This window comes from Pogonomyrmex barbatus, unplaced genomic scaffold (assembly GCF_055798465.1).
Source record: "Pogonomyrmex barbatus isolate J1 unplaced genomic scaffold, ASM5579846v1 scaffold19, whole genome shotgun sequence".
Lineage (NCBI taxonomy): Eukaryota > Metazoa > Arthropoda > Insecta > Hymenoptera > Formicidae > Pogonomyrmex > Pogonomyrmex barbatus.
In genome coordinates, this window is record NW_028297115.1 from 2,817,574 (window position 1) to 2,889,662 (window position 72,089).

At 37.1% G+C, this 72,089-nt stretch overlaps 1 protein-coding gene, 1 long non-coding RNA gene and 1 pseudogene across 2 annotated transcripts; all 3 read right to left on the minus strand.

Moving 5' to 3' along the window:
- Positions 1 to 20,609: 20,609 nt before the first annotated feature.
- Positions 20,610 to 21,662, minus strand: LOC148936903 (uncharacterized). The gene is made up of 3 exons (XR_016138909.1): positions 20,983 to 21,662; positions 20,824 to 20,860; positions 20,610 to 20,747 (listed from the first exon to the last, which is right to left on the minus strand). It is a non-coding gene; the product is annotated as an uncharacterized LOC148936903 (long non-coding RNA).
- A 1,196-nt stretch (positions 21,663 to 22,858) lies between these two features.
- Positions 22,859 to 28,724, minus strand: LOC148936904 (uncharacterized). The gene is given in 5 exon segments (XM_089075731.1): positions 22,859 to 23,085; positions 23,242 to 23,892; positions 23,895 to 24,011; positions 24,122 to 24,316; positions 28,316 to 28,724. Coding segments are annotated over 5 exon segments (1,599 nt in total).
- Positions 28,725 to 29,665: 941 nt separating this feature from the next.
- LOC148936905 (uncharacterized) lies at positions 29,666 to 32,010 on the minus strand (annotated as a pseudogene).
- Positions 32,011 to 72,089: the final 40,079 nt, after the last annotated feature.

Here is a 72,089-nt window from a genome sequence, read left to right on the forward strand (position 1 = left end):
TCACCCTCGCGAATCTCAACGCCTGGCACCTATCTCCTCTCTCTCACTTCCGCGGGTCTCAACGCCTCGCGTTCCGTCGTCATCTCGCCCACAAACTCCCCCTTCATTAGCGAGTTCCACGTCGAGCGTGGAATTCGTTGGCGAGGTTTCACCGGTACCGCCGATATTCTTCGAGGAGAAACTTACGTTCTACGACATTCTTTCGCAGTTTCCTATCTTCCCCCGGGGGCATTTATAATAGATCCTGAATCCATTAACCTAACCGTTCTCCGGGAGCATGTAACACTCAACCGACCTGACGACACCATCGCCACATACATTCCCGGAATTCCTTACCCCTATTTAGTCCCCGTCTGATACTTCTATAGAATGTTCCCACTCTCAATCATGAGAATCCGCAAGCTCAATTAATAATCCCATTTTCCTTTCATCTCCAACACACACACACACACACACACACACACACACACACGCGCGCGCGCGCGCGCGCGCGCATTGACCTATGTAAAAAAAATCACAGCATTATCGAATGTTAACTATAAGTTATTATTATAATCATCTTTACCCGAATGTAATTTTTACTTGATTACGTTATACTTGTTTATTATGTTTCATTAAACTTAATGTTAAAATTAAAATTCGTATACTTCATTTAAGATAAAACCTCGACCATTCCACCGCTCCAAGGATTGCGAGGATCTCGGGTTAAAGAGATTCGGTTCTCTGATCCAAAAACGAACCATCGACCGCGCTAGCGCAGGCACAAGTTATAGCGTCATCGACGTTGACTTGTTACCCTGTACTCAAAGGGCGCGCTCGACTTACGAGTCGTTGCGATGATCTGAGAGAACAAAGGCAGTTCCGTGCGTCCACCCGAGCTCACTCTCTCTCTTAAACAAATTGACCTTTCCTTTCCTTCGGAGCTCGGACGTAACAATATATAATCATGGATATAAATATACATATATATATTTTTTTATAACAATATTTATTATATTTTATAAATACAATTTTAAAATAAATGAGAGATAATGTTTCTTTTTTTTTTTGCTCTATTTATAAATGCAATGTCATTATTTTGTATTTCTAGTGCATCAAATGCATTTTCATCCATAAGTGCATCTTCATTTTCTATGCATATATTATGTAAGATGCAACAAGAATAATTAAAGGTATCATTTCTGTATTATACATATAAATATATTTTAATTTCCTAAATCTTCCTTTTAACGTTCCAAAAGTACACTCGATGACTACACGTGTTTTTGAGTGTTTTGTGTCAAACCTTCTCTGTACATCGGTTAAATGACCGTTATCTTGATATGGAGTTAATATAATTTGATAAAGGATATGCTGAATCGGCTAATAAATGGTATTGATTTTGAAAGTATCTATTTTCATCTTGTGTTATAAATGTTCTAATATCGCTTAAATGCCATATTTTTGCGTCGTGAACGCTACCACATATTCCCGCAGACATCTATAAATCTTAATTTATAATTACAGATCTCTTGTAACACTATTGAATGATATTCTTTGCGATTGATGTAATTTTCTATGAGTGCACTTATTGCTACGTGGGAACCATCAATTGCACCAATTACTCCAGGAAAACCATGTAATTAAGGAAATTCTCTTTCAAAAGTCGTCATTTCATGAGGTTCAAGCCATTTTATATATCTATGGACATCTTCAGTTAATAGCATTGCAATCTCAAATACAGATTTCCAAACAGTATCCTTGGATACTCCAAATCAATCTGCAACTCATCTGAAAAATTTGTATATAGATATAGTACATTATGTGTATGCATTGTATGCGCGCGTACGCGTGCGTGCGTGCGTGCGCGCGTTGTGTGTGTGTGTGTGTGTGTGTGCGCGCGCGCGCGCGCGCGCGTGTATGTGTGTGTAAGCTCGCGTGCGCGCTTGTTTGTATGGACATACGGACATACAAATACCTGTATAGTCAAGAACATAAAACAATTTCATATTGCTAATGCAATTTTTAAAAAATTGAAGCAGGAAAAGACTATATGAAAATAAGACATAAAAAAGATGTTCTGAAAATGTCTTAATGTCAAATACATAAATATAAAAAATAAAATTTCATATTATTTCATATTATTCCATTTAAAAATTAAAGACGTTATTAATGTAATTAATGTAATTGGAATAATTAATAAAGGTTGTTGTTTCATTACAATATTTATTAATAAAACAGTTGCACAATAGAATAGAATAGAATAATTATGATTGCACAATAATTTATTGATACACTTTGGGCAAATACACATGCGTTACAACTTTTATAATAATAAGGGCACTTAGGCATCTAGCGATGCGCGCAACTCGTGACGCAAAAAGAATGTGACGTATTATAATTTGTCGACTGCGTACATGTAAACAGCAAAGTATAAGGGTTCTCGTTGCCTATTCTCAACATTCCCTCTTAATAAGTACTTTTTACATCTTTATCTTAATCTTTTAAATCACCTTTTTATCTTATACTATTAGAATGACATTTTTTTCTTAATCTATCAAAATCACATGTGTTCCCGATCACACTTTACAATATTGAATATTGTTGATATAAAGAAAACTGTTAAATATAACAGTTTTCTTAAATATATAAAACGCTCGCGATGCAATGACTTTGTTAAGATATTGGCCTTTTAGTTTTCGCTTGATATATACTCTAATTCGAAAAGTCCCGATCTGAAATTTTCTCTGGCAAAATGGTACTTAATGTCAATATGTTTTGATTTTTTATGGAACTCGGGATTTTTCAATAATCTAATAGAACTCTGATTATCCATATATAATACAGATTTTTCTTTACAGTTAGTTATGATTTCTTTATGCAATCTATCTAACCATATTAGTTTTTTAATTGTCTGCGCTGCTGCTAAATATTCTGCTTCGGTTGTCGATAATGCAACCACCTTTTGTTTTTGCGAGCTTCACGCTATTATTGCATCACTTATTGTGAATACGTAACTAGTAGTTGATTTGCAGGTTTGTAAATCACCTGCATAATCTGAATCACTGTAGCCTAATAATCTTAAGTTATTTTCTCGAAAACTTTAATGCATAATCTACTGTGCTCTTTAAGTATTTTAAAATTCTTTTCACTGCATTCCAATGTATCTTATACGGATCATTTAGACTTACGATATTCAACGCAACGATTATATCAGGGAGTGTTCCTACAGCTAGATACATTAAGCTGCCTACGGCTTCTCTGTACGATACATAGCCGGCAGTTGATCATCCCCATAGATTTGAACACACAATTCCTGATGCTTGTTTACAGGGACTGAGATTGGATTTGCGTTGGCCATGTCGAATCTTTCCAGTATTTTCCAAGCATACCCTGTTTGCATCAAAAAGCTACCGTCTGCCATGATATCTATCTGAAATTCTAAAAACAAGATTAAATCGTTCATAATAACTTCAAATTCGGTACTTAGCAAGGTTAGTAGTTGTCGAGCCATTTCTTCATTTGTAGCTGCGATAAGTCCATCGTCAATGTATATTGCAAGTATTAGTGTGTTATCCTTTTCTGTCTTGATAAAAACACACGGATCTAATTTGGTAGGCTTCAAGTTTTTCTCCAGAAATCGAGTGAAGCTGTGGTTCCAACATCTGGATGCCTGCTTTAGGCCATACAGTCCTTTTTGCAATTTGCACACTCGATTAGTTCCATCGTTGTAGCCCTGGGATTGCTGCATGTAAATGTCCTTAGTCAGCCATTTAAGAAGGCAGTCTTGATGTCAAACTGGCAGAGTTTCATTTGTTTAGATGTTGCCAAGGCTAAGATAATTCTTATTGAATCAAATTTTATGACGGGGCTAAACGTTTCTTCGTAGTTCACATCGTATCTTTGAGTGAAACCTCTTACCACTAATCTTGCCTTAAATTTTGTGACATCGCTGTCTGCTCTCCTTTTTATTTTGTACACCCATCTATTCTCTAAAATTTTCTGATGAGCAAGTGGCTTGGTGAGTGTCCAAATCTTGTTCAAGGAATTTATTTCATCGTCCATTGCCTCAATCCATTTTCTCTTATTTGGGTCAGTTCTTACATGCTCGAAGGATTCAGGTTCCTGTAAGGTTATCAAAACTGAGTCAGGATCACAGTAATCATCATATCTGCTAGGTTTCCTGATATTTTCTCTGGATTTCAGCTCGAGCAGGTAGTTCTTCCGCATCGACATAAACTACCTCGGCTTCTTCCTCTGTGTCTTCCGATGAGGTTGAGGGAGGACGTTCTCTCTGCGGTTTATTTTCCTGTTGCTCTTGGTTTTGAGCAATTTGTTCATCTAGTTCCAGAGTGAGAAGAACATAGACGACGTTTTCTTTTTCAGTATTTTCTGCTTTCCTTTTAGTCTTCTTTTTTTCCTTTTCATGTTTCTCAATTATTACAACTCGTGCGTATTCGATTTTGTTTGGTATCGGGAATTAGATTCTGTAATCTTTTACGTTCTCACCGTAGCCAACAAAAATTCCTTCTTTTGCTTTACTGTTTAATTTCTTCCTTTTCTCTTTCGGTATATGTACAAAACTTTGGCTCCAAACGTTATCAGTTTGTTTAGTTCAGGTGTCTTTCCATACCAGAGCTTATATGGAATCTTATCCAGAACGCTGCTTTAGCCCATGCGATTTAAAATAAAAACTGCAAAATTTACTGCCTCAGCCCAAAGTTCCTTTGGCAAGTTTTTACTGAGCAGTAAAGCACGTACTGATTCCATAATGGTTCGGTTTTCTCTTTCGGCCGAACCATTTTGTTCCGGTGTATATACCATTGTTCTCTGATGTTTGATCTCATGGTGGCTAATTACCTCCTGAAGTTGGTGAAGTTGGTGTACTCCAAACCATTGTCTGTCCTGAAGGTTTTCATTGGTTTCCCAAATTCATTTTGCATAGCTTTTACGAACTCCTTGAAACATCGTACAACTTCTTCTTTGTTATTGATGAAGAAAACAGTTCTATAATGGGAATAATCATCTTTAAAAAGTAGATAATATCTCGATCCTTTAATGGACGGTTCCCGTATAGGACTGCATAAATCGGAATGTATTAATTCACCTGGCGAAGTTCTTCTAGTTCATCGTTGACTCGTTTTGAAAAGGATTGTCTGTGCATCTTATCTCGTATAGAACCTTCGCAGGTAAAATCCTTATCTACTTCAACTTCAATTCTTCTAATCTTCAGATAGTCTCGCACGTAAGCTTGATTTTGGTGGGCCAATTTCTCATGCCAGATTTTATAACTGTCTTGTGTGGCGATTCCAGCGATTACATTTTCTTCTTGTCCAGATTTTTTCTGACAAATTCCTTATCTTGATATTTATATCTCACATAGTTTATGCTTCCGGATACCTATTACTTCTATTTTTCCGTCACGAATGAATTTGCAATCATCTGAGTCCGAGAACTGTTGCATTCCTTTATCTAACGCAGCTCCCGCTGAAAATAAATTAAAATGCAGATTGAGTACCAAGACACATTAGATAGATATTTTGGTTTCCATTCGCTGTCATTGTACGCCAGTATATTGATTGTTCCTTTCCCGATTGCGTAAATCTATTCATCATTGCCGATCTTGATCGGTATTTGTTTTTCAAAAGCTTGATATTCATCGAACCATTCCATTTGATTTGACATATGGTCTGTGGCTCCCGAATCTACATACCAAATGTCCTTATGTACTTGGTCTGCCTCGGTAAGTATCACTACCTCACCGATAAGTGTTTCGCCTTTAGTTTTACTTATAATCTTTTTTAGTTTGTAGCAATCCTGTTTCCAATAACCGGGCTTCTTACAATAGTTGCATATTCCTGGCTTTTTACTTGGCATCGTTTTCTCGTTTTTTTTCTTTTTATCACCAATCTTATTCCAACGTCTTACTGTCGTTAATGTCTCATCTTGTTCCTTATTTTGATCTTGAGCTCTAATTTCTTCTGCCAGCAATCTTTCCGTCAAATTTCCTAACGTACGATCGGCTATCGGAGTGGATTCCCAGGCAGTGACGAAGTGATTATAGTTCGAAGGGAGCGTCATCAGTATTTTCATCATTGAATCAGACATTACTTTGTCGAGACTCTTGAGTCTGTGCGCCAAATCCTTCATCTTGGCAATATGTGTTGCTATGTTATCTGACTCGCTCTTCGACAGATGAAATCACTTTTGTTGCAAAATGTATATCGCAGTCTGGGATTTTTGTTGATGTGACACATGACACATGATGTAATTTGTCCCATATTTCTTGAGAATTATTGCAGTTCATTACTCGATCACCCACTATAATCAGAGACTGATCACGAAAAAGCAACTTTTAATTGGTCCGCCATCCTTTGGCAATTCCCACTTATTTTCACATACATTAACTACATTAATCTTAAATTGTAATATTATAATTTAAAAACATTAAAAACAAAGCGTTTTAAAGATAATAAAATGTGTTGTACCCCGGATGGGCTACAACGATAATATTAGAGATAGTCGGGTTCGTTAAGCCTAAGGAGTTGGGACTCCGAGCAGGATCAAAAGAATGGAAGGAAATCTTCTTGAATTCACTAACACACTTTCTTTATTTTAATTGGTTTATTTAATAAATGCACAAATTCTTGAGTTTAGTATTTCTTATTTTATTACTTTACACACGGTTAAACGTCGGCGGGCGGCTCGGCGCGTATCGTGTTACTCTGGCGGCCGACGACCGAGTATGTCACCTGAGACGCTGATAGTACGGCGCGCGTGAACTTCGCCGCGCTTTTGTAATATCTTGCGCGATGTTTATAATAATGATTCCGAACGACACGTTATTCTTTACTCTTGACTCTTGACTCTTGACTCTTGACTCTTGTGTAATCGGTTATATAGTCTGATCAATGCCCGATCAGCATTCTGATCGATTGCGTCAATCGGTTGCGTGATATTGATTAATCAATATTACGCTCGGTTTGATCATCAAATTTAGGAATTTGCTGATAGGCTTTTTCGCAATGTTCTCGCGTGATGCATTTCTGCGGTCTTTCGAAAGACTGGTCGCAATTTCGGCGGTCACACATTTGTGTCGTCTTTCGAAAGACTTTTCGAGATTCATGCGACCTAATTCTGTTGCCATGCGGACTACTTTTATTATTGGTTGTATCTGGCTACAATAGTGTATATTTATAAAACTTTATTTTACATAATTATCAATTTATTAATATATATTCTTTAGTTTTAACGATTTTAAATTTATTTATTTATTTCTTTTTTGCTATTTATCTTTTTCAACAAAAGCAAAAATTAATATAATATTATTATACTACTGTTATATTATAATATTTTTAACTTTTTGATACACTTTTTGATACACTTTTTGATTGACAATTGTCAAAACGATTCTCTATGAAATTAATGTAATGACAGCTATTCACAAAGTTAGCGCAGTGAAAGAATTCATCGCGGAAAAGCGTCAATAATAAACTTCGAGAAAATTTTGAGAGATTTTGCAAGTATAAGTATCGATGTCATGTCTTTTTTAGAAAGGATTATTATACATATTTATTACTATTATAAACAAACTTTATTACAATATAAAATAAAATTTAAGTAAAAAAATGAACATCTACCCATTTTTTATGTTGATTTATCACAATTAATTAATTTATTAAATTAATTTATACATTTTGTAATTTTAATATCTCTATTATTTAATAATATATTATCACGCTTTCCATGTGTTTAATACACATGCACAATACACTTAAATCAATGCAAAGAACATGCAAAATGAAAAATATCGCTATTAATTAAAGTGAGATGGTGTATATTTCTTTCACACTACCAAAACACATTATTAGTTAGAATGAGATAGTGTATATTTCTTTCTTTCTCGTAGGATTTAGCTAAAACATGGCGGATCAGAATCTCTGATTGGCGGATCAGAGTCGTGGATTGTAATGTCAGTCTCTGATTGTAATGTCTCTAGTGTCGTGTCGTGGGCTATAGGAATGGGCCAATCACAATCAAGTATTCTCCCTACATTCGACTGTGACTGGTTAATTCTTGTGGCTTGCGGCTTGCGACACCGACACATGACGCATTGTAGAACAGGCCTAAAAAATTGGTCAATAATAAGTCCCAGTCTACAATAGATGATTTAAGCCTTAAAGATCGGCAAAAGAAACTATGAAGACTTCTATCGGAGATAAATTCCTTTTCACCCATATTACGGTCAAAATACTGCGAGAAAAGCTATATAATTATGATATTTATAATCAAAATATTTGCCTGACGAAAGCTACATAGATTTTTGTAAGAAAATATGTGAAAATAAATAATTCATTTATGCGTAAATAGATTTGCACTATAGAACAATAAAGTGCAAATATTTTCATCTATTGTAAATTTTTTTTAAGAGCAAAATTGCAAAATCCGGCTCTGTAGCAAGAATCATAATTTTATAAAAAATACGTAGAAAAAGGCTCATGGCAGAATATTGCTTCTATGAGATGATATATGGGTGTACTCAAATATAGAGTGTCTCAAAACTCCCGCATTTGGAGTACACTACGTGATTCTTTATGCTAAAAGAAACAACTTTTTCCTTTAGCAAAATTGCATGTGATGAGTAATTTTTACAGTGGATCAGATTAAAAGTGACGAATGAGCACGCGTATGTGCGTAGCGATCAGGGCCGGCGCGCGTTCCTTAGGCCGGCGCGGCCTGGTACTTAATCTTTGACAACTTCAAAAATATAATACAAATTAACAAAATAAGTATTGTTTTCATCCTTTATGTAACGAGTCAATAAAAAAAAATGTCTGATTTCGTAGCATTATCTGGAAATAAAAATAAATATAAATTATATGGTGTATGAACTGAGCATTCCATTATTTTAATTATTTTTTTGTCGTATGCGCAATTGCATATGAATATAAAAAAAATACTGAATTTAATTACTGAATATTTATTAATTATGTGAGTACGTAATCACGAAAAGTAAAAAAATTGATTTTTTTTTATAATAGTATATATAATAGTATATATATAGTATATATATAATAGTATATATATAGTATATATATAATAGTAGTAGTAGTTATAATAGTATATATATAGTATATATATAATAGTATATAATAATAGTATTTAAAGATAAAATATTTAAATTTATAATTTAAGATATTTTGAGAGAGCTGGTTCTCTCTTTATTTTCTCAAAAAAAATTAACAAAAGATTATACAAAAATTTTTATCTTTATAATATTACAATAATTACATAATCTCATAAAATTTTAATAACGGTTATACCGATATCTTAAAATATTTCCACATATTTCGTAAATGTGTAAAATTATTTCTAATATTCTTGTATCAGAGAAGTTAAAAAATTACATCATATGCAATTGCGCAATAATTAAAATAATAGAATGCTCAGTTTATACACTACATTATTTACATTTATTTTTATTTCTAGATAATGTTACGAAATCAGATATTTCTTTTATTAAATTGTTACGTAAAGACAATATTTAAAACAATATTTATTTATATAAAAATAATATTTATTTTGTTAACTTTTATCATATTGAAAGATATCTATTAGATTCGGAAAAAATTAACAGAGACCGACTGGATTTGAACTCGGGATCCCTCGTCTACCAATCCGACACTTAGTCTGCACGACCACGACGGCTCCTCTCTGTTAGCTGTTTATATTCCGAATCTCTTTCATGACCGCTTACGGTCGTCTAATTCTTACAGTTCGGCCATTCTGGTATTACATTCGTCCCGAATGTACCGAGTCTTCCTCTATCGGACTTTTATCCGAAACTTGGAGCTTCTGCTCCCGACCTCGATCACTTCTTGAACGACCGACACGACTCCTTTGGAGTACTACTCCGCGACTTTTTCCGTTCACTCCTGAACGATCGACTTGTCAGGTAACATAGGCTGAATCTTCTCTGAGGTAACATAGGCTGAATCCCACTTCTGAGATTGAAAGATATCTATTAGATTCGGAAAAAATTAACGGAGACCGACTGGATTTGAACTCGGGATCCCTCGTCTACCAATCCGACACTTAGTCTGCACGACGGTTCCTCTCTGTTAGCTGTTTATATTCCGAATCTCTTTCATGATCGCTTACGGTCGTCTAATTCTTACAATATTTTAAACAATATAGTACGTAAAGTCGTCAAAGATTAGATACCAAGTCGCGCCGGCCTGTGGAATGCGCGCCGGCCCTGACCGCTACGCACATACGCGCGCTTATTCGTCACTTTTAATCTAATCCACTGTAAAAATTACTCGTCGCACGCAATTTTGCTAAAGGAAAAAGTTATTTCTTTAGCATAGGGAATCACGTAGTGTACTCCAAATGCGGGAGTTTTAGGACACCCTGTATATCTGCACTGTAAATAAGGAGCAGATAGTTACATTTTTTAAATTATTTAAGAGCTAAATTGCAAAATTGGCTTTGTAGGTAGCTTTATAATTGTAAAAAAAACTCTCTTAACAAAGTTTTATGACAAAACATCGTTTCTAAGACAAAATATAATTAGGAGACATATCTGCACTATAAATAAGAAGTAAATAATCATTTTAGATCAAATCGGAGTTAGTCCGTCACTCCTGCCGACCCTTAAACCATAAGAAATTAACCAATCATAGTAGATTATTCTCCTATTCTTCGACTATGATTTGTCCATTTCTTAAGGCTTAAATCACCTATTGGCTAATAAGGCTTAAGGCTTAAATCACCTATTGTAGACCGAGACTAATGCGTTGTTTATAAGTGTCGATCCACAATAGGTGATTTAAGCTTTAAGAAGTAAGAAATTGACCAATTATAATCGAATATGAAAAGAATAATTGACTATGATTGGTCAATTTCTTACGACTTAAAGATTAAATATTTATTGTGGACCGACACTAACAGAGAAGTAAGCCTTAAGCAGTAAGGAATAGATCAAACACAAGGTGCGATCCACTTGCTGCTACAAATATTTTGAAGTATTTGATATTAGCTAATCAAAACAAAGAATTTTATGAATTGACCAATCAAAAAATGTTTCGAAGCATTTGTAGTACCTAGTGCAAGGGTCGGCAAGTGGGCATTGCCTGCGGGTGCCCAAATGCCCGCGGGCAACAGTTAAGCGTGCTGGGGCTAACGTTAGGCCGCCAGGCGTAATAAAGTGAGGAGAGGAGATAGCAGGAACATTTGTTCGTTGAACTTGTTCAAGAAGTCAAAAAATATTGTGTCGCACAAAGAATATTTAAAAGTAGAGATAAGCATTTAAATTAAAAATTTTCCTATAATGAATGCTTATTAAGACAAAACATGCTAGGGCATATTTCTTCATTTGACTAATAAAAAAATTAACTAGATATAAGTTGAATTCATAAGAACTTATGCATTTCTTATATATTACAACATATTTTTGCATACTTCATCCTTAAACAGATTAGCTAAATTATTATAAACAAATTTTATAATATTACAAAACTCGAACTAGAAATTTAAGACTACACTACCGTTCGTATACACGCAACGCTATTTTTGTAAGTATAAAATTTATGTGAAATTTATGCTTTATTCCAAGGTACCAAAAATATTAGATACGTTCCTGAGATGCAGAACAGGCGGGCACTCGCGGACGCCCATGCCTAATTTCAACGTTTTGCCGATCCCTGACCTAATAGATTGCACCCACAATTGTTTATTCTTTTATAAATCGACTATTGATTAATTTCTTAAAACTTACTTCTCTAGGGTGAGGTCCACTAGGACACACATTGTCGATTGGTCGATTAAATAAAAAAATTTTTGATAGGTGGCTTACTAGAAAATTTCTAGGCATCAGCTGATGTGAGTGGTATGTCTGATTGAAAATGTGCGCATCTGGAACGCTCCCACTTCTCTATTGTAAACAACTCAATAGAAAGTTTCTAAAGATTGGAGAATTGCTTTATTCTGCAGCCAATAAATACGTTTAAAAAATTCGTACGCAAATGTAATAGTATCTTAATACGCATAAGAAAATGACCCAAATAATTCTCTATTTATACGGGACTCAATCAAACACACTGCCGATTGATCGGTTAATAAATCTTTTGATAAGAGGCTCACTAGAAAATTCCTAGACATTGTTTAGGCTGTGAGTCCGATTGAAAATGTCCACGTCTGTGACGCTCCCTTTCTACACTCATAATGGAAATGAAAGGCCGACATTCATAGTCAGTATTTATATTTAAGATCGTCTTAAATAAGCTCATACAGCTATATTATCTTATTAGTTAAAATATTATCTTAAGACGATTTTAAATATAAAAACTGACTATAAATATTGATCAAAGATTCTGATTGATCAATTCTCTTATATGCTATGCGTTATGCCTTATGCAAAGTGTGTGTCTTCTCTTAATGAAGCAAGTCTTTGCTTTAAGCCTAGTCTACAATAGCCATAGTGTCGGTCCACAATAGGTAATTTAAGTTTTAAGAAATTGATCAGTCATATTCAAAAGAATCATAAAGAAAAGAATAATTGACTATAATTGGTCAATTTCTTACGACTTAAAGATTAAATACCTATTGTGTGACCAAAACTAAACTATAAAAGCCTTTGCACAATGCCAGGCAATGGGCAATAGGAAGAGAGAGATCCGATATATTATGCCATGCCGATTGGTCAATTAAATATAAAATTTTCTGATTGGTGATCCATTGGAAAATTCCTAAGCAGCGGCTGATGGTGTGTGTGTGTGTGTGTGTGTGTGTGTGTGTGTGTGTGTGTGTGTGTGTGTGTGTGTGTGTGTGTGTGTGTGTGTGTGTGGATGTGTGCTATCGGGCTCGTTTGACTACATTTCAATTGACCACCAGCCACTCATAGCGTTTAAACAGAGGAAAATTTCTAGGCACCGATCGCTGTGAGTGGCTGTGGTCAATCGCAACGTGGTCAAACGGGACGCTCCCGTGCTATCGCACTGTGCGCTAACGAGACCCATTCAATAGAAATAGAGAATCGGAATAAGAAATAGGAACATCGAATTTCAACATATCAGAAACCTCATATCAATGCAAAATGGACCATGACATAAGCAATAAAATTTCCGTCATATAAGAAATTCTATGCTTATTGCCTGTTGCCAACCAATCACAGTGTTCGAAATTTTTAAACTATATTAAAGACTTTTGACGCATATATACCTTGGTGAGTGTATATCGTGTATATCATATAAGAATTCTATTTGCAATATGTTTGATCATTATGGTATTCATAGACAGTTCTTATATTTAAGATCGTCTTAAATAAGCTCATATAGCTATTCTATTGATTGAAATGTTATCTTAAGACGATCTTAAATATAAGAACTGACTCTGAATACCGATCTGTGGTTTCGAAAACAAAGAAGACAAAGAGTTTCTGGATGAGACGCAATCAATGAAAACTCATTCAATATATAAAATATGGTGACGAATTATTAATTGACATAATTCGTATTCGCCCATATTTGTATGATAAAAGTGTAGAAAATTAATAATAACTATAAAATCATGCCTTACGATCTTAAGGCTCTTGCATAATGCCAAGCAACAGGCAATAGAAAATTAGTATATACTTGACTTGAGAAGTATGCTGGTTCAAAGAATTATTATTTTAAATAGTTTGTATTTTGTATGAAGAGTTTTGAAGTACAATTGAAAAAATTCGTGAGTCATTCAGTTAATTGTAATTAATTAATCATTTTTATACCATATACTTAGCCCGAGGAATTAATCGAAGATAAATTGAACAATGCCTTATATGGAATTGTTTGTATTTTGTGTAAAGCGTTATGAAGTGTCATTAAAAAATGTTATAAGTTATTCAGATAATTATAATTAAATATTTAAGAGTCAGCAGGGACAACAAGCCAACTCATTTACATTTCATTTGTGCGGTGCAGATACAAATCTGTATTCTATCCATAGACATAGTACACCTAATTGGTATTCATAATCAGTTTTTATATTTAAGATCATCTTAAGTAAGCTCATAAAGTTATCCTATTATTTGAAATGTTATCTTAAGATGATCTTAAATATAAAAATTGACTGTGAATACCGACCGAGCATTTGCCTTTATTCGAGAAGTGGGAGTATGTAGAAAAGGATATACTCTGTTTTATGCCTTCGCGTTCTCTCTCTCTCTCTCTCTCTCTCTCTCTCTTTCTCGTTCACGTATGCATACAAAATATACCTCTACTTACAATCCCTACTTACAGATGTACGATTTATACACATATGCGAACGAGAGAGAACGCGAAGGTACAAAACAGAGTTTATCTTTTTCTATGTAGATCAACCCCCATTCCTCAACACTCTTATACTATGGTTTAGGTTTATGTTTATGACTCTGTAAGGATTATCCTAATACATTTATCAAAAGGCAATCGTAGGTAACAATTAATATTTATTTTAACACACTTAAGTATAAAGTATGTAAAGTAAGTATATAAAAAACTCAAGTAACCGTTGCGCGTACTTCTGCTAAAGAAAATCGAGAGACGAGATAAGCGACTCGTATTGCACACTCTAACTATCGGATAGTGGCGCCCTCAGATCTGATGTCATGCTTGTCCAGGGCCACTACATCATTCCCTTCGGAGTGACGTGGCCTATACGATAGATCATGGCGCAAAAGTTATAATTAAATCATCTCTCTGGAGTACCGGTCGTGGGGATTCGAAAGAATACATGTATATATGTATATTGTAATATATATATATATATATATATATATATATATATATATATATATATGTATGTATCATTGTATTGTTGACGTGTTATTCTAAACACGTTATTTGCGATAAATATCATCACATGCCTCGGTAGTCCCTTCTTATTTGGGAGGGTGTGCGTCACGGCGGGGCCCGACCACGAACCAGTCGTGAAAACTCGTAATTATTTTGCGAAAAAATACCACCTCAGCCAGGAATCGAACCTGGATCTCCTGCTTACCGGGCAAGCATCTTATCCTTTCGACTACCGAGGCATGTGATGATATTTATCGCAAATAACGTGTTTAGAATAACACGTCAACAATACAATGATACATATATATATATATATATATATTACAATATACACATATACATGTATTCTTTCGAATCCCCACGACCGGTACTCCAGAGAGATGATGATCCTATTCTCTCGATTACATACCGTTTTTGCACTGCCCTGGTTGCTTAGGTAACAGCTGTATCTCCCTCAGCAGCATCTTTCAGGTTTTCCAGGTTCTCCTGATTGAGCAAAAAGGCCGGCTTCAAGCGCTCAGTTGAAAGGTTGACTTCTTTGTTGATGCAAATCATATATCATATAGGTTGTCAGACCTTCTATGCAAGACCTGGTACAATTCTTTGTAGGGCTGCTGTAGGGATTTTTTAACAGTGTCGTCCCGTACGAACACATGAGTGCACGTATCTAATTTTTTTATGTGCAAACGAAGTGCGTTTGCTATGATGTGATGTAGATTTAGCTCGTATTCGTCTTATCCATTCTCTGAGCCTTTTTGAGAATACGGTGATATCTGTGGATGTGTCTCCGTTGTCGGAAAATTCACAATTTCAACGTTCCGAAAACTATTTCTGTGACTAAACATTTCAAATCTTTCTTGTAGCACGTTTTTAAACCCAGAAGTACGTTAGGTAGGTGTTTTGTCTAGCTGCTTCCAGTGCCATGGATCATTAAGGCAATCTTGAGTATGCGATGCCGTCAGCGTTCTACGAATCCGTTTGCAGCCAATGAGTCTGGTGAGAGAGGTTCACCAATGAGTCTGGTGAACATCTCAGATTCGAACTCCTTGCTCTGGTCCGTGGTAATGCTATTCAATATCAATGCTCCGAATCTTGCCACCCAATTGAGGAGAAAACTGCAGCTACAGTTTCAGCTGTGATGTCTGTAACTGGTATAGCCTCGGATCATCGAAAATCTATCCACTACTATGAGACAATACCTGTATTCCTATGAAAGCGGTAACAGTAAATGAGATCAATATGCACGTGTTGAAAACGTATGTCGTGTATTGGAATATGCTCAGGTATATTTCTGACGTGTCTTGATATCTTCGCCCTTTGGGGCGCATTGTAAACACATCCGCGACTAAATGTCTGCGGCGAACGTCTTTGCTAATACTTGGCCAGACAAATTTTTATTTGGTACTGGTAGTTCGATTATTCGGGTCTAACCCGTGAACTACGAAAATCTTCCTTTGTAACGAAAGAGGAATGTATGGCCTAATCACATTTTACGAGCAATCGCAGTATATGGATCGAGAAGTTTTCTCGAGAAGATTTCTCGTAGTTTGAATTCTTGCAACTTTAATGAGGTTATTTCTTATAGTAATCTTGCCAACTCTCCGTCCTGTTTTCTTGGATAAAATCCAATCGAACACATTGCCGATTAGTCGATTAAATAAAAAAATTTTTGATAAGTGGCTTACTAGAAAATTCCTAGGCATCGGCTGATTTGAATAGTGTGTGAAAATGTGCGCATCTGGAACATTCCCGTTTTTTTTCAGCTAGTTGCTCGGTTGTCACAATCACTGGGGTATTAACAGTTTGTATTCGAAAGTCGTGCGTCAGTTACTGTGTTCTGGGAGTCAATCATGTAATTTTATGTGAAATTTTTCATTTTTCATTTTTCATTTTTTATTTTTCATTTTCCACACCTTGATATTTCACGTGAAACTTTTCACGTACAGTGATTATATATGTATCTTGGATACGTGGAAAATGAAATCATGAAACATAGTTTCATGATAGTTTCATGAAACATAGTTTTCATAGATTTTATAGCTAATGAAAATTATTTTATTGGTACAATATTATATACATCTTTTAATAACCAATTGTATATGTACTACGTACACTTAATTTTAATGCAGTTCTAATCTTCTCTAATTCATAGAAGCATATTTATTAATTCCCTAGATTTCCGCCTTTCCGCCACTAAGGTATATGACGAACAAGTTCACGTGAAAAATTTCACAGTTTCACGTTTGAGAGAGTTACATGATCCCACAAAATTGTACATGATCGTAAGTTCACGTGAAATTTTTCACTTTTCACGTTTCTGCCTTAGGGAAAATGTTACATGATCAACTCCCTGATGCCCTGCGATATATATACGATGTCGGTAATGCTGATCTATGAAATCTAGGTATCTAGATTGACGAAGTGAGGCTTTGTCAAGACGTTGGCAAAAAGCGTATGTTAACGGGGTATTTGTGTTCGGTTTTAATTATTAGTTTTCTTCCTTCGATCAGATGCTTGAAACATTTGATGCTTTCATACACGGCTAACAATTTTCTATCGAACATTGTATTTCTTCTGCGGAACGTTCAATTTCCTTGAAAAAAATCCGATAAGTTGTCATTGATGTTGATGGAATTGTTCTAGTATCGCGATAATCGCTATATCCGATGCGTCTGTGATTAATGATAAGAGTGCTGTATTAAGGGGAGCGTCCCAAATGCGCACATTTTCAATCAGACACACCACTCACATCAGCCGATATCTAGGAATTTTCTAGTGAGTCACCTATCAAAAATTTTTTTACTTAATCGACCAATCGGCAATGTGTCCGATTGGACCTCACCCGTATCAAGCGGGTGGGCCAATAAAGTTGCGTTGGCTACTTCCTTTTTACAGTGTTCGAAAGCGTTTTCTGTTTTTTCAGTCCACTTCAGCAACCTTTTATCATTTTTTTTTGATACCTCTTATGTATTCGTACAAAAGAGCTGCTGTGCCGCGTTTTTGATGCATCTGATAATAATTTAGTACGCCTAGGAATCTATGCAACTGTGCTACTGTCGTAGGTTTAAGATATTGTAAGATAGTTTGTACTTTACTTGGAAGAGGCTTGATTTCATGTCGAGTGATATACCCAAAAAACTCGACCTCCGGTAGCTCCGAAAATGCATTTAGCAGCGTTGAGAATAATACCTGCTTTCTGGAATCTCTTGAAGATCTGCAGGAAATGTTCTTCTGTTTGTGAATCTTGGAAGCAACTAACACGTCGTCGATGTATACTTTACAAAAATCTAATCTCTGGAGGATTGCGTTCATGGCATGTTAAAACGTTTGAGCAGCATTGCATAAATCAAACGGCATGACAAGAAATTCAAATAAGCCACAAGATGTAGTTATGGTGGTTTTAGACATGTCCTCTTCGGCGACGGGTATTTGGTTGTACGCTCGGTGTAGATCTATGATAGAAAAATTTTTTTATCGAACAAGCCTTGAGTAAAATCTTGGATGTGAGATATGGGATATCTGTCCGGAACTGTTACGGCATTAAGTGCCCTATAATCGCCGCATGGGCGCCATACTCCTGATTGTTTTTTAGGTACCATACTAGGTAATGGAGATGCCCATGGATTATGGGAAGGACGGCAAATTCCAGTTTCAATCATATAGTCGAACTCCGCTTTAGCTATCCGCAGTTTCTCATCTGACAAGCGTCGAGGTCGGCTGAAGACTAGTGGGTCTTTCGTTAAAATGTGGTGAACTATTCCATGCGTAGTCGGCTGGCGTGCTGGTATGGTGAGCCCAGGAAATTTGTTGAAGAGGTTTCGGTACTTGCAATCGCTGCTCATCGTTGAGACAGTCGATAGTGTGGTTTCTATGAGCTATACGCCGTCATTGACAGGTTGGTTTGACGATCTAGTAATCTATCTACTAAGCAAATTGATGTCAAATTATCGCCAAATTGAAAACTTGCTCAAAGATTGATGACAAATCCAGTGCAATCTGTATCCACATTAGGCTTGGATTTTATAGACAGACTCTGCTTACATGATATGATTACAGATTGACACCAAAAACCGTGCAAAGCTTGCTGACATAACCTGTCGACAGATTGGCAGCAAAAACGCGCAAATCTGTCGTTTCCATTTAACAGGGTATTTAAATTTTTAAATATCCATTATAATCTATAATACCCGCTATTTTTACTAAATTATTTAGGTATCAATAATACAATTAAAAGAAAAATTAAAATATATTTAAAATATATTAAATATATTTAAATATATTTTAAAAATAGAATGCAAAATATACAATAATTATTAATAAAATTCAAATAGATAATAGATGAATTTAAAAATTCAAAAAAAAATTCCATATAATAGTACAAATAAATATACAATATAAAAATTCATTCTGTTTCTCTCTCTCTCTCCCCTCTCTCTTTGTAAGAATCTGTAAATCCTTATTTCTTCAATTTTACAAGATTTTCTATATTATTTTATTTGAAACGAATTTGCTCCTCGTTATAATTTATCTAAACAGACAAAATAATAAAATTAAAAAAAGTAGAAATAAACGATTTCAGTAACATCTGTTTCTATCGCGCATTGCAATATTTTGAAAAAAAGATGTTGCGATGCACGATAACGAATGTGTATCCATTAACATTGAACATCATAATGTTATATGGCATTGAAAAGTGTCAATTGTTGTTGTTAATTGCGAACAGAGAGTTCCAGTGTGATAATTAAAAAATGGGCGTTGAAAGTGGGCCGTTTTCTTTTCCTTCTTCAGGAAAAGTAGATGATCCCTTGTAGATCCTTGAGTATCCTCCTAGTGTCTTCTTGGTCTCAATGGTGACATTCTCGCTATGTACCTAAAACTGTAAATAAAAATTTATAACATTACAGCTAAATTATCAAGAAATTACACAAATAATAACAATGACGTGTAGCCAAAAACTAAAGCGATAAGACTTAAACAATAAATTAATCGATTTATCATAATCAAATTCTTGATAAATTTACATTGTGATTGATCGATTTACTTATTATTAAGTCTTACCGTTACAATTTTTTTACATGCTTTTACATGCTCTATGAAAGAAAAACAAAGTTGCTGCATACAATACTTATTCATCCATCGATTCTGCATTTTCATCCTGTGCTCGTGGCTCATCGCTCCATAGATTGCAGTCGGCAATTCTTACTTGGCTATTCGCGTAGCATTGCGTGTCTTATTTCTATGTCTTTCCTTAGTCGTCCGGAGAGCTTCTCACATGTGCGTTTGGAATTCCAAGCGCGTCGGTCTATCGAAATGTTGATTACTACTTACAGCTTCTGAAAAAGAAACACAATTGTGCAAAAATTATTTTGCAAAAACTTGCTAGAAGATCAAAAATATGTAAAGAAATTATGGTATCGTAGATTGCCATAATAAGACGCGAGTTATAAAATGGTCGTTGTGGGTTTCGTAGCCCTTCTTCACGGCTGAACCAAATGAATGAAGGTGTTATAGCATCCGTAAGTCCTTTCTTCAAGCAGAGATTAAGTACTTCTTTCAAATTAAAGCCGCCGACATAAATAATGCCGACGGAAAATAATGCTGATGGAAATAACTAACCTGTAATCAAAATATTAAGAATTGAACATGTTATACAAAAATCATAAAGAACGCATAATTTTTCCTTCAAGAACAATATAATAACATGGACTAATAAACGAGCAAATTTCAAGTGTAATTATAAATAATATAATAAATAATATTTGTACGACATTTGTTCGCTTATTGGTCTACTAATTTATTGATTCTTTTTTCAACTTACTATATCGGAATAATCATTTTCATTGATATTTTCAAATATATCCATCTCTGCCAAAGATGAAATGAGAAGGATGGCTGGTTTTCATGCGTTCGCGATTTTGAATTATTTTTAAAATATTTTCCAGAGTGTTTATTTTCCTATAAATGTAACGTTAAAAAGATTATTATTATAGAAGTATTTCAATAAGTACGGTACGATATACTTGATATTTACTTCATCTCTGTCTCGATTCAAACGCTCGTGTATTCTCCTGAAAATATCATTTGACATTAACAAGTGATGGATTTCTTCGGATGGCTTCTACGGATCTATTTTTCTAAAAATACATTTTCTTTCATTCCTATCACAGATAAATATGATATACAAATTTACCGGTTGTCCAAGTCCATTGAAATCCCAGGCTGCCAATTCTCAGGATGAATTAATGCTGACTGCTGGGAAGAAGCTGGGATAAAAGTTTTCCATAGATCTTGTATCCTGAAACTCAGAAATTGTATTTCTATAAGTTGCTCTTTTTTGCGCTGTATCAATAACGGTATCATTATGAAGTGTGCATGATTGAATGTTTCGATTGACTGTATTCGATTGATTGTCCCTGTGTGATTGAATACTCGCGTGGGAGTGAACACTTCTATGTGATTTAATATTCGGCTAGAAGTGAATGCTTATACGAGGTTGAATGTTCTCGTGTGATTAAACATTTGATTGTGAGCCAATGCTTGTATGAAGTTGATCGTTCATATGTGGCTGAAAAATCATATACGATTGAACGTTTGTGTGTGATTCAATCGTATTCGTTTGTATTTTGTCGTGTGCGTGCGGTAATAAATATGTTTGTGGGCGAAGTGTTGTGTTATTATGAAATGAATTTAAAATTTGATCCGAATTGGTATTCTCTTGCAGAATATTTCTAATATCAACATCATCCTCTATTTCTGCAGCGACAGAGTCGCGATTGCAGTCGTTCTCTGTTTCGGAGCTTCGTCCGAAGAAGTGGTCTTATATCGTAATGGTTTGGCGATATTGCGCTTTGGCCGTTCCATCTCTATCTGTAAATATACAAAATTAAGAAATTATACATGATATGTACAATAGATGTAGTTTATATTGCAGGTGGATGTTACGAAACGATTTTCTTAAAAACCATTTTAATTCTAATAAGAAGTATAAATTAAATAGGAAATATAATATGAAATATAAATTCTAATAGGAAGTATAAATATTTATCAATTATTATTAATTAAAAATCTTAAAAGATAAGTAAAATCAACAATATTACGATATATATTATTATCTATTTCTCGGAGAATTAATAAAATATATCTTACGCTCTATAACATATATATGCAGCACGCGCAATATATATAATAAGTTGGTAATATTTCAGAGAAACCAATAATAAGTTGAGCATTAGACTGTTATATAATTAATATAATCATAAGAAAAAAATACAATTTCTCGGTTAAAGCGGATCTTGTTTAATAAATTTCAATATTTATTATTAAATATATATATTTTCAATTTTATATAATTGCCGATTATCGGACTTGAAAACGCAATCGTAGATTGAAATTAGAATTAATATGTATTTCACATTAAATTGATTACGATGTCAATTTAATTACGATATTACAAGCGTCTTAAAATTATAAAGAATGTAGTTATATATAATTGAACAAATATCTATCTTTAAAATAATGAATATTGAAATTTTATGGAGCATCAAAATTCGCTTTTGGAGAAATGGCATTTTCTTTTTATGATCGCAGGAAAAATATTTAATGCAATAATTTTTACCTGTAGACTGCACTGTCTTTTTCTATTTTGTATTTTACATATTCTTTCAAAGATCATGTAACGCTATGATGTTATAATTTGCCTGACGATGAAATATTCCATATAGTGATTATAAAAAAGTATTACAATTGTACGATAAAGGAAATATTAATAAAATTGACGAGGAATAAATGCAACAGACATCACTTGTACAAGAAATAGCACAAAAATTAATTATGACGAGTGAATTTTTAAATTTCTCAGACAGTAAAAAGAAGATGGACCACAATGCACTAAAGGATATTATAGCACGTTATTTAATAACAAGTACATTCGGTAATTCTTTTAAAAAATAGAGAAAACGAAAAACGAAAAACATTATAAAGCACAAAAGACATAAGAAAGGAAGACATCTCGAATTCCACTGAATTCTTATGAAAAAAAGTACAAATAGAATATCAAAACGCAGGTCTTATATTTTTTCATTATGTGTAATAGCAACTATTAGATATCGAGATCTTTCCGGATGGTTTTTTTCATCGCTACTGCTACTGTTCATCGAGTCCCAAAGAGACATTCTGTAGCATTTCGCAGAAACTTCCTCCAAATGAACATAGAAAATATCATTACTTAACGTGGAACATTTGTATATTTGGAGAGCAGAAGATAAAATGCTGATATCATAAAAATCATCAGTGTCTATAAATTTTTTTTACTAAAAAATACAAATTCTCCATAATAATATCCAAGACAACACAGATGGATCCATTGTGTAATAGACAACAATTATCACGTGTATCTGTATTTAATAATATTTCGTTAAATGTGATTTTACGATATGAGAACCAACATTACTCTGCCGTATGGAGACACGAATAGAAGAATCAGTGTCGTAATTATCGTTTGTTCCGTGATTATCTATCTGTGCCATTCTATTAAAAAATTGTTGAAGAGGTAAACCTGGCTTTCTGCAATATTTTCTGAAGATTGACATATTATTTTCGTATGGGAAAGCAGAAAAAAAATCTAAACTATCAAGCAATTTTACATCGTTTGTGAAATGGAGAAGAACATTGAGCGTATTGAAATGTGAACCATAAAGACTTTCACATTTTTCTACAAATTTTTTTAACACAAGTTCCGCAAAATGTAATTGTAATCTTGATGGGAATTTCGAAACTAGAATCCTTATAACTGCATGTAGAAATAAAAAGTATTTATACACCTTGTTATCAAGTATATTGTATGTCACAGCTGGGCCTGTATACAGAAGAAATTGGCGAAATTTTGTTGCTTTATATTTAGAACATGCGTCGAATGATCTTGACCATCTAGCAAAATCAGAAGGACAATCTCGAAGAGTATTTAATCTTTCACAGATAACAGATATGCTTGTACCAGATAATTTCGATAATCGTGAATATTTTCCATACACCCACGCGGACAAAAATTTCTTCATTACTTCTAAACATACAAGGTGCATATCAAAGGGGACTTGAGAAACGTATTAATTGATAACATCGATAACGGGCTCGTACCTTCTTTATGGTGATCTTCATCGAGACATCTTATATATTCTTTATTGGTTCGAATAGAGTGGTCGACACCGATAAAAACATAACGACCTTCGCATATTCCAGAAAGTTTACATTTTGAACAAGGGTGACTAGATGTGTGACTGCGATGATTGAGGACAAAAGCGCGTGCTATCGCACGGTTATTAAGCATCTCAAACGCACTGGTATTTTATTATTCTGAAAATTTATTCCTCCACTCGACGTTAATTTCCTGAAATCTTCAATAAATTTTTCAAAAAATTTGTTAGGATCGTATGGCTTTTGCGTACCTTTATAAATTCCTATAATTATTGATTTCGCATGCTGGATATTTGCAATTCTAATTTGAATTGGCCAAAGATGAATACTACCAACTGGACTTATCCAAAATACACCCGTCTATGTTAATGTCTATTTCCAATTGGTTAGGAATAATTGTAGAAGGAACACTCATAAGATATTGAATTATCTCTGCTTCTAGATTGAAATGAATGTATTCACCTGACTTTACATTGAATATGATAGCACGATTTCGAGGAGTATTCAGAAGAGTTCTAATATCCTTTGGCAATGTATGAAAACAGGGATATGTTCGAAAAAGAGATAAAATACTATTATTTTGAATATGGGTCAAATTATTATCGATGAAACAAGACACTACACGTTCGCGGAAAGTTAACAATTCCGTCAAAGCGATATCGGAAAATGATGACAATGTATTATCGGTATCGGAAAGAGATGAAGAAGAAGAAGAAGAGAAAGATTCAATTTCCAGATTTATGTTATAGCAGATATCATTTGCGAGGTTAATGTTAATACAATTGTTACATTCTGCATTCGATGGGCCAGGGATATCTTCTGAATAACAAGTTTCTCTATCGATAATGTTTGATGCAAAATTTTGTAAACACAAATTATATCTCACTTCAGACCTGATTCTGTTTCTTTGTCTCGTACACAATCTACGCAGTAATTTTCGCGAATTAGATGTCTTTAATGAAGCCATATTTATGATATTTCAAAACAATAATAAAAGATACAAAATTCTGCATCATATTAACATTAACCTCGCAAATGATATCATTTAAAATGAAACACTCTGTAGAGGGGAAAATAAGTAGTGAAAGAAAGGAGGCGGAGGATTGGAGCAGAAGAAAGAAGAGCAGTTACGGAGAAGAAAGGGAATGAACGAATAGCGTGCGGGTGTTAGAAATAATGAAGAAGAAAAGGGCGATGGAAGAGGAAGTAGCGGGAGGAACTGGGAGGAAGGAGAAGGAAAAAGAGAGACAATGCTTCCAAAGAAGCAAGATAACCTCGAGATCTCCTATGAGGGCGGAGGAGAAAGGGAAAGGGGACATTAAGGGGATCCTAAAGTGACGGGAATTATCGACATTACAGTGCGCGCGCGCACGCGCGCACGCCCGCCCGCCCGCCCGCCCGCACGCACGCACGCACGCACGCACGCACGCACGCACGCACGCACGCACGCACGCACGCACGCACGCACGCACGCACGCACGCACGCACGCACGCACGCACGCACGCACGCACGCACGCACGCACGCACGCACGCACGCACGCACGCACGCACGCACGCACGCACGCACGCACGCACGCACGCACGCACGCACGCACGCACGCACGCACGCACGCACGCACGCACGCACGCACGCACGCACGCACGCACGCTCGCACGCACGCACGCACGCACGCACGCACGCACGCACATCTCAGAGTGTTACTGCCCTTGTCCTTCAACCAAGATTCAGACCCTGATCATCCCATATAAATAAGACCGAACAGTGGCAGCATTATTAAGTAATTTTTCATTAGTGTCACTTTTATTCATTTAATCAACCATTCGAACCGTTTGACTCAGGGCACGAAGATCCCAACTTTCTAAAGAGAAGTCGAGATTTGCTCTTTCGAGATAATCGCCCCCGCTTATCAACAGTGAGTTCTACATTCATTAATTATCATTCAATTATAAATTTTCACATTTTTATTTCTTTTCTCTGCTTCATGACACTCTAATCTATTCTTCCCTTTTCTTTCTCTCTCTTTGAACTAGTCTGAGCTGTGCGAGATTCCCGTAGTTCTTCCATTTCCTTTCTCTCTCTTTCTTTGAACTGATTTGAGCTATACGAAGCTCCCGTTGTTCATCCCCCCCCTCTCTCTCTCTCTCTCTCTCTCTCTCTCTCTCTCTCTCTCTCTCTTTGAATTGGTCCGAACTATGCGAAGCTCCCATAGTTCTTCCCTTTTTTTTCTTTCTTTGAACTAGTCTGAGCTATGCGAGGCTCTTGTTATTCTTTCCTTTTCTTTTTCTCTCATATGCATTCACACCTCTCTTCATTGATCAATCCTTTTTCCTCCTAGTGAATCAAATAGAAGTCCCAGCTTCTAAAGTTCGACAACGCGATATTAAAAAACGATCTCATCGTCGTCGTTCTGGCGATTGTAATCGACAGAAAAATTAGATCCGAACTAAAAACTTTAAACAGATACCGAAAGAACAGATCGAATCATCAATATTAACTATATACTACTCCTGAATCCTCCCTAAATCAACCTTTAGTATCTTCATTTACTTTCTTCCTCCTTCCGCCCCGACACAACGTCAATATCAATCGATTCCATCTAATTATTCTCCCGTACATCGATTCGATACAGAATACCTCATCGACTTTTACGTACTATCCCTAAGTCCTCTATTTCGAGATGGCGAACCTCTTTTTGAGGATTTAGAAGATGAGGAATCCCATCCTACCGATTTAATAACCCCACTTCCTGCGGAAATCGGAGAATACTTCCCTCCTTAACCCTCATGCAATAATCTTCAATCACACTATACACATATTATATACAATTTTTATAATTTTTCTTATTATATTTTTGTAATCTTCCCTTATTTGCTTATTATTACTAGTAATTACTAATTAAGTTAACCAGAGAATATTAATGTTGTATTACCGAGGATTACCAAAGATTCATTCATACATTCATATTTTCCTTCGTAAGAATTCTACTCCATGCCCTCCGTACTTATGTAACACCTACTATCACACACACACATACACACACCTACACAAATATTTTTTCTCTTGTTTCTTCCGCTCTTTTATTATGTATATCTTTATTTACCAATTAAAATCAATGTTTAATTTTAATTTTTATTTTCTTTAAAATCCTCGATCTCTTTTCTCCATTCCATTGATCGCACGAGGTCTTTCCCTGATAATAAGAATTACATTTTTTTACCAAAAAAAGACAAACGTATGTCTACAGCGAGGCGTATGTCATAGCGATTCTTTATTGTTGACCCAATGCCGAGACATAAACAATGTGTTCGACTCAAGATCACGTTTCTATGCCTGACTCTCGAGAGAGCAGCTGTTTATCCTTCCGAGCCCATTCAATTCTCATCCATTTAAATTCTTAATTCTTAATTTTACAATTTTATTCTAGACTGGACGTAACAGAATATTTAAAATTAATTTACTCTGATAATTAAAATTATTTAATTTTTCTCGCGTCTGTAATATTCAATATTTTAGAATTCCAGATAATAATTGGTACAAGTAAACTTACCGAGAGAAATTTGAAAGTTTAACAAATTGTTTTTACCTTTTTTCCAAACTCTTCGTTATTAACCAATGATAAGATTAACCAATGGTATTAACCAATGGTATGTGTTAGCCCGAGGTAAATATTTTTGTTTGAAAATGGATGGGGCTAGGAAGGACGCTCCAAAATACCCTCTCGCAGGTGGGCGCGCTAAGGCGTCCCTATGAGTCGGACACACTGTGCAGGTCCACGAGTGTGAGTCAACGTCTTGAAAAAGATGCTATGACTTCGACTGCGTGACGTGCGTCCATCGGTCCGTAATTTAGGCAAGAGAATTTAATCTCTTTTGCCAGGGACAGGACCATGTGCGAATCTTGGGATAACGGGGAATGAAAGAGGGAGAAATAACTAAAGAAAAAACGATAAATAATTTAAATTTTACATATAATTAATAATTTTAAAAGCGATTACAAGTTTAGCTAACTACAAGATCCATGTCATTATTTCTTGTGTTGAAGTTCATTTAGTGAAGATATATTTACATTTAATAAAATAATAAAAAAAGGGAAAAGGTGTTACGTATGGGAATTCATATAATATAAATGTTCTAAAAAATTTACGGATGTATTATTTAATTTCCGTGTACAAATTCTATTATATTTGTATGTTTGTCTATATTCTAATTATTCTTATCTTGCATAGTATATTTAATCTATATTTGATATTTTTATCTTACGTTATTAATCTATTTAAATCTACATTTTGTTATCTGTGTGTGGTTGTTTCGGAGAGGAGGTCGGATTTCTGACGGTTTCTGACGTCTAGGAGAGGAGGGGAAGGAGTCCGGAGTTTGCAGAACTCGTCCAAGGATTTCTGGGTGCGGAAATCTGGATATATCTGGAGATTAGTGTCATGGCGCTCTGGGAAGAGTGCACTGAAATCTGGGGGTGATCCAGATTCGGATGGTCTGATCGGGAAATAGGACGGAGGAGATATGCACAAATAATAGGGTCTCCTGCTGGAACAACTTGTGGTTTCTTCAGCATGTGTTAAAACCTCGGATGTCCTAGGCGAGGGGTAATTCCCTGATCGACGAGCTCGCTTGTTGCGACGATAACGGAGCCTCTTCAGGGCTCGCCTCCGTCTCTGAGCGTCGGAAAGAGAGGATGATGCAGATTTCACTGAAAAAATGGATTTGGAATATGAAGGAAATGTCATTGGTCGTAAACCTTAAGGCTATCTCTGAAATATTTCAGGAAACCGAGAGATCCGACGGAGGAGAGAAATTAACAAAGGAAAGAGAAAATTGTAAGAGAGGAGAGAAAAAAAAAAGAATAGATTTCCCGAATTATTATTCGGTGACCATGAACCTGCTGAGTGTTCCACAACGCATAGAGAGCCCGAGAAGTCCGACGACCCAAGCAAAGAAAGAAAGAGAAAAGAAAAAGAAAAAGGGAGTAGAAGTGTAAGGAGAACGGCAGAGGATAGAAAGGATGTAAGAGAGAAAATATAAGGAGAAGAGACTCGAATAATAGAAAACTATTATTAGGGAATTTTACTATGTGTAATTGAACTTACTGTTACTCTGGAATGCCGGGACCTGCGAGATGATGAAGGCGGAAGCGGTGTCGCCAGGAAACTTGGTCACTTGGTGAAATTATTGATTTATTTCGACTGACACCGACTGATTGAATTATTGACAACTGACGGACTGAAAATGTTCTGAAAAAAAGAAGTAGCAGTGCGCGCTCCGTGCCTTTAAGGGCACTATATATATATATATATATATATATATATATATATATATGATTTCGTTGAGGAAAACATCTGTACATGTGTTGTTTTTCCGCGATTAGGATAATAGGGATTACCTGCTTAGCCAAATTCTTGTCTGTAATCGACTCCCGGAAGAGATCAGTTGCGTAACCGTCGCGATCTAACAGAGTAACAGAACATGTATCACTTGTTTATCCGCTTAATTAAATTCTAATAACTGATACCCGAAAGAGAAGAATCGTGCAGTTGTCATGACGTAACAGTATGCAATAAATAAGATCTGCGTTGATTATTTGTAATTTATTTTTGGCAGAAATAATTGTTGACAGCAAATAACCGTAGCTAACTTCACTCTAAAGAATATCAATGCTTTTGCGATTGGTTCAGCATTTAATATACTCCTCTATAAATCTATAAAATTAATAACATATTAACAAATCATTTGAAAAATTTTCATTTTGCATGTATTCCATATTGTGTATTACATAAAATCGCCCATTGTTAAAGAATCAATATCTAGTTGACAATACAAAGTGAAAAGTTTATCTTTCGGTTTTATAAGTTGTTTAAAACAGTCGAACAACGAATTCCGTGTAGCAACAGGTCGTTTTAATGTTTCTTCCAAAGTTTCAATTGCTATCTCATATTTTTTTGGAGATCTTATTGAATTCCTTATCTTATTGAACACAAACTTGTGCATTTCTTAATTACATCATTGTACAACAGTTTAATATTTTCATATGAATTGATATCATTTAAGATATCAATTGTTGCAACTAAATGCAAAGTATGACCAGCACATCTTTGATGAGGAGGTAATAATGGAGAAATAATTCCTTCAAAGACACTGTTTCCATAGATTAATACATTTTGATCTTATTCTCCACATGCTTTGATATAGTCTAAAACATATTACCATTAGTTCCCATACATTGTTAAAAATCTTTAGAAATTTTAGAACTGAAGATTTTAAAATTTTTTGTAAATTACTGAAATTTCAATTTTACGAAGTTTTCTGTAAAAAATACATCTCCACACAAATTTACTTTTCAGTTTTGATGACTTTATTTAGAATTTTCGTAGATGTTTAAAATGAAGAAAAAATATATTAAAACAAAAAACTATCTAATAATCACAATAGAATTAAATAATAAAAGAATTAAAGAGTCAGAATTTGGAAAGGTAGGACTTCATGCGTAAAATATTTTTAATATCAATTAGATATTAAATTTTTATTACTTAGATTAAATTTTTATGAACAAACTAAGAGTCGATCCATTTACTCATCTATCTATGAATGTCTCTATTACTTAGATTTAAGTGTATTGGTAGAAAAAAGTTCTTAAACCTTCGTGAAACAAAAAATCAATATGTACTCCGAATTTTTGGAAAGCTTTGACAAAATTGGAACCATTATCCGTAACAATTGCTATCAACTTTTCACTTATTTCAAATTTTGAATGAATTTCATTCAAAATATTGGCAATTTGGTCATGTGTGTGGCTTCCAGGGAATTGTTTGCAGGCAATGGCATACGAAATTCTTTTGAACAACTGTGCATTAATCTATTATAAATGAAAATATATGATAAGTTCTAAATAAAAAGACCACTGTTACAGATGTCGAATTGATAATTGAATTTAAAAATATTGAATGTTTCATTTATTTGTTCAGAAGTCATACAGTTCATAATGTTGACAATATTTAATAGAAAGCCTTTCTGACATTAGAAAAAAATAAAGTCTAAGAAATTCGTCATACAGAGTTTCGAAGACTGAAAAAAATCTGTCAGTTAAAACGTAAGCTTCTATGATCAACAATGCACTTTTTTACAATTAGAGAAAGAGCGGCTTTTGATTGAATAATTATCTTTTTGGGCAATATCTGTTCATTTGAATTTTTTTATATGATTAAAAATAGCGATTTGATGAGTGAATGCGAGTTTTTCAAATATTGACTATACATTGATTAATAATATAAATACATATCTACAATATTAACTCAATGAACAATTACACCAATGAATCGACGACTGCTCCAAATATCTGCTATTGTACATACATGTTTGGCATTTGAAATCTCATTTTTTATATCTTTTATTTTATTTTTATATGATTCTTCAATTCTTCGTAATAACGGGCTGATAAATGATGCAGTTGTTTGCCATTTTTACGAATATTTATATCTATAATACATGTTTACAATTCGAAATTTATTATCTAGATATAAAAGTATTAAATTTGAAATCGAATAAGCGCTACATAAGACGTAATATAACTGTTCAGTTATTATATACAATTTGATATACATTCCGAATTTCATAAAGTATTATGTTTTTGTCATAAAGTATTGTGAATTCTGAAAAATCGATCTTATGAGATTGAATTCTTTATATTTACTTGAATTACATTAGAAATTATCATAAATCAAAATTGTCATCAAATATTTTCAGAAATGCCGATAACTCTACTGTGTTATATGACACAAAACTATCTAAAATAAAGTTTATAACATTGTCTTCAAATTCTTTTTGAGAAATATTGATATTTACTACTACAGTTGTCAAGGACCCGTCAGGATATTTACTACTACAGTTGTCAAGGACAACGAGTCAGGAGAAATGAAACTTTTTATTATTACAATTTTTTAAATTTTGCAACAATAAAATGATTTGTTAATAAAATGATTTGAAAAAATTACCAGGCTGTACACTATAGAACAAGTGCATTTCTATTATTTTTGAAATTTACTATTAAATAATTTAAATAAGAAATCAATGTTATCGATTTACCATTAAAATGAGTATTAATTCATATTTCTAATAAAAAAAGAATTTATTCATTTTTAATTAAGCAAAGATTACGATTAAATTGTAATCCTTTGAGCGATACAAATTTAGAATTATAGAATTGAGTATGAATTATTAAATTTACCAAACTTCAAACCATACAAAATGTTGGTGTACATGGATAAATTCTTCTACATGTTACCGAAAGTCAAAACAAAATCGTGTATGTGCGTGCGTGCGTGCGTGCGTGCGTGCGTATGTATAAAATCACTTGAGAGGAGAATTTGTGGCTCACCAGGCTTGGTGGACGCGAGAAGATGTTAGCTCTTGCTAACGAGAGAAGAGGAGTGCTCGTCGTCCCTTTCTGCGTTGCTTGGCTCCCTGCTTCTGTGCTTGCGTACGTCTGTCGGATTGTTGTCTATCTGCATCCCTTGATCAATCAGCCGAGATCGTTGGTCTCGGAGCGGCGTCGTCATTGGAGGTATCCCGGTGATCGGGATCAGCTTCCATACCAGTACCTGCGAGGTCGTTTTCACCTGGAGCTCTTGTAAAGGGGAGCGGACCTCGAGATGCTTCCCTAGTGTAAACGAGCGGTCGAGATGTGGTGGTGACCGCGTAGTTGTCCGCTCGGAGACGAATTTTTCCTTGGAGACAGTTCGTCGCCTCTTAGAAGAGATTGATGAGGAAGACGATGATGAAGAGGAGTTGGAACTAATCATCGATGAGGTTGATGAGGAAGAGGAAGTGGACGATGATGACGACGATGCTGACGATGATGTCGTGCGTCGTCGTTTTCCTGGCCGGATCGGCCGGTTAGGCTGGCGGACCGTTGTGTCCCAGTCGCTGGTGCGTCGTGCTTCTTGTACATGTCCTTCCGATCGTTTTCTTCTATACTCGGGAAGAGATTTCCCGGAATTTAGACCTTGCGGTCGAAAAGATCTTTCGAGGAGCGGACCTTGCGGTCGTAAGGAACGGACCTTGCGGTCGAAAAAGAACCTTATGGTCGAGATGTCCTGTACGTCTGACTTTGCGTTTTCACGCAATATCTGGAGGGTGAACGGGAGTATCAGTGGATGGTCGCGCGCTTCCTTAAGTATTCCGCGCCTCCTTAAGTATTCCGTATTCTGAATGCACGAAAACTCGGTGATAGGGTCGGGCAGCGCCTAGCGACGAGCGCCGCTATCACCCGCGAAGCTAGGCTCACGCGCTGCGCGGAGGGTGCGCGTCGCCATACTTCTTTAATTCTTTGTAATTATCCATTCGATTCAAGTATACATGTATTTAAAAATTCTTTACAAAAGGGTATGCCGGAATATTATGTATACATATTGAGATGGAATGAGAATTACTACCACCTATGTTAGATACATATCATTTGAGTTAAATTAGGCTAAACGCAATTTTATGATATAATTTTGAAAAAAAAATTAAAGCTACTATTACTTTGTTTTAGAATAAGAAAAATGAGAAAACAAAGATACGAATCATTGATTGATAACATTTTTTAAAAGCAATTGTACATTTAACTTTCGGTAATAAGACTGTAACGATGCACCTTTCCCGACGTCGCGGATTAGCTGGTCGGTGCCAAGATTCGGGAGAAGAGGAAGATCTGAGTTTACAAACAACAAAGCAATTTACAAAAATATAAAGTTTATGAGTCACTAATCATATACAGAGAATAAGTGTGTGTGTGTGTGTGTGTGTGTGTGTGTGTGTGTGTGTTTTATCGCGAGTGTTACATTCATGTGGAGGTCATCTGATAGGATTTTAATATCAATTTTAATGTGAATGTTTGAATTAAATTTTCTGACCGATGATCCTATCCGGTTATGCTAATTCTTCAATTAACTTAATTCAATGATAAGGATATTTCGTCATGGGATTAATCGTAATATTTAACAATAATAATATATAAATATGTATATATGTATATAAGTATGTAAATAAAAATTAATGTTTGAGAGTTAAGGAGGGAAGTAGCCTTGGTTTTCTTCTGGAGATAGGGTTATGATAGGTTATTAAGTTGAATGAATGGAAGGATTCTTTTTAAAATCGGGGAAAAAGGGTTTCTCATCATAGAACGGAAGGATAGGACTTGGAAATCGGTAGAGGATTTTAATTGTGATCGATGAACGGGGAAATTGACTCTATTGCAAAAATTAAACGTTCTAACAGGCAAAGCAGAAAGAAAGTGTGAAAGTACATTAAAGAGGAATTCAGAAGTGGGGATAGTCGAATTTGATTGCGATAGTTTGGTTGATTCTTTTAAAATTTGCTTTGATTGTTTATCGCTGTTCTTGAACACCCGTCGAGCCCGGCCGTTTCGGCGATAGTGGACACATTTGAGAAAGCGGTTAGACTGTTGAGATTTAGAAGTCGGCACTTTCGATTAAGTCATTGTGAGGGAAAAGGAAATAAGTAAAGTGTTACGTCCGTAGTTCTAGAGGAAAGATAATACCTTTCATCAGGAGGAGGAGAACTCGGGTGGACGCACGGAACCTTTTCTGTTCTCACGGAACGATGTCGTGAGGTCGATCCGCGAGTCGCGTTAAGGGGGCAGGAATCGGGTCAGCGTCGGTGACGTTATAATCCTTACCTGCGCCCGCGCTATCGGTGGTCTGTTTTTTGGTCAGAGAACCGAATCTCTTTTACCAGGGATGGACCTCGTGCGATCCTCAGGGAGCCGTGAATGGTTCGGGGTCAAGTTTTAAGGTAAATAAATTGAGACGGAATTAGAGTTAATTGATTTAATAATAATAATAAAAAAAAAGAATTACAATGTTATTCGCAAATTTTACTGTGTACATTAAAGTGTTGAAATACTGGTTACAAAAAAGAAAAAATTTTTTATACGTAAATTTTGAATAATAGTAAATAACAAACAAACAAAAGAAAATCTGGATTTTATATACCCAATTGTTCCAATTGGGGTAAAAAATTGGTGATCGCGAGCATGTCGATGGGATCGGGTTGCAGATGTGGCGGAGGATCAGGGTGAGCACTGCGGAAAACCTTGGACTGGGACGAAGTAGAGAAGAGGATCACGGGAAATGTACATGGTATCGGTAATTTGGTGTTTTGAGATCTGATCCCAAAACTGGCTGTCGGGTTTGAATCTTCTTTTAATGAAGAAGGTGTCAGGAGGTGGATGGGTGGGAGAGCGGGGAAATTGACGGACGAGGCCGTAGAATTTTTCCACGTCGAAGTGCTCTGGAGTGCACTGTTTCTCAAAATCGGCCGCGAAGCGGAGGACGGTGGCGTATTGGTGTAGAGAGATGTTAGCTAGTCTCGGTTCTACGTCTATCAACTGCTCCGCGAGTTCTTCGGCGTGTCCGGTTTCGCGACGAATCCGCTTATTAAACTTCTCCCGACGGTGTCGCAATGCCCGTTTCGTTGGGTTGTTCGGGATGGCTTTCGTTTGGTTCACTATGTAAATAAGAGTCAGATGAAAGAGAATGTGAAGTGAGAGTGGTAAAAAAAAAGAAATTGAGGAATCGTGGTAAAGCAGCTTCACTGAATCAATCGGCGGCTTGCCAGGTTGGAATGTTGTGGAATCGAGGTTGACAACTTCACCGAATTAATCGGCGGCTTGTCAAGTCAGAGTGTGGAGAAATCGGGGAAGACAGCTTCACCGAGTTAATCGGCGGCTTGCTAATTTGGAATGTTGGAGTATTTTAATGAAACAATTAGGTAGAGATCGCGAACCAAACAGCCAATCTACCGCGGGAAAGGAGTAATAAAATTGGACTTACTCTTGTCGTGGCGGGCGCTGGTGAGAAGTGTGGTGCCTGCGCTGGATCGTGGATCGTATCACACGTGAAATAAAGATATCGCGTACAAATTCTAACTGAAAAAATTGGCGCCAACCTCGGATGGTCTCGTCTGTCAAAACGTGGGGCGATGTGAAGAGAGAAGAGAGCGATCCGCTCCAAGTCGCGGTTTTTAAAGGATTCCGAAGGGGGAATATCTGAGGGCGTGATGGATTTCCGCGTTGGCTTGTCGAATGATAGTTTAGAAAAATTGTGAGTATAGAGGAAGGAGGGGAGCGGTGTTCTATGAATTGTGATTGTTTTTATATTTCCAGATTTCCTAGCGAATGATGGAATTAGTTAGTAAAAATTTTCCGCCATTTCCACACCCTTAATCATTCATTGGTGTGGCCGCCAACAGCCGCTAATCGTTTCTTCTTGATTGGCGTTTCCCTTAGTTTCCCCACCAATTTGAGGAGTGTCACCCTCAAATGATCCGACGCGTTTCTTATCCGTTAGGAATTTGCTTTTGTTAATATTATTTTTTTTTATTGGTATGTCATAAACTTGTCGGTGCCGACAAAGCTGTTTATCCCAAGAATTTTTTTTGATAGTGAGACATATCTCGAGAGGAATTTTTGTTTATTTATTTAGAGTTTCCTTAGATCGTTCGAAGTGCTTCATTTACAGATTAGCAGCCGTTGTTTTTTTTCGAAAGAGAAGAATTCGTGAAGTCCTCCGGACGTAACAAAAGATAGGAGAAAAACATATCAAGGAGGGGGAGAGAGAGAGAGAGAGAGAGAGAGAAAGAGAGAGAGAGAGAGAGAGAGAGAGAGAGAGAGAGAGAGAGAGAGAGAGAGAGAGAGGGAGAATAAAAACGAAAGCTTGCTGCTTTATTCGGCAACCATGATCCTTAAGAATGTATTACGATATTAAAAACCCGAGAGCTCTACAGCAAGAAGTAAGATAGAAAAGGAAAAATTCGCTGATTTATTCGGCAATCATGAACTTTAAGGATCTATTATGATACCACAAGGTCCACAGCCCAAAAGGTCCATAGTTGAAAATAAGATAGAAAAGGAAAGAAGATCTTAGAAAGATGGAGAAAAAGGAATGGAAGGAAAATCCAAAAGATTTCCAATCGCAATTAAATGGAATTTATTTGAGGATTTACTGCTCTTGATCACGGAAGTTATCGTGGGGAAGATTTTTTAAAGTCTTGCCTCCCTTCTAGAAGGTTGTCTCTCATTGTTGATAGATTTCATTGATTTTAAGTTCAAATATCGAGAAAAAGTTGTTTAGAATGAATGACACGATGTGATTCTAATGAGAAGTTAATGAAAAATGCTCTCTCGCGGAAGGAAGGAGCTCTTTTTCACTTTTCTTGAAGTCGCATTGTCTAAGAATACGCTTTTTATTTTTAACCGTATAACGTTTTTTGCATCAGTATTAATGTCTCTTTATTAAGAGACACGGCCATGGCTCGTCGCCAAATGTACGCGCTAGCGCTTCATGAGATCGGCCGCGTCTATTTACGCGAGTTGGCGAGTTGCTGAGAACCGAAATTATCGGACCTCAATAATGGCTGAACTGATCAACTTCTGAATAGGCGTAATGGATAGCTTGAATTTGCCTTATATAATAAGTATTTTTATTATATAAATATTTTTATTTTTTCTCTACGTGCCCTATGAACACAGATATTATGCAAAATTCAAATTTGGATGTTTACTTTTAAGAAATGTCGTCATTGTCGGACCTCTGTGTGGACAGTTGCATTTTTCGCTATTGTGAGACAGTGGCACTAACGGTCAAGCCTTCGGAGCAAAGTATGCATTTCGAGTGAGTGAGCGAGACAGTGAAGGAGCGATCGAGAGGGTGAAAGACCGAGCGAGATAGCGAAAGAGGAAAAGAGCAAATGAAAAAGAATATTTTAATTAATATTGTTAATATTGTTATTAATATTGTTAACATTAATTAATATATTTATTTATTTTACTAACACACACACACACACACACACACACACACACACACACACAGTAAAATCTTGATATGCTTAAATCATATTTGTTTTTATTAAAAAAAAAATTTATTACATACATCTTTTTATCACATATTAATATATTTATTTATATATTTTATTTGCGCCTTATGAAAGAGTGCGAGTGACGGTAGAGTGCGGATGCTGTGCGGGTGCGATGCTGGTGCGATTGTGTGTGCGTGTACGATCAGGGATTTGGGATGGTTGTAAGTGCGGGTATTGATGCAGGTGTGCGAAAAAAAATAATAATAATGAATTTTGTGAGTTGCTGTCGTCGTGAAGATCGTTGTGATAGTTTGTGTTTGTGTTTTGACAAAAGGTTAATAGTGTAATAGTATTATCTAATTTTTAACGAGCGCATAACTTTAAACTTGTTCGTGTCTGCTTGCATTTCTCAATATTTTTTAGAGTAAGATAAACATATATTCAAAGGTTAAATAAAGAAAGACTTAAACATTCAAGTGCACAGAATGCACAAAGTGCTCTTATATAGAGTGCTCTATTGATTGACATTGAGAAGTGATGAAGTGAAAAAATAATATGTAATAATATTTTATATCTATTAGAAATAGAAATAAACAATATTACTATTTATTATTAACTATTTATTATTAATATATTAATATATATTAAGACATTTATTTACCTGATATTCTTTAATAAAAATATTCTCTAAATATTCTCTAATGGTCAATTTTTAGTCTCTGACTTATGACTTATTACTAATAATTTATTGTAGAAAGCTATTAGCTATTAGATTCAGCGAAGATCTGAAGCTTTTATTGTCATTGTTATTTGTAGTACTATTGCATTATTTTACGATGCGGTCAAAATTTCAGTATTATTCCATAATAAATTATAAATAATAGATTATAAATCAGAAGCTAAAAATTAACCAATCAGATTAAATTTTTATAGCGTTTTCGAACGAAGCGGAACCCAACTCGGGAATTCGAATTGAATGCATTTTTTGCCAATCTAAAAAAAGATAGATATAGAATGAGATTGTGGCGAATTCGTCGCTTGGCCACGCGAGAATAAGAATGTGAAAAGGAGGAGTCTAAGGTAGAGGTAACAAGGTGAGAATTAACACAATTAACTATATAACGATTAGCTTCATACGATTAACTATATAACGTACAAATATATTCTTGAAATACTACAAAATATCACAGTGATATCATAGCTGATCGACCGACTAACAATTCTCTTCCAGCAATTGAGCGCGACTGTGTTCTTTCCTTCTAGCGGCGATTTCTCGTCGTCTCCTCTCTTTCACGTGGACGTCCCTCATTAGCTGGCGTTGTCACGCACTGATTGGCTGTGCGGCTCGTCCGTTGTGTCCGTCGATATCGCCACAGGATATATCTTCTTTTAGGTGCAGAAAATGCATCTAGTTTGAATTTGGATTCCACTTTACTTGAAAATGCTATTAGTTTCTAATTTATAATCTATTGTATTTTATTACTTGTGATTTATTGTAAAATAGCATTCATAATTGCTTCAAAACGTGTTTGATTGACCAATTAGATTAACGAATTTTATCATTACTCTAAAAAATTTTATCATTACTCTATTTTATCATTACTCTATTCTGTAATAAACTATAAATAATAAATTAAGGTAGAAGATAAGAATTGGCCAATTATATATTGAATCTATTATAAGAATATTTGACTATGATTGGTTAATTCTTAGTCTAACTTATGATCTATTACTTATAGTTTATTGTAACCTAACAAAATTATCTTAAAAAAAAAAGTAAAAAATAACCCCAAATTTACGCACTTTTCTTATTTATGCAAAAGAAAGAATTTTATACAAAAATTTCCATCTACTTTTCCATCTACAAAAGTCTTTTGTAGATGGAAAAGGAGAAAGGTCACACAAGTACGTGTAGAGAAGAAAAATTTTAGATTGAAATTGATGCAAGTTAAAAAAAAGTAATGGCCCAGAGGTGCTAAAGATATTTATTTATTATTATTATATATTATTATTTCGACAGAAAAGTTTTTTAATGAAAATATATAATAAGCAACATAATATAGATGCAGATTTTACATAATATACTTTCAAATTTCTATTTATACTTAATTTTTATTCGTAGAAGTTTTTACAGATTTTTTCACTTTTCAATTGCTTTTTAGTATGTATATGTAGAACCGACATATACATTTATAAAATCCATCATTATATTATGATATAATCATGTAGCAAATAATAAAAATATATATATTGTTTATAAAATGATTAACATAACAATGAATGATATCACAACAAACTTACTTTTTATAAAAAAGTAAAAAACGTCGCCAAGTGTATGCGCAGTATGTATGTGAAAAATTATTATATGAAAGTGTTACTTTTTAATGGAAAAAGAGTTTTACAAAATTGTGTCTAAAACAAAATTACGTTAAAAATAAAATTACGTCATCTTACTGATGTTCAAATAATACTCACTCCTAATAATATGTATTATTTGTATAAAAGATTTGATATTAAAAAAGTAGCGCCAAATTATAATTATCTCGAAAGTTCAATATACAACCGCATTAAAAAAAAATAAAACCCATATGATACGTATCTTTATATTCCCATTAAAGCCTTCTTGTTTTAAAATTCAAATGATAGTAGTACTAATTCTTTTTAAAAAATAATGATATCATGAAATTGCATTACCTGACTCAATTTAAATAATATATATCTAATCTAAGTGATATATTTCTAAAATAATACTTTGTACAATACAATTTGTATGAAAGATCCGACATCAATAATTGACACCAAGTTATATAAATTATTATATTTTAAAGTTTCAAAAAATAAGACCTAATAATTACCTACTATAAAGGATTTGATGCTTCATATAACAATAACGGCTCATTAAACATTAAACACTTTATTATTACACTCAATATATGTTTTCTAATTAATAATTAGAATTCCAAAACAGTTTCCAATATTGCACGTTATATATAATTGTATTGTTCTGCCATACATTCTGCTATATATTTTAAGTAAAACGATATATTCTAAATATAGAACGACTTAAAATCAAACAGACATATAAAAACTTAATGGTAATCACGCGCCGCGGCGCGTTCCGAAACGTTTAGTGGCGCCGTAGCGTCCCTTACGATATACGCTCTTTTAGTAAAAAAAATTTTTTTCGTTATAAATCCAATTGCTACTTATTTTTGTGATAATAAAGACCCATTTAAGCAAAAAAAAATTTTCAATTTTTTGAAAATTTTATCGCGGCCATATCTCTTAATTGATCTTGTAAGGCCAGAATGTATTCGTTTCTTCTCTCGGTTTTTAGTAAAGTCTCACGATATCCATTGCTACTTTGTCGAAAGCGGATCCTGAGGTGTCACTAATTATCATTGGTTGTTTTGTTTTTACACGTAATAGCTTTTTTAGTTGACATTGCAAGCATTGCTATACATATCTTTGCACATTTAATTTTAAATTCTTTCAGTAGTAATTATGTTTAATTTTACTATAAGTTTTAGTGATGCCTCGGTGTCCACACGTAGGTAAACAGTGCATTTTATTTATTATGTTAGAACGGAGATCTTTGGGAGGATATTTTATTAAGTCATTACAAATAATTAATTTAGTGGGCACGTTTATAAAGATTCATTGTATTTGTGTTTTAATATTACACCGTTACATTATTAATAAATTCGCAATGCTAACAGTTTCTAACTTCAATTCGTCGGTCAATTTAAATTTGTCTGCAATTCTTTCAAAGCTAAGGTTATCTGATTTAAAGTCATTGTCGGATTTTCTCGTTGTTTTACACTAACTGTTAGGATTATATGATAATAATTTTTATATTTTATGGCCTGAGCTTCTCCTAGGGTGAGATTGTTTAGTTTAGGTAATTTATTTTGTTCGAATAGTTTTTGTGATCTAGTGTCTAGTGGTTTCCCGTTCGTGTCAACGAAATATATCTAAGTTATCTAAGTTATCTTTATGTAGAAACAATAATTCTCGAGAGTCAATAATAATAACTCTTCAACGTCTAGTTTTCAATAATCACAGGCTTGGTTTTTCTCAAATCATAGTCCTCGTGGATGTCTGCATCGTCTTTATTATTATCTTCTTCATCGCTTTCGTCTTTTTCTTCTTCTATGTTCCCTTCTTCCTTTTCTTTTTCGTCAGATGCATTTGATGATAATTAAAATGAATGTTCGGCCATATATAATAAATATAGGCGGAAATGTTTGACGCAATATATTATTGCTAAGGTTTTTATATATATCATACTTCAATTCATTATCAGTTAGAGTTCGTGAAGCATAAGCTATTGGTCGGTTTTTGTTAATTCTTCCGTGATAAAATTCCTCCTATTGCTATTCCGGAAGCATTAGTTGTTAAAATAAACGGTTTTGAAAAATTGGGATATTATAATACAGATTCTTTGCATAATTTTTGTTTTAAGATTTCACATGAATTTTCTTGTTCCGATGCCCAGAACGTACGTTCGTTTTTAATAAATTAGTGAGAGGTTTAGTCAATTTTGAAAAATTTGATATAAATCTTCTGTAATATCCGATTAGTCTCAGAAATTGTTTAATATTTTTCGGTCTAGAAAATAATCGCATAGCTTCTAATTTCTTAAGATCTGGCTTAACTCTATTTTTTGCTGATAACATGTCCCAAATAAGTCATTTCTGATTTAAAAAAATTCACATTTATCAAGTTATAATTTTAGATTTGCTTCTCGTAATCTGTTTATTAAAAAGTGGTACTTTCTTTCATACTTTTTCAGTGATGATGCGCAAATAACTATATCATCCATATATACGAATAATTCGTTCGCTTTGTAGGCCTGACTATGCTAAATCCATTAATCGTTGAAAGGTGCATTTTTTAATCCAAATAGCATTACGTCAAATTTCTAATGTCTAAAAGGAGTTGTAAATACTGTCTTGTGAAGGATACATTTCTATTTGATAAATTCCTGAAGCTAAATCATATACCGAAAAATATCGAGTTCCTTCTAGTTGATCTAAAATATCAACAATATTTAGTAATAGATATGCGTCTCCGACGGTTTTGTCATTCAGTGCTCGGAAATCCAACACCATTCTCCATTGTTTATTTCTCTTAAAATCTTCTATTGTAGTCCGAATTACTCCTTATATTATTTTTGCCATATGTCTTATCCTCACAATCATTCTCGAATCTCGGAATAGCCGATGCTACGGAAACGCCGGCCAGAAATGCAAGCATGCAAAAGCAAGTCCGCAAATTCCAAAGCAGAGCGCGAACGAGGAATTTGTGAGAGCGCGTCGTTTTGACATATAGTCCGATTTAGAATTATAAGATGACATTACTAGAATACTATAAAAACAGTCACTAAATCACTGAGAGGATCACAATACGTAATAAGACAGTTGTACTTCACGGCCAGTCGTTATCAATAATAGCGAGATTCACACGAAACATTGTTAAGAAGCCGTATCAATAAATCAACTACATAACGAAAGTGAGTATTAATATTTGGCCAGAAGAATCTTCCACCTACGATCCTGCTCGGAATTTTGTCTCCTAAGGTTCGACGAACCCGACTTTCCCTAATTACAATCTTGTAACCCAATCCGGGCTATAACATTTTGGTGGCAGCGGTGAGATTGTCGACACTATCCCCACGATTCATACAATCTGAGAGGATAATTACTAACTGAGCCAGCAGAAATCAAGGGTAAGCCTTAGCAGACAAAACGGGCAGAAAGAGAAAAAATTTTTCTGGCAACCTTCAGACTAAGATCTGCAGTATTAGCCCCAAGGCTGCAGGCAGAAGAAAAAAACTTTCTCGAATTATAAGACCTATGGAAAACAGGCAGACGGAAAAGGCTCCGTAAGAAAATAACAAGCTTACAATCGAAAGAGTACGAAAAAAATAGCTGAGTGCCGAGGACAACCCTACAGCTATCAGCGGCAGCAGAGCAGCGAGCCAGCAGTGCCCAACATACATCGATACCAGTTGACAAGGACACCCGGTAGAGCAGCTAGCGAGCGCATATCAGCGACGCCGGAGAAGGCACCGATCTACGGCAAATACGCGACAACGAAACAACGAGCAATGAAGCTAGCAGCGATACTGTAAGTAAAAAAATCGTATCGCAATAAAAATTGTAAAAATTGTTATAAGCAAGCGATAGCATTGATGTCGGACGGCGAAATAAATAGAAACCGACCCTTTAGAAATATATCATGGTTACACGACGAGCGAACACAAAGAGCGCGAAGTCCTGTCACCTCCGTGCGTGTAGATCAAGAAACCGTACGCAATATCCGCTATAAGATGCGTCGAAATTTAGAAACGCGACACTCGGATGAGAGCTCACCTGAGTCGGTGCTCCACACATAGTTATCGAGCGAGTATTTCCGTTCAATAACGTAGACGAGAGCCTAATACCGGAAATAGTGGATGAACACTGCATCCCAGAACAAGACGTTCTGAAGGAAACGAGAGCCAAAATTCACAACGGAGAGAGTTTTCGCTAACATCTTACAACGATAGCGTTTTTGATCTGGAGGAATATTACACGGTTCCGTGCAACCTCGAGCATAAAAACATGGCGGAACGACAATTACGTAGATCTTATGGCGAAGAAACTCGGGAACCAGAAATAATCCGCGCAGAAGTAGACGCGGAGATAGAACGTCTTAGAGCTTCGGCAGGCCCCTCGCGCAGAAGGATAGAGTAATCAAAACCGAATAATGAATCAATATTTGACGTGTTGCTAGAAGGAATTCGCATAAGAACGAATGAGTCGACTAGAAATTACAGTTTTCGACTGTAACGAAAACCGATTCGCACAAGTGCCTAATGAATAACCCCGTGGTAAACCGTTAGACATAACCTACGGACGAACACTCGAAGATATACGAAACCGATTCGAGATCGTAGCGGGATATCTATGATTAAAAGAAGTTCGCGATATGATTCCGGAATTCGATGAAATCTCTAGATGATACTAGAAAGATACTAGAAGCGATACTATGCATTAAATTAAAAGGCAGAGCTATGACTGATTTTCAAACTCGAGATATACGCGATTTTGCTCAGTTAAAAAGAGAGCTAGAAGTTTGCTATCTTAGCAAGAAAAGTATTACACACTTGCAACTAGAGTTCAATACACTAAAACAAAGATCCGGAGAATCGGCAAGAGCGTTCGGATTGCGTATGGACAAACTAACCATGGAATTATACGAATCCATGATAGAAGATCAAAATAACATAATAGAAAGTAAACGAGCGATCTTGAAAACCATACAGCAGCAGGCTCTATGCAATTTTCAGCTCGGATTACTAGACAACATAAAACTATTGGTACAATCACAACATTATACAACGCTGCAAGACGCCATCGCTGCCGCGAGTGCGGAAGAGAAATTTAAAGGACCAATGGAAAATTTTGAGTGTGATAGCGCCAAAAGCGAATATAGTACGCACACCCGCCCGCGAAAATAAAATACCGCAATGCCAAGATGCGGAAAAATCGGACATATCGGACGAGATTGTCGAACTAGTAGATACACGAATCGATTTTCTTCACCTAAAGCCGAAAAATCCATTGGCGTAAATGCGATGGAAAAATATTGCGTAAATTGTAAAAAGGCGGGACATGATAAAAAAGAATGTTGGTCAAAATCCAATGGATCAGAGAAAAAAACAAGTAAGACGAGCGAGACAAGAGAAAGAAACGAGAGGATACTAGTAAATACTGTTGAAGCCAGATCTACAATCAATAATAAAATAATAACCAATAATAAAAGTAGTCCGCATGGCAACAAAATTAGGTCGCATGAATCTCGAAAAGTCTTTCGAAAGACAACACAAATGTGTGACCGCCGAAATTGCGACCAGTCTTTCGAAAGACCGCAGAAATGCATCACGCGAGAACATTGCGAAAAAGCCTATCAGCAAATTCCTAAATTTGATGATCAAACCAAGCGTGATATTGATTAATCAATATCACGCTCGGTTTGATCATCAAATTTAGGTATATAATATTGATTAATCAATATCACGCAATCGATCGACGCAATCGATCAGAATGCTGATCGAGCATCGATCAGATATAATCGATTACACAAGGCGGAGTCGCTGGAGAGTCAAGAATCAAGCATAACGTGTCGTTCGAAATCATTATTATAAACATCGCGCAAGATATTACAAGAGCGCGGTGAAGTTCATTATCAGCGTCTCAGGTAACATACTCGGTCGTCGGTCGCCAGAGTAACGCGATACGCGCCGAGCCGCTTGCCGACGTTTAACCGTGTGTAAAGTAATAAAATAAGAAATACTAAACTCAAGAATTTGTGCATTTATTAAATAAACCAATTAAAATAAAGAAAGTGTGTTAGTGAATTCAAGAAGATTTCCTTCCATTCTTTTGATCCTGCTCGGAGTCCCAACTCCTTAGGCTTAACGAACCCGACTATCTCTAATATTAAGTTGTAGTCCATCCGGGGTACAACAATACTATGATAAGAGCAAAAGAAAACGAAACATGCAAAGAAGACGCAGAACTGTCGTTCAGTAGTAGCGAAGAAGAAGAGGAGAAAAACAGAAAGATAACGCGAGCCGCGCGAGAGCATTAAGTAGCTCAGATAACCGGCGCGGGTCAGCGCTACTCTAGAATTGGTAACCTTGCCAATAAAGGAAATGAGAAAAGGAAAAATGAATTTCTTGTTGGATATGGATGCTAACCTAACACTTGTTAAAGTGGGAAATTTAAAAGGGAATACGCCGAGCCACGATCATCCTCGGAAATGAGGAGATAAGACACACCATGTATGTGGTAAAAAATAACTTCCCGATCGCTTAGGAAGGAATTGCATAGATTTCTTAAAGAAGCACTGAGCAAAATGCGATCATGCAAAGGAAATATTTCGAATAGGAATAAATTTAAAAATGCATCCTCACAAGAAGTATATTCTGACGCCTCGCAATGAAACTATCGTGCAAGCTATTACTAGTCAAAATCAGATTGGAATAGTGAAACCTGAAGAAACGGAACCAGGAGTATTTATTGGTAGTTGCCTGGTAGAACCCAATGATTATATCTGCCCAATAAATATAATTAATACAACCGAAACTATTGAAATTACGACGCCGAGGGTAACGTTAGACGCTATGCAGCTGGGTGACGCCGCGGAGATGCTCACGTTACACGAGAGCGACGGCCATACTATACAGGCAGGAATGCTTACAAAAATTGTTACGGACAGAACATCTAAATCACGAGGAAAAGAAGGCATTAACACAGATATGCTCTGACTTCTGCGACGTATTTCACATAGAAAACAATCCACTGATTTACACTACGACAATAGCACATGAAATAAACACACGTAGCGATAGCGCGCCTGTAAATGTGCGACTTTATAGATTGTCGGAGAAACATAAAGCAGAAGTAAATCGGCAGGTTGAAAAGATTATGAAAAGATATTTATTTGGTATTATATATTTTATTTGGTTGTATGAATATAGGATAATAAATTTGATTGTGTTGTGATATAGAATAAATTTTAATTAATTTATTTTATTAAGGTTTTACGATTTTAATGAATTGTCTATTTGGGAATTATCTTATTTGAATATAAATAATTTATGGCTATTTTTATTTGAGATTTGTTTAGGATAAAATAAAGATTTTAATTTAGTTGGAGGATTATTATATTGAATAAACTATATAAATAAAGATGATATTAATTTATAGATTTATGTAGAATGATTTTTTTTATTATAGTAGAATTAATTACCTCAGGAATAACAGCGTAATATTTTTGGAGAGTTTCATATTAATAAAAGTGTTTGCGACCTCGATGTTGAATTAAGATAAAAATTAAATACAGAAGTTTAATATTTAAGTCTGTTCGACTTTTAAAATCTTACATGATTTGAGCTAGATCGGTTTCTATCTATAGAAAAATTTAATTATAATTGTACGAAAGGACTTTATTTTTTAAATAATTTAATTAAAATAGCAAATAAAAAGAAAATTGTTTATTTAATTATAATTACTTTGGCAGATTTAGTGCTTTAAATTTAGAATTTAAATAAATATAAATATTATTTTATATAAGTAATAATCATCAGGAAGAATTTATTGATATATATTTTTAAATGTTATTGGGATATTAAATATGTTAGTAAATATTAGGTTAGTAAATATATAGTTAGGGTGGCTTTCTTGACATTATTGAAGCGAAAAATTTTAGGGTACATTCCATTAAAGGACTTAATAAAGTTGGGGTTGGGGGGATTTTACAACTATTTAGAGATGCAATTAAATTATTTAGGAAAGAGTTATTTGTTCTTAATAAGTCAAATTATTTAATTTATTATAGATGTCCGGTTTTAATTTTTTTTTAAATGATTGTTATATGAATTTTGAGACCATTTATTACCAATTTTTATTATATAAATTATTTAGTGTTAACAATATTTATTATTTTAAAATTGATAAGATATATTTATATAATAATTGGATGGTCTTCTAATTCTTTATATTCGATAATAGGATCAATACGAGTTGCTCAGACATTATCATATGAAGTTAGATTAATTATAATTATTTTGATTATATTAATTTTAATTGAGGGTTATTCTTTAAAAGATTTTAATACTTGACAGGGTATAGGTGATTGATTTTTATTTTCTATATCTTTAATGTTTTTTTTTGAGAATTTTAGCTGAGATAAATCGAAGACCAATAGATTTTATTGAAGGTGAGTCGGAACTGGTGTCTGGATTTAATATTGAGTATTTTAGGGAAAGATTTGCTTTAATTTTTATAGCAGAATATGGGATAATCATTTTTTTTAGGTATTTATGTTCATTAATGTTTACTAATTTAGAAGATATTTTTATTTTTATTTTTATTGGTTTAATAATAAGATTAATTATTTTTATACGAGGATTATTACCTCGAATACGATATGATGAATTGATATATTTATGTTGAAAAATTATTTTACCATTAATTATATGTAATAATTATGTGTAATAATTTGATTATTAGGAATTAAATTTTTTTTAATAATTTTTTTTAGAATTTAGAAGGATTTTTTTTTTGCGAGAGGAGGAGAAATGCATTTACGCATTGTGCTCCTGGAGGTAACCGTTCCCTCCAGGGAGTGTGGGACTCACTTGCTGGCTAAGTACTACCCACTAAAACCATCCTCTATACGAATACAACACCAAAGGCTTACGGATAGAACCCCGGGACGCCACAGGCACAACTTCAGGGCCCATCCAGCCATGCTCGTAAAACCGAAGCCCAACAATTACGGTTATTAATTAACTTCTTTGATTGCTACAGAAATCCAACACTCGAACATCCACATCACCACCAGGACCAGGGATCCCAGGACTAGGAAGGGCGAGAATTCACGTCGCGGGAAGAGGAAACGGAATCAGGTGAGAACCAGTTCCCACCGGACCCCATGACAGGCGCGCACATGCGGGAATGCGGGAAACGCGCAGTCGATCCGCCACGCGGGGGACAGATGCGACTTGGACCGAGCGATCGGCATAACCGATCCCCTAAGCCACTACGACCAACGCACCCTGTCTTCGTCTCTCCGCATCTTCCTTGAGAGACATGATTTTACCTATCATTGATTCTATCCATTGCCACTCGTCTCGTCCCGATAACATAGATTCGACGAGCGTTCCCTCAGATAATCTTTTCCCGAGTCTTCGCTCAACTTCTTCGCGCAAATAAGACCATGCCTCACAACGAAACACCGTGTGACCAGCATCGTCCCGTCCTGCAGGACAAAATTCGCAACGCTTTGTATAAAACTTTTTAATCCTATATAAATATGAACTAAAACAGCCATGATTCGTCAATGCCTGCGTCAATCGATATGACAAAAACCCATGAGTTCTGGATAACCACTCCTCTAAGTGTGGAACTACTAGTTTTCGGGTGTACAACGCAGCATCGTTCGGAAACATTTCAGTCAACATTTCTTTCCACTCTGTAATTATGTCATTCTTAGCTCTAAGTTTAACAATATTTCTTGCTTGATGGGTAAGCTTACATTGGTGTCTAAATTCTAATTCCGAAATACGGTCATACACCTTTTTTCTGCTCCTGGCCAAGATGGCGAAGGGAGGAATTCCCGCTAAAAGCAGTGACGCCGTCAACGATACCGTACGATAGGCCGAGATAACTCTAATCGATACACGCCTCTGTATACGATTAATCGACTTTAGATTCCTCTTAGTGAGGACTTCATCCGTGGCCCATACCGGAGCACCATACAATAGTATAGAGTGCACTACGCTGGCGTACAGCTTACGCTTGTCAAATTTAGGACCACGCAGGGCATCAAGAGGTCCAGTCGCGATAACACTCTTTCCGCCTTTCCCGATACCATCTCAAAGTGATGAGTAAATTTCCATCTATTGTCGATTACAATACCAAGGTACTTCATCCTATCGGTTGACTAGACAGAGACCCCATCCACTAAAAAGGTGAGACTTTTATCCTTAATGCTATCTGGACAAAACAGTACAGCCTCCGTCTTAGAAGGAGCAACTTCGAGCTCTAGACTTTTAATTTTGCTTATCACTAAATCACAGATTAAGTTCGCTCTAGAGGTCAACAAATTAAAATTCCTACTGCTAACGATGATCAACGTGTCATCCGCAAAGCACAAAGTGTAAGAACCATACGGCATTCCAACGCTCATATAATACACTGTCGTATGTGATGTTCCACAACAATGGGCCCAGGACTGAACCCTGAGGAATACCACATGTCACTGAGTGCTCTGTGTAGCGGCCGCTCTTCTTAATCGCTAAGATGCGACGATCAGTTAGGTAATCCATTAGCACACGTATTATATACAACGGTACCTGCTTGTCTTTTAACGCTTTTATAATTTGCCTCCAGGCCAAAGAATTGAATGCATTGCGGATATCCAAACCGATAGCCAAGCAATACTCACCCTCACTAGTATGATTTCGGATTATACGCTGCATCCTAATTATCGCATCGTTCGTTGACCTACCAGACCTAAAGCCATATTGTTGATGAGACGGCTCCGGAGGCCTCCCTCCAGATGGGAAACTATCCTATTAAACAATATACGTTCGAAGATCTTCCCTATGTCGCTCAATAGGCAAATTGGACGAAAAGACGACGGTGAGTCGTCCAACTTACCCGGCTTTCGCAGTAAAACCAAGCGCGCTCGCTTCCATTCGAAGGGGAATACACCTTCCCTCATACATTTATCAAAACATTTAACAAAACGCGTCGAGTCCATTAAGTAGTAAAGCCTTAAAATACGCGCCGATAAGCCATCCAATCCTGGAGCCGCCTTGCGAGAGCAGGACTTCTTTATTGCAGCTGTAACCTCATCTTCGAGCACTGCAGGAATAGTCTCGTCCAGAACCCCAAATGCATTCTTATTCCATTTGATGACCATACGGGTAGGAAAGAGCGATCTCACCACCTCGCCGATCTTGGCAAAGGACAAATAATCCAGTGGAGCATTGTACTCTGAACCTCGGATCTTCTTCATTATTGCCAGGTACGGCCTACCCCAAGGATTGGAGTTTATTTCCTCCAGTAGTTCACTTCAGGCCAGTTTTTGAGAGCGCGAGATCGCATTCCTCATATTCCGAGACCGTTGAATATACTGCAGCCGGAGGTCTTCATATTGCTGCGGATTGCGGTCTTTTCGTCTTCGAGCTCTGGTTAGCTTCCGTCGTGTTTGAATACATAGCCTGCGTAATTCGGCTATCTCCTCATTTCACCAGTAGGCCCTTCTTATGTGCACTTGTCTAGATCTAGGCATTGACAAGTCGCAGACACGAGACAACAACCGAGTGAGCGAGTGAGAGAAGTCGTTAGCTAAGCTCGTAGGATCACACAGTACATCAGCACATCTAAGATATTCGTCCTTGAACTTGTCAGGATCGACTTTGTTCGGATTCTAGCCTTTGCGCATCAAAGTATTAAATTTTCGCGGCTCAAAGCGCCCAAACTGCCAACGCATGTATCTATGATCCGAGAAGGATACCAGATCACTCGTCAACCTCCATGTAAAGCCGTCTCGTACCACCCTACCTGAAACCAGGATGAGGTCAACGATCGACTTCCCCTGGTCTCTTTCGCAAGTAGGTCTCGAGTTATTATTAGCCACAACCAGACCCGTCGAGTCAAGCCACCTCTCCAACAATGTACCTCGATCGTTGGTAATCGTATCACGCCAGCTCGTTGATCTCGCATTAAAATCTCCAGCTACGATAACTCTTTCCATCGGGTAAAAACGTACCAGATCGTAGAGGTCGTCCAGAAAGCCACCAAACTCCTCAAGAGGGCGATTAGGAGAGAAGTAGCAGCTAACCATTAGGTGGTCATTAACTTTAAGGGCTGTAAAGCCATTCCCAGATTTGATTCTTGAGACAGAGGGGGTACCAGTAACATCGAACAAAAGAACTGCGCTTTTTTCACAGGCAGACACATACCAATCTGTTTCTCCTTCAGTCCTGTATGGCTCAGAGACAAAGACCAAGCTAATTCCCATCTCTTTCACATAGTGCATTATGAGATCCTGTGCCCTCTTACAATAATTTAAATTTATTTGCAAGGATTTATAAATCATTGATTTCCATTTCTATCGTCTTGTTACAGTCCTCCAGTCTCCGCACCGGTTTCATCTTGTCAGGGAATTTCAGCGCGTGACATCTATTGTTTCCCAATCTATCCGATTGAAGGCCGGCCTCGAAACAGAGAATACACTTCGGATCACGGTCACAGGAATTTGACAAGTGTCCTTTTTCACCGCACCTATAACAAGTACCTGTTCGATCCACTAGACTTTTACAACTACGGCCCGAACAAGAGACATCTAAAATACTGAACCGGACGTTCCTCCATCAAGTCTATTCTAGCTTCCGTCCAGCAAACCTGGATTCTTCCTAACCTGGACAATTTAATGGCCGTCGATAACGGACAACGCATCCATACGACGAGAAGACCATTATTCGCTCGAATTTTGTTGTTAATCTTGACTTCACTGGCCTTACACCCACTCTGAAGAGATACCACCTTGGCAATTTCCTCTTCCTTAACAGAATTATCAATCCCAGAGATCCTAATGCTAGCCATCTTTATCGGGCGCGAAATTACAACGCTGGGACTCACAATTTGTCTGGCCGTTGCCACCAGTTTATCGGCTTTCTCCACATTATTCTCTCCGTGGACTTCTATTAACAAGTCATCCGATTGGGTATACCTAGTTCTTGTACGGTCAATACTCAATTCAGAAGGAAATCATCTCGCGAATTTTGAAGAATGCCTCATCGCAAGACTTACCTTGAGTGGATTTTATGGTGATAGCGGCCGTTCTAGGAGGCTTCCTCTTGTCCCCAGGTGGTATGCCACTTCTCCTAGTTAATCCTTGTCCCACAGCTGATTCCTGTTTCCTCATTTCCCTTATGACACTCTTTCCTTCCTCGCAAGAGGTTCCCTTTCTTCCTCTCCCCTGACTGGGTAGAGAGGAGGGAAGAAGCAAATCCCTCTTTTCCTTCTTCTTGTTCTTTTTTCTCCGTTTCTTGTTCACTTGTATCCATTCCACCTCCGTATCCGTTGCTGTGAATGGAATCATCTCGAATATAGAGAGATCCGTTTCTCCAGGAGTTTTATGCAGAGGTGGCCACTCCTTATTTAATCTGGGTTTTTTATTTCTCTCCACTATCACCATTTTCTTTGTTACAGGTGCCGGGGTCCCCGAGTCAACATCACTACGCAAACTATCACCAACCGGTAAGTGTACTCCGTATAACGAGTTCAAGGATCTCATTACGTTTTCCGTGATTAGCGAAACTAATTCCTTCCTATTAATTTCTGGGAATTATCTTCCCTCAGGCTTTTTTGAGGCTACACAAACCTCACTATAATTAGGGCTGCACTTCTTAAGTGGAGAACTAGGCGGAGATATTTTCCTGGAAGAAGTAGAAGGAGCCATCAGTTTCTCATAATATTCTCTCGTCTTTTTATTCTCGATTTTTAGCTGTTTGTTATCTTCCTTTAGCCTAGAAATCTCCTCTTTCAACAGCTTAATTTCTCTAGCCATGTTTGCCACGGATTGTCTAGCCCTGTCCTCACTACCGCCCGATTGCGCCCTATCGGATAATATGCAAGTTATCTCTTTAATCTTCGCGAGGCTCTTCCTCATCATACCCGAGAGATTACTCTGGATCCGCGGGGATTTGGATCGTATTAGCTCCACATTATCGAGCTGCACCGCCTGTGAGCTCAATCTATAGGTAGGGGCAAGCGTGTCTATTGGATCATCTGCGGATTCTTCGTCGGGCGAGCAACTTTCTGGTTCGGGTAGCGACGTGGCTTTCCTTTTTCTCTTAGTCTTAGAGCTACTGCTAGTTGTAGACATAGCATCGTCATCGTCTGATCTAACGAACCAACTCTCCTCGCCCAATGCTCAAGAAGGATCTGCGCTAGTCGGAGCGGGCCTCCTGGGGGGCTTGTAGTTGGGACCCCTCGGTCTACCTCTTTGTTTGGGGGGAGCTAGTGCCCTCAAATCGGAAGCACTCAGTTCCACCTCCGGAACACTCTTATCACCGACCGTCGGTGACATAACGATGTCGTCCACCGGAGCATCCTTTTGAGAAGAGGAAGATATATCCGGTCGCAACTTCTCGACTTTCACCGTAACCTCTTCGCAACTAATTACTCGAGATTTACTCGAGTTCCCTTCCTTGTCCATGTTCGCGTCCTTTTGAGTAACACCAGTCTGTCGCGAGCGCCGAGAACGCAATCACGCCCATCACTGACGAAGCGGATTGCGGCAAGCGATACTTTATCCGACGAATTATTATTTTATCAAGCGATAGTGATTACCAACGCTACCGTACTAATCGCGCAAATATTGTGTAACCGTTCTACGTGAAGCAACTGCTAACCGGGTTGCGCGGCCCTTACGCGGAAAACTGCCGCGCGATTCAGAAATATACCGCGAACGCTGACGAACATGTTGATGACACGGCAAGGACCGGCCGCCTGGAACAGGATAAAAACGGGAAACCGATACTAGGAGAGAACTCGTCGAGATCCGCCGTGCCATCACGTCTGTCGCGGTCCAAATTAAAAAGGACAATCTGTATCAAGTTTTAATAAAGTTTATTTAGTATTGAACAAAGTGGTGAGCGCCTCTTTCCCGCCGACTCCTTGATCGAGCCCCGAAACGACCCGCACAACATTTCTGGTGGCAGCGGTGGGATCGTTTCGCAGCTACATCGAGTCATCTAGAAGGAACAAACGATCGGAATTCAAGGAAAAGGTCGGAAAAGAAGTCGACATCCCTGCGGCGAGAAAGAGCCAGTAGAGCCACAACGCAGAGCATATCAGTGACACCGGAGAAGCCACGACCTACCGCAACAGCCAGCGCCACGTCACAAACATGCGAATTGCGAGCGTAATGTAAGTCATAGAAAATTAAGGCAAGCGCATTAGATAGCGAGAGAAGCGTGTAGGTAGATGTCGAACGAGGGAGTTAACCAAACTCCTGCCCAAAAAAACACGTCGTGGCTACATAGTGCGTCAGCTAGCCGAGCGCTCAGCCCGAGCCTCGAGCAGACGTAAAATTCACGCGATCCGCGCGATAATGTACGCCGCGATTTAAGTAATTATTATTCCGACGATAGTCTGACGAGTCAACCGGAATTACATCCGAACATTGGAATTGAACGCGTGTTTTCGCTTAGTGACATAGATAATAGCCTACTACCGAGTAGTGGAAGACGCGACGACACTCTATTACAACCAACAGACGCAAGATCTGACCAAAGCGACGGCACGAACGCAAGTAACCCTAGCCGCGGAGAATTCTCATTGACATCTTACGATAGTAGCGTGTTCGATCTAACCGAATTTTACACCACCTTACAAAACAAATCCAGCGGAAATGGCAAATGAACCCTCGAGCCACACCATTAAAATCGATCGCGGAAGAACAACAAGTAGTAAACAAAGAATTGGATGACGAAGTAAAAAGGATGAGAGCCACTTTAAGCCAGGCACACTGGAAATCTGACCCGGCGGAATCTTCGCACGACGCGCGAGAAGCAATGTTGGTCGAGTTGATAGAAGGCATGCGAGCACTACAGGGCCGCATAAGCCAACTAGAAGTCGTTAATTACGATCGGAGTGCAGAAAATGATGAACCGATAGAAATGACATACGGGCGTACACGTGACGATGTCCCAAATTCGCGAGATCCCGCACATACGTTTATGAAACTAAAAGAAGCCCGCGATATGATTCCGGAGATGGACGGATCATCGCGGAATCAAGTTCAAAAATTTTTACGCAAGCACGTACGCGATGAGCGAAATAAATCCTGCCGACGAAAAATCATTATTAAAAGCGATCTTGTGCACGAAACTAACAGGGAAAGCCATGCGCGATTTCCAAACAAGGGATATACGCACGTTCATGCAACTGAAACGCGAGATCGAGATGTGCTATTTGGCAAAGCGTAGCACTACGCACATTCAGCGAGAGTTTAATATAACCCGTCAAAAACCTGGGGAAAGCGCGCGAGAATACGGACTCCGCGTTGATAAACTAGCAATGGAACTCTATCAATCTATGGTAGAAGGACGCGAGCACACCACGGAGCAACGAAAGGCAATCCTAGATACGATACAAGAATTAGCCCTAGAAAATTTTCAACTAGGATTACGTGACGAGATACAAACAAGTACGATCCAACTATACGAATTTAACAGCCGCGATGCTAGGCGCGACAGCCGAAGAAAAATTAAAAGGCAGCCAACCTATAAAAATGTACAATAACGAGAAAGCAAGAAGCAACGGAGAACAGAAACCGCAATCAAAAATTGGAGTGCCACAAATGTGGTAGGCTAGGACATTTGGCGCGCGATTGTCGTTCAAGCCGATACACAAACAAATATCCGCTACCGCGAGCCGAACGACCGGTGAACGTAAATAATATCGAGAAATATTGCTCGTACTGCAAAAAGGCAGGCCATAAGCGCGATGAATGCTGGTCACTGAATGGCCGCCCGAGAAAGGGGCAGCCGAGACGCACGAGACAGGATAATGAAAAAGGGCGACAAATAAATACCGCTGTAATAATGAGAAAGAATAAGCAGCAAAGGAAGAGCGATGATCTATCGTTCACAAGCAGTGGCGACGACGAAGAAGAAGAGAAACCGAGAACAAAGATAACACGAACCGTACGCGAGCATCAAGTGACACAAGTGAATACGCCTCACACAAACACCACGTTAGACTTGATTACCTTGCCGATGCGAGAGACAAAAAAGGGAAAAACAAGTTTCCTCCTCGATACAGGCGCCACTTTGACATTAATAAAAGTAGGAAATCTAAAGGGAAACACACTAATGCGCGAAGAGCGTTTAGCCCTAACCGGAATTACGGGCCACAAGATACACACACTCGGAAAGATAAGAGCAATGATAACGCTAGGAGACCGAGAGATACGGCACACTATGTATGTGGTAAGAGATGACTTCCCAATAAATTATGAAGGGATACTGGGACTAGATTTTTTGAATAAACAGCAAGCGAAATGCGATCATGGGAAAAAACAAGTCCGTATTGGCAACACAACTTTCAAACTCTACCCGTACAAGAAAACCATGCTAACGCCGCAGTGAAATCATAATTCAGGCAGTAACCGATCGGAATAGCATTGGAATAGTAAATGTAGTCGAAACCAAACCCGAAGTTTTCATAGGAAATTGTTTGGTCATACCAGAAGAAAACGTATGTCCAATAAGTATGATAAATACCACGAGAGAATCCGTGGAGATAACAACGCCGCTAGTCACGGTGGACGAGATAAAGACAAAAGACGCCGCACACATGTATACCATGGAGGTGGAAGTAACGAAACAAGCGACGAGCCCATTCAAGCTCGTAAAGAAAAATTGCACAGACAAATGCGAACCGAGCATTTAAATAAAGAGGAAAAGAAAACCTTGCACCAAATTTGCTTCTCAAATTTGATTTCTGTGATATCTTCCACCTAGAAAACGACCGCCTATCGTACACTAACGCAGTAGCACATGAAATAAATACGCGAGCAGATAGCGCGCCGGTGAATGTTCGACCATATAGATTACCAGAGAAGCACAAGGCAGAAGTAAATAAACAGATAGCGGAAATGCTGGACGACGAGATAATCCGTCCCAGCACGAGTCAGTGGAACGCACCTTTACTAGTAGTACCAAAGAAATTAGACGCATCTGGACAGCGAAAACTACGAATAGTTGTGGATTTTCGGAAATTGAATGACTTAACAATTGGCGATTCTTTCCCGCTCCCGAATATCACTGACATACTAGATCAACTAGGAAACGCGAAATACTTTACAACATTGGATTTAGCATCGGGATACCATCAAATCCTCATGCATGAGGAACACAAACAAAAAACAGCATTCTCCACATCTTACGGGCACTACGAATTTAATAGAATGCCTTTTGGATTAAAAAATGCGCCTCCAACATTCCAGAGACTTATGAATTCCGTACTAACCGGATTACAAGGCCTCAAATGCCTAGTCTATCTAGACATTGTAATATATGGACCAAATTTGAAAGAGCATAACAAAAGACTAATTGAAGTATTCAAAAAACTAAGAGACTACAATTTGAAATTACAACCGAATAAATGTGAATTCTTAAGAAAGGAAGTGACATACTTAGGACACATTATCTCCGAAAACGGTATAATACCGGATCCTGCGAAAATAACGGCCGTAGCAAACTTTCCAATACCAAAACGGGTAAAAGATGTACAATCTTTCATAGGATTAGCCGGGTATTATAGAAGATTCATCGAGAATTTTTCGAAGATAGCAAAACCACTGACAAAACTAACAAAAAAGGATGAGAAGTTCGCTTGGACAGCAGAATAACAGAACGCATTCGAAAAATTAAAAGAAAAGTTAACGATCACACCAGTTCTAGCTTACCCGGACTTCACTAAACAATTTATAGTAACGACAGACACATCCGGATACGCCATCGGAGCAGTATTGTCGCAAGGGCCAGTAGGCCAAGACCGACCAATTGCATACGCAAGCAGAATTCTGAATAAAGCGGAACAAAACTATAATACAACGGAGAAAGAATTGCTAGCCATAGTATGGGCCGTCAAACACTTTCGACCGTACCTCTATGGAACAAAATTTCAAATAATTACAGATCACAAGCCATTGATCTGGCTATTTAGTATAACAGACCCTGGTTCACGATTAATCAGATGGAGGCTCAAATTAGAAGAGTACGACTATGAGGTGATACACAAGGCAGGTAAAGGCAATACAAATGCTGACGCGCTCAGCAGAAACTCGATCGCGCCTGACACACAGATAAACAGCATCGAGCGCGACAAGGAAGAACGCGAATATAACAAAGAAGACAAGGAGCAAATAATGTACGAATATCATAATGCCCTCCTCGGAGGACATCAAGGCGTAACACGTACCGTAAATCGAATACGACTAATGCACAACTGGCACGGACTAATACGAGATGTGGAAGAATACATCGCCAAATGTGAATATTGCCAGAAAAACAAACTAAGCAAGAAAACCAAAATGCCTCTAGTACTGACCGACACGGCAGAAAGACCGTTTCAAAAATGCGCCCTGGACATCGTAGGACCACTCACGGTCACCATGAAAGGAAATAAATATCTACTAACATTTCAAGACGACTTAACAAAATTTAGTAAAGCAATACCGATATCAGACCAGGAAGCAAACACGATTGCCAAAGAGTTCACCACAAAAATAATATGCGAATTCGGAATACCGGAGACAGTACTGACAGATCAAGGAACGAACTTCGTCAGTGAAATGTTCAGGGATGTATGCACCCTCCTAAAAATAACGAAAATTCAAACAACCGCGTACCATCCTGAAAGCAACGGAGCCTTGGAGAGATCGCACAGGACTCTGATCGAATACTTAAGGCACTATATAAACGAGGATCAAACCAACTGGGATGAATGGATCCCATACGCGATGTTCACGTACACTACGACACCGCATACAGCAACGGGCTATACACCGTTCGAATTGATGTACGGGCACCGAGCAACATTACCTACGGCCCTGGCAGTGCCGCCGAAACCATATTATACATACGATAACTACGCGCAAGAACTAAGAGAACGACTCAGAGCCACACAGAAAGTAGCAAAAGAACATATTCGCGAAGCAAAACAAAAGGCAAAAAACTATGCAGATAAAAATACGAATACTAAAACCTTCAAAGTAGGAGATAAGGTCCTCCTGCATGACGAAGCAGTGCGCAGAGGACGATCGAAGAAATTGGAAGCACCATGGATAGGTCCATATCAAATAATCGAGAAAATCTCTGATGTTAATTACAAAATTAAACAGAAACGAAAAATTACGACGGTGCACGCGAATCGACTCAAACTATTCATTGAAGATTAGCAAATAACGCATACGAATAATTACCCGCAAAAAAAAAAGAAAAAAGCAAAAGCAGTAAAATAAAGACATTAATAATAAAGACAGCATAAATTAGAGTTAGTAAAAAGAAAAAACTTGTCCCTAAACTTGCAGGATGCTCCTTATTATGTGGAGAAGAGCAGTACAAGCGACACCTGATTCTCGGCATTGACTGCTATTGACTGGGAATTGTTCTCGCACCAGCCAGGAATCTACTACGAGGAAATCGGTCAGCTGAGATAGGCTGAATCGGCATGGAAATTAGTGATAAAACTGAGCGCAAAAGAATTAGAGATTAGACATCAGCAATTGCAAGACTATATGGAGGAAACCGCAATACAGTGCCGAAAAGTAATAGGCAACGCTCAGTTAGGTTGCCGAAACATTATGAGAATAATAGAAAGAGAAAATATCAAACTGATCACTGTTGACACAAGTAGAAACGCTATACAAAATGACAAACGACGAGGACTGCTAGATGTGATTGGGTCGGTCAGCAAAATATTATTCGGAACGATGGACGCCGACGATCAGAAACTAATAGACGAGCAACTGCAAACGTTACGAACAAACGGCAAGGTACTACAGCACGCAGTAGCAAATCAAATAAGAGTAATCAACGCCACAATAGCGCACTTGGACGAATTAGAAAATACTCTAAATTATAATGAAAATCTGATAATGAGTGCGACAAAACGATTAGAACAACGGTTGACCGAATCCACACTACAGGCAGACGTAGACGAACACTTACTAATCCTGACAACGATAATGAACGATTTAACGAAGGACACGGAAAATGTAATAGACTACCTGACATACGGGAAAAACGGAATGATACCGACACGACTACTACCCATCAAACATATAATAACAGCCCTCAAAGAAGCGGCTACACAATTAACCATGGGATTACACTTTCCTTTTAAAATCCAGACTGAGCACTGGCAGACCATACACACATACATTACTTTTAGCGCGTATTCAGATGGTCCATACATATACACAATCTTGCGATTTCCGGTAGTAGCATACCCTACATTTAAACTAGTTAAAGCAATACCGCTACCAGTACACGATCATGCGAATGTATTCGCCTACATAAAAATAAACCATCCCTTGCTAGCTATAGATAAAGAGAATCACCACTACAAATTACTAGAGGAAGTAGAGTTAGAACGCTGCATATGGGAAACAAACACATACACATGCGAACAGAACTTCGCGACATATTATGCGGAAACAACAGCACCATGCGAGGTGCAAATATACACACATACACTGGGACAGCTCAATTACTGCGAAAAGAATCATATGATATCTAACACACCGTTGTGAATAGCATTGACAGAGGAGCAAGCGTGGCTCTACTCCACGGCACATAAGCAAGAAATTAGCATTAAGTGCGAAAAGCAAATAAAAAAGAAAATTATATTAGAAGAAACCGGAAAAATAAAACTAAAAGATAATTGCAAACTAATCACACCAAACGTAATATTAAAAGCACGAAAAATTGAGGGAATAAAATATATACAAAACTACCTCCCCGAGTACAATATAACATTAGAAATAAAAAATAAGGACACCGATAAGAATAAGCTAGCGAAAACCGACACGTTACGACAAATAATTAAGAACCCCGTAGATTTAACCAAGTTAAGCATAAGTCTAGAAGAAATAAGAGAAACTCTAGAAGATAGCGACTATAACTTACTCAAAAATAAATACACTGTATATGGGAACTCTATGGGAACAGGCACCTGCGTAATAATAATAATTATAATAGGATTAATAACATGGCGCACAAACAAAAACAAAAATAAAAAGCAAAAGAAAAGCGAGATGACCGCACAGAGACGCCGCGACGATGCTATATTATATTAGTCATAAGCATATGATTATATTACAGTTACGCGACAACATATATAAACTAACAAGTAAGATCACCTTCCATCGAAGGGGGGGAGGGATGCCGCGAGCGCCAAGTAAGAGACACATGGAAGTCGAACCCTCCATGGTTCCCTTCCATCAAAGGGGGAGGGATGTCGCGAGCGCCGAGAACATAATCACGCCCGTATCACCGCTGACAAAGCGGATTGCAGCAAGCGATACTTTATCCGACGAATTATTATTTTATCAAACGATAGCGATTACCAACGCTACCGTGCTAATCGCGCAAATATTGTGTAACCGTTCCACGTGAAGCAACTGCTAACCGGGTTGCGCGGCCCTTACGCGAAAAACCGCCGCACGACCCAGAAATATACCGCGAACGCTGACGAACATGTTGATGACACGGCAAGGACCGGCCTGGAACAGGATAAAAACGGGAGACTGATACTAGGAGAGGACTCGTCGAGATCCGCCGTGCCGTCACGTCTGTCGCGGTCCGAATTAAAAAGGACAATCTGTATCAAGTTTTAATAAAGTTTATTTAGTATTGAACAAAGTGGTGAGCGCCTCTTTCTCGCCGACTCCTTGATCGATCCCCGAAACGACCCGCACAACAAGTCATCACTGAGGTAGATCCATCCTGGTTTATATTAATAGCACTATCCATATTGCCTGTAGTAGAAAAGCGATTCGCCCATCATAGGAGCCACACCGCGGTGCAGCCATTTCCCGCTGTAAAGAAGTCCTTAGTTAAGAGTACAGAAGCCGAGAAGCGGTTTGTCAGGCGGCCCACCCTATCCGTACAAAATGACTCTAACCAGAAAGGTTACGGGATAGGCCCGCGCCATAAATGATGCTAAGGTTTTACGTCACTCCTACTACACGGGCCTGTACCCATCCGAAGGGCGGACACCCGTGCCCCGGGCTAGACGGTGCTGCAATTTGCTCTATGCAGGGTATGAAAGAATACTGGCCACACACACGCCTTCAGACCCCCTTCAACCCTGGCATAGGCTCCAGTCACTGGGAGGGGAGCGGCCATCATGACATGGGGGTTCACGGGATCTTTGCCTGCAGTCTCCCTAAGGAGGCTACAGGACTTACGATTACCCTTATTACTACCCCAGAGGTCACAACGCCAGCCTCCACTTCCCAGCCCGGTTGGGGGCCTACTACTCCCCCCTTGATTAGTCTGCTAGGAATATCCAAGGCCCCTCCACCGTCCCACACGTACCAAAACCCATTCTCTCTCTCCCGTGCACACCAGCTCGGGTACTCCAGGTTCGCGAAGCCTGTACTGTCTCCCCCGAAGAGGAGACAGTCCCTGGAGGGAATAACCCCTAATCCTAAAATAATATAATATTACTTTTTTATTTAATAAAATTTCAAAATATAAGTAAAACTTAATTATAAATATAATTTAAATTAAAACTTTATTTTTTCAGAATAAAAATAATATTCTTTTTAATATTTATTTATATTCACATTTTTTAAATTTATTTTCACATATAATACAAATAAATTAATTATTTAAAAATTAAAAATAATTTTCTTAATATCTTCAATATTATGCTTTACAAATTATAAGCTATTTAAATTTAAATTAATATAAATATTAAAACTACAAATAAAATAAAATAATTAATAAATATATAAATCTTAAAATAAAAGTTATTTAAAATATTAATTTCATTAAAAATTAAATCTAATACTTTATATTTACTAAAAAACTCAACTCATACTTTATCTCTAAAATATAACTTTGATCTAGTCAAATTAAAATAATAATAAATATTATTATACAAAACATTTAAAAATCATAGACCCAAAATAATAATTATAATAATAAAAATTTATTGAAGTTTTAATAAAATTAATCACTATTATACACATTACTACACCAATTATACATATTAACAGTGTTATTGATTTCACTTTAAAATCACAACTACATAAAAATAAAAAAAAAGCATTCAGCTTAATATTCTACTGTAATACTTATCCTACTGATCCTACTGTAATACTTAATAAAATTAAAATACATATTGATATATTCATAGTTTCATTATCTTCATTATCTTAAAATTTATAAATCTATAATATTTTAATTTTATAAAATATAAAAAATAAATTAATCGAATTGAATACATAACAGTTAACCTTAATGATATTAACATTAATATTAATAATAAAACATTATTTTTTAAAACATAAATAATCTCTATAACTAAATCTTTTGTATAAAATCCTGTTATAAAAGGAAATCCACATAATGCCAATCTTGAAATTAAAAATCTTATTATAGTAAATGGAATAACATCATTTAAATTTCCAATTAAACGAATATTCTGACAATTATTTATAGAATGAATAATAATTCCAGCACATATAAATAATATAGATTTAAAAACTGCATGAATTAATAAATGAAAAAAAGCTAATTCATAATTATTCTAAACCTTAGAATAATTATTATCAATCCTTAATGTTGACAAAGCAATAATTTTCTTTAAATCATACTCAAAATTAGCCATAATACCTGATATAAATATAGTTATTACTGATAAATACAATAAATATTAATTAATTCCAGATATTATTAATAATTCATTATAACGAACTATTAAATAAACCCCTGCTGTAACCAAAGTAGATGAATGAACTAAAGCCGAGACAGGTGTGGGAGCTGCCATTGCCATTGGTAATCAGGAAGAAAACGGAATCTGAGCACTCTTAGTAATAGCTGCTAAAAACAATATAAAAATAATAATAGTAGAACAATTACTATATATTCATAAATTTCACCTACCACTAACTCTTAATAAAGCAATAGATATTAATAAGCCAATGTCTCCAATTCGATTTCTTAACACTGTAGCTATACCAGAATTAAATGATATATAATTCTGATAATAAATAACTAAACAATAAGATACGACACCCAACCCATCTCACCCAAATAAAATTCTAATGATTCTTGGTCTAATAACTATTAAAATTATTGAAAAAATAAAGAATAAAACTAAATATCAAAATCGATTTATAAATTTCTCCATATTTATATATACAGTTCTATACATTATAATCATTGCTGAAATTAATAGTACATCCTTACAAATCCTTACAAATAACAAATTCAATCAATTAATATAATTAATATAAAATTCATTGAATTTAATCTAAACAAATTTCATTCAATTAACACTATCTTATTTGTATATATCATATACATTCTTAATATAAATGAAAAAAATAAATAAATCACTATTATAATAAAAGAAATAATTATATTAATAATAATTTAAAATGATTTAAGCCCCATTTCTTTAATCTCACAAATTAATATTTTACTACAAACTATTTAAATTATTAACAAAAATAAAAAAAATTAATTTGAAAAGAATTATAAAACTTTTTCAATTTATACCTTTAGTTTTATTAAATATAATATAATTAATATTAACATATTTTTTTATTTAATAAAAAATATAATATAATATAAAATACTCACAATTAATTCGTTTTTTACTATAATTAAATATACAAATCATTTAAAATAAAGAAATAAAAAATATTTAAAAATTTATTATATATATTTAGTATCAATTAATTATACTTATATTATTGTATAAATATAATTAAATTTAATAATAAACATAATAAAGGGAAAAAATATATAATAATAACCACTCCTTAATATTACTTCCTCTTAAACTTAAATCTACTTTATTAATTATTCTAAAATCATGATTTACAAATGAAAATAAATAATATAAAGAATAAACTCTTCTATAAAAACAAATCACTATCAAAATCAATATTAATAAAACTTCCCAATTCAATATTACTATTAAAATCATAATTTCCCTAATAAAATTTAATGAAAATGGATAAGAAAAATTTATCGCACAAAATAAAAATCATCATAAACAAACTACAGATATTTTATTAATTATCCCTTTATTTAAAATTAATAAACGCCTCCCTGTTCGTCTATAAAATATATTGACTATAAAATATATATATTGACTATAAAAAATATTCCTGAAGAACAGAGAGATTATTATAATATAATATATTTACCTAAAATACCTAATTTATTTAAAATAATTAATCCCCCTAATATTAAATTTATATGAACATCAGAAGAATAAGCTACAAGCCTTTTTATATCAATCTGTATTAAAGTTAATATTCTCGTTACTAAAGCCCCAATAATTCTTAAACTTAAAACTAAATATCTATATTTGTTCACAATTTTATAAAAAATTTCTCTAAAACGGATTAATCCATATCTCCCTAGTTTTAATAGAACCCCTGCTAAAATTATAGACACATAAACAGGCGCTTCTACATGAGTCTTAGGTAATATGATACGGAGTACTGTATATCTTTAAAAATGTGTATGTATGGTACCATTTTTAAAACAGAGTATATTTATTATATTTATATTAAAATTATTATTAAATTCCTTTTATATCATATTAATCATACATGCACAAAATATATAGGTAACTTAATAAAAAATGCTATAGAAAATATTAAAAATCCCCAAAATCCAATTCTATAATATTCTGCATATTTACACATTATAACAAATCTAAATGTTAAAGAAAAATTAAATAATTTTAAAATATATAATAATAAAAAAGGAAATGAGATTAATAATATATAAATAAATAAATAATATGCTGCCGTAACTTCAAAATTTACCTCAATACACAATTAACATATACACAATTAAAAAAAAAGTAGGAATTAAACTAACCTCAAATATTAAATACAATATTATTATATCCAGTCTACAAAAAAAATTAATATTAATAATATATTAATAAAAATAATTATTTTAAATCAATCATTATCCTCTAATCTCTTAAATATTAATCCAATAATTCATACTCTTAAAATCACTAACCAAAATGAATAATACCTTAAACTAAAATCCAATCTAATCATTGTTCAAATATTCCTCTTAAATATATATATTGTCATCATTATTAATCCAAGTAAATATAATAAATTATAATATATAAACAAAAATTTATTAGCACTACACACTAAAATTCACAAACACAACTATTATAATAAATTTTATCATAAAACTTTCTTATATTAAATATATAATAAAAATCATTACCTCTAAATCGAACAATTAAAACTAATAAACCTACTACGCTTTCACAAATTCTAAGAACTAAAAAATAAATAACAAAAAATTCTATAAATGTAATTTTTAATACCAAAAATATAAATAATGCTAAATTAACTACTATCAATTCAGCTATAATTAATAATCTCAAAATATAATTATATACAAATATTAAAAACAAAAACGAAACAAAAAAATATTATTATTATACAAATATCTAATAAAATAATAAATTATAAACAAACAATTAATTTTTTTATAAAATTGTAAAGGTGCGTCCCTGCGCGCTCGGATTTTTGTCGCTAGGCACGGACGCGGGGACGTGCGCTCGGATTTTCGTTCGTCGGATGCCGGGTTCGTATCGGTATGCGTGTTGCCAGGCAACCGGGCCCGCGCGTGTGCGTTGTTAGGTAACCGTTGACGCTAGCCGTGACACGTGGGGCGGATGTCGCGGGAAAGTCCGAGAACGCTCCGACTTTCGAGATGAGATGGAGTGACAATACTGAGAACTCTCGATATTGGCGGGAGGAGGAAAATCTGAGAACCCTCCGATTTTCCCCAGACGGGAGATGCAAGAATATCGAGAACGCTCGGTATTCGTTGCGAGGGCGAGAAAGCTGAGAACACTCCGAATTCTCGAGAAAGGATAGAACAGGAATACGGAGAACGCTCGGTATTCGCTGAGAGAATCTTCTCTCGCTGTTCTGGTCGGAATGGTTGTCGGTGTTGGACAGGTCGGAGGAGCGGATGGGACTGGTCTCTTGTCTTAAAATTCGTCGGGTATTTATACTCCTATCCGCGCCACGTGTCACCGTTTAGTTTGTTAGCGTTTGTTAATGTAACAATAGCTGTCAGTTGTCGCTGCGTGACAGCTCGTCGGCGCGCGTGTGTCGGTCGGTCGCGGTCGGGAGTGTTCGGGCGGCCTCGGATGGCGCGGGCCGCATTTGCGCGCGCTAGTAACAGAGCATCTTTCGGATGCTCTGTTACATCTCCCCCTTTCGTTAACTTAAATGTTCTCATTTCGGGCATCACACCTCCCGCTTGTAATGGCACTCACCCTGCCTGTTGAAACGCAGTACAAATTTACGCGCTCCTACGCGCGCCTTGTACAAGCGTGAGATGTGAGCCGCGAAATAGGGCACTCTTACACAGATCCCGTCGGCTACAATCACCTCGATCGGCGGCGGTCCTGCTAGTCCGAACGAGGGCATCGTCGGTCGGTCGGTGGGCGGTGATGCTGCCTCGGCCGGGACGTGAGAAACGCCGCCGCTCTCGGTGGCCGCGGGTATGGATCTCGGTCGTTTGTCTGCGGATGAGCCGGCTGGTATGACGCGGTGGTCCCGCGCTGCGACCGTGGCGGTGGAGACGGTTGGCTTTTCACAGGCGTTGGAATGGTGGTTCCGCGCTGCGACCGTGGCGGTGGATACGGTCGGATTTTTGTTGGAACGGTGGTCCCGCGCTGCGACCGTGGTGGTGGATACGGTCGGATTTTTGTTGGCACGGTGGTCCCGCGCTGCGACCGTGGCGGTGGATACAGTCGGCTTGGTATCGGTGGTGGTTTTGACAATGGGTCGCGCCGACGGAAATCCTCCTTCGTCATCGGACAGGTCCGATAGGCTGCCGAAGAGTTCGGCTAATTTTGCCGCGCACCGGCTGGCCGGAGAGACGGTATATTTCTTACCTCCTCTGGGCGGTGGTGGTGGCGGCGTCTGGAGCAGACCTTGAAGCTTCCGCTCATTGCTCGCGGTGGATCGCTGCACCCTCGTGCCCACAGCCGGAACCACTCGTATCGGGTGGTGGACGGTGGTGATGCTCCGAACGGTCAGCTTGGCGGCTGGTTTGACCGTCGTAGTGGCGGGTCGGTAGCGATGCCCGGATTCCTCGGCGGTGGTTGCGAGTCGTTCCCAGAGGATCTCGAACTCGGGATCGTAGCGTGTTGAAGTATGCCGTTGATCTGCCATGCTTACTGATGCGGACTTTTCCTCGGATCGGAAATCCCGCATATTTATACCCCTTTCAGGGTATAAAAAATCTACCCCGCTCGGGGACGGAGCAATTCGTGGCTTCGCGTGATTCGTCAGATTTTTCACGTTTTCTGGTAAACTTGCTTTGTTTAAACGGTCTTAGTTGTTGTCGGTCTCGTCGGTTTCGTCGGTTTTGTTTATGTCGTTGTCCGGAGCCGGCTTTAAGTCATGTATGTGTATATGTCGATGCCACTTTCCCCGGTCGTCGCGCAAGTCAAAAATTATCGGCGATATTCTTTTGCGTACGGTTAACGGTCCGGTATATGTCAGCGCTAATTTTGCCGCGACGGCCTCGTTTTTATTAGATAGGATGTGCACGCGTCTCCACACCTTGTCTCCGACGACGGGTTTCCATGCGCGGTGTCGCATGTCGTAATATTTCGCCTGCCTCTGAAATGCCTGCGCGAGGTTGGCGCGGACGACCTCATATGTTTCCCGGAGGATGCGGAATTCGTCTCGGGTGGCGATACGGTGATGTCGCGTTGATCCGCGGGGAGGGGGCTGTTTATCTCTCGCCCATAATTTAAAAACGCCGGGCTATACCCGGTGGCTTCATGCCACGCCGTGTTATAGGCGAATTGCAACGTCTCAAGGTTTCGGTCCCAACGACGATGATCGCAATTACACATATTGGCGGATCATGGTTTTGACGGTTTTGTTTGTTCGTTCCACCGAGTTGCATTGGGGCGTGTACGCGGGGGAGGTGCGGTGCGAAATATTAAACGTTTCTAACATCTTTCTAAATTGGCCGGAGATAAATTGTCGCCCGTTGGAGGGCGCGTGGACATCCGTGTCGGTAAATGATGCGATTTTCGACGGCTTGCGCGACGGCGGCGGCGGTGGCACGGCGGAGTGGTTGTAATTCCACCCATTTTGTGAAACGGTCCTGCATCACTAGCAGCCACGAATGTCCATTTACCGAGCGGGGCAACGGTCCTATTAGATTGATCGTTATTTGTTCCCACGGATAAGACACGGGGGCCGTGTGTAAAAAGCCGGCGGGTCGGTTTTGCAAGGGTTTATGCGCGAGGCAATTTTTGCAATTTCGAACGTACCGGGCGGTGTCAGAAAACATGCCAGGCCAGTAGTATAATCGCGCAGCACGAGCGATCGTTTTGGCGATACCAAGGTGGCCGGCTGTCGGTTCATCATGCAACCGCCGCAGTATTTCGGTACGTTTTTCTCGCGGCATGCATTCCTTCCATTGTTCGTCGGCCGGGACCTCGCGAAAGTCGGTCGAATGTAGGAAATGGCGATACAGCTTCCCGTTCTCGATCCGATATTCGGGGAAATCGGCAGGTCTTTCCTTCACCCGGTGGAATTGCCGCTTATACCAAGGGCATGGGCTTTCTTGGCGAGTGGAATGAACGGGCGTCTGTCGGGAAAGTGCGTCGGCCACGCGGTTCCACTGCCCCTTCCGATATTTGATATTGAAGGTGTATTGCTGGAGCTCGAGCGCCCAGCGGCCTAATCGTCCCGTCGGAGACTCTAGGCGTTGCAGCCATCGGAGGGCCTGGTGATCGGTGATCACCGTAAATTCATAGCCCTCCAGATAGCCGCGCAGATGTCGGATTCCTCACACGACCGTTAAACATTCGAGCTCGGTCGCGCTGTAATTTCGCTCGGCCCCGTTGAGCGTTCGACTAGCGTATGCGACTACGCGTTCGCCCTCCTCCAGGTGTTGTGTCAAGACCGCCCCGAGTCCGTGAGTGCTTGCGTCGGTCTGTAGTATGAACTGCCGATTAAAATCCGGGCAGGCGAGGACTGGGGCGGTAGTGAGTGCCTTTTTTAGTTCGCGGAATGATTTCTCTTCCGCTGCTCCCCATTGCCATTTGACGCCCTTTTTTGTTAATGTGGTCAGTAGGGCGGCGGTGGTGGAAAAGTTCGGTATGAACCTTCTGTACCACGAGGCCACTCCCACGAATTGTCGAATCTGTTTGACATTGGTAGGTGCGGACCATTGGGCGATGGCTTTTATTTTGTCGGGATCGGTCTGGATGCCGCGGCGGTTAATTACATGGCCGAGGTATTTAAGCTCAGTAAGGCAGAAATGGCACTTCTCGGGATTTAACCGGAGGCGGGCGTCGCGCAGTCGGCGGAAAACTTCTGCGAGATGTATTAGATGTGATTCGAAAGACGGGCTGGCGACGACGATGTCGTCTAGATATACGAATACGTTCGGTTCGGGACCGAGTATGCTATCGAGGAGGCATTGAAACGTGGCCGGTGCAGAATGTAGCCCGAACGGCATGACTTTGAATTGCATCAGCCCTCGTCCGGGCACTGTGAACGCGGTTACCGGTCGGTTTTCGGGGGCGAGGGGTACCTGTCAATATCCCTGTTTGAGATCGAGGGTAGACAAATAGCGCGCGCCGCGAAGTTTGTCTAGTGTAGCGGCGATGTGTGGCAGCGGATACGCGTCTCGCTCGGTTACTTCGTTTACCTTGCGGAAATCGATGCAAAACCGTCGCTTGCCGTCCTTTTTCCGGACGATCACGACGGGGGAACTCCACGCGCTGGAGGAGGGCTCGATGATGCCTTCATCCTCCATCTGTTGCACTTCTTCGTCGATGATTTTTTGCATCGCGGGGTTTCGGGGGCGATAT